Raw genomic sequence first — 62,803 nt, 5'->3', positions numbered from 1 at the left:
GCTTTTAAAAAAAAGAATAATTTACATGTATTTATTTATGTCGTGGTATTGAGTGCTTTATAATTCGTGAATCCATTGATATAGTTTGCTCTAGTATGATCTGAGATTTAAATTAGCATTCGTTTAAATGCATTTTGTTTTTAAATTTTGCACTGTTAATATTGCATTCATTTGGCATTTTAGAATTAGGTGGTGATGATATTTTAAAGTCTGATATAATCTAAATAGTAAGTTTAAGGTATTGATCTCACTCTAAACTTAATGTTGATATAAATCAGAAAAAAAGCTGCATCTATTACCATGCACAAGCATTCTTTGAATCATTTGCTGTTTACATTCTGTTAAAAGATACATCATTAAATCTTCTTTAATTATTCAAGGAAATGCAATGATTTTTACATTTCTTTTGATAGGTACTAATAATAAAAGCTAAATACTTAACGTGGGAGCTAAGCGAAACCTATGATTAGTTCTATAAAAATGTAATGCTATCAGTTTTTTTTATTTATCAGACAATGTTTGAATATATTATAGTAAACTTCTGCATATTATATTTACAAAAAAATATTGATTTATGTGACAAAATATATTTTGGTAATTTAAGCAGACCGTTCCAATGTTACTAAACCGTTTACTAGCTGATATAAATCGGAACAGATTGCACCCATTGACCTACTTGCATATGCTTTGGATTTGTTCTTTGCAGATAATATCTATATTGTGGAAATGATATATATTAATGTGAACAGTCTGCAATACTTAAGTTATTGTTGGAATGTTCGTAGGAGTGGAAATATTGAGTCACAGTGCGCAAAGATAGAACTTTGTAAGGAATATCTATGGAATGTTTTGCAATTAAAGAAACCATTAATATGTATTGTGTGAAAAACCCTATGTTCAAAAAATAAGTTAATATTTTATTTAAATAAGTTTGTGCCCAGATTCGTTGTAAAGTTCAAAGATAACAACAAACAATTGAAGGAGCATGATCATGATATTGGTTATTTTTTCCCGATTTTTAAAACTTACAATACTTCATTAAGGAATTTCTAATAGACAAGTTGAGTGTCCACCGTTGAGTCATACACAAGTTATAGAGCTTCAATTTGTTGTTATGCTATGTAAAGCAAAGCATTTTATGCTTGAGTCGAATTAGTAGATAGACACATCAGCTTGAAAAAGATTGCTTGCTGGTATATTTATCCTATTTAAACAAAAAAAAGATTATTTACATGACAAAGAATTGAAACCCCTGGATCGAACTTACAACTCTACAACTGGATTTAGAATTTCATTTAATCATTAGAAATACATTTTTAAAGCATTGTAAAAAAATAAAAATAGAATTTGATCACAATCATAACGATACCCCTTTTAACTTAAATGCTTTTTTTTTTTAAAATGTAACAATATAGGTTTCATAAATCGTTAGATTTTTGTTTGCACTAGTTGTTTACATCAATATCTGTGGTGCTTAGCTCTAATTAATTATTCTTTGTGGCTTATAAACATCTTCAAAAACTGGAAATAATTGTAGCAGTGTAATTCATTTCTCCCTCCTACAGCTGTCGATTTCCTATCCTTGCTTAAATCTTTTATGGACTCCTGATTTTTTAGGCAACAAATCTGTGTTGGTGGGTCAAAATTTGCGTGTGAGATTTTGTCCTTTTCATTGTTTGTACCTGCACATACCTGTTAAATTCCTAGATTTCGCAACCGTTACAGTACTATGCTTTTTGTGCTATCAGGAAAATACGAAACTTAATGGAGATGTATATGAGATTTTATAACTTCTGTATGAATCATTGATTAATACCAATATTAGAAAAATATTTCGGAGCGGGGGTTAATAAGAAACTTTCAATAACATATATTGTGTTGCCTATAGTCCTATCATTGTACAAAATTCAAATATTAAGAACATCATGCATGATGAATTCTATGAAAAAAAACATTACTTTGAATGATTTTATAACTTGTTTGCCTGAAACAGAGCATCTGGAGGAGGGACATGATAACCTTAAGGTTGAACATTTAATCTAAGTGGCGTTATAAATATTGATATATATCTTGGAGGCTTTCTGTAATAATTCTTTGTCTTTAAAACCTAATCTGCTACCGAGTATGGACACCAAGGTACATCGATTTGTTAGAATGTTTTCTTTTTTTTTTTTTGTAGATTTGAACAAATGTTCATTTTATTAATAAAGGGGAAAAATGAAAGAAAAAAACGCATGAATTATTGTCGGCAACAAAAAGGTTGTACTCTATAATCTTTTAAATTTGTGTGTGCTGAATAATAACTTTGGGTTTTGGAATTTGATACACCATATACACATTTCATTTACATTTTGGCTACGCTGTGTCATTTAAATTTCAGCTTAAACACAATGTATTTATTGTGCATTTAAATCTAATCAGTGAAACTTCAATAAGGAAGGATACGCTGTAAAGAAAAGTGCAAATTTAACAGACGTTTTCTTACAGTAACAGATAAACATTTTCTTTGTGAACAGAAAAAAAACGGTTGTACAAATGTAGGACAAACGGATTAGTTTGAAGATGGCCAGGCATATATTTTTTTGGTAGTAGTAAAGTATGTTTAATACCAATATTTTCAATTTCGTAAATGACCAAAGAATATAATCAATTTTTATGATATTTTGCACTCTGTTTTTTTTTCATAATCAGCTAAAGACACATTTCCCAAACACAGCGTTATTCAAACATGTCCTTAGAACAAGCTAGAATTCATTTTGTTATTCAGTGCTAACTTTAAATGCATTTAGCTTTGAAGAGATTATCTTATCACAAAAAGGTATTAGAAGTAATGATATTCTAAACAGACCTATAATTTTCACAGTGTCAACTTATCTGAGTCATTTTTAAAGCGCCCCTTTGCATACCCATTTATGTAAAATATATTTAAAGTACCTATCATTTTAATCACAAAAATAGATTCATATTATGCCAGTTTAATTTCACTGTAATTTCAAGGGCATTCTCAACAAAGGTACCACATACCTAATATCTAAAAGATTTACTACTTGACACATCCCGGGGGTTTTCCGACCTGGAGCGAGGAAATGTGGAGAATCGATGGGTAGTTCAAGGTAATTTAAACTCCTAACTTCTGAATTTTATCAGACAAAATGGCGCATGCTTAAGAATGTGTTAAATGTAAAATACTGTGTTTTGCCTTTATCTGTCCGTGTATATTTTAATGCATTTAAAGTAAATCTCATCTTACATGTTAGCTATTAATATCAAATACATGCAAATTATAAATCTAAAATAAACAAAGAGGCAATCATTTAAACGGAACAATTAAAGTTAATAACCATGTGTATAGATTGATTTTTGGTGTTGTTGAAAAAATTGAAATTGTTGTGTGGTGTTAGAGACACATTAGCCAATAAGAGTTTCAGAGATCTCTGACTACTTATTTATTGTTTAGAATATATATACTTAAAAATTAATATAGAATGACTTGAAAAAAATAAACTCTAGATGATCCATTATTACAGCTTAGCCCGGTGTGGTAAATACTTGTGATTTTTTTAAAGAGCAAAATAAAAATTTTCAACTGCCCTTCTATATTACCTTATCATTGATGATACCTGTGCTACAAATAAAGACTCTGAATATCCATTCACCTATATATGTGTCATTTAAATTCTAAAAAAATTTCTGCAGTTCTCATCATTTTTGCTTACGATCAAAATTTTATATGCGTAAAAAAATCAAGACGAAATTCGAAACCCTTTTTTTTTAACGAAAATATCTTTTTAATAGGAAACCGTTTGCATGTTTTTGTTCACCTTCTTGGATTTATAAAGCAATCGGCACTTTATATTATGAGATTGTATTTTTAGAACAAGCACATTTGCAACATATTTATTATTTCTGCTTATATATAATTTTATCACATGTGTATCTCAATATACGGTGGGTATCGCTCATGGATTAAATTTTTGATATTCCACTGTGTGTACTTACGCCACGTTACGTCATAATTAAACATTACGTAACTTAAGGCAGATTATTGACGTATAATCAAAAAGTAACACAATAATTCAGTTGAAAAGCGTAGAGTTATACATGTAGATGTGCAGAATTTCATGCTGTTTCGGGGTTTTTTTTACAAATTGATAAAAATATACCAGAATATTACATGTTTGTTTCTTAATCTTTAAGGCACTTTTTCCATGGGTAAAGTTGTTGACGTCTTGTTGTGAATGTGTTGTGCGGTTCAAAAGTATAATGTTTTTCAAAAGATTGAGGTTTTTCAAAAGATTGAGGTTTATTAAAAGATTAAGGTTTATTAAAATATTGAGGTTTACCTTGTGGTAAAACATGTGATAAAAAGAATCTCTCATGATTTGCGATGGTTTATCTTAACATCTGCACCAAGATCAAGATCTTCAATAGTACTCAGCGTCCTTCTATACGGTTCAGAGTGCTAGAAAACCTCTCTACTGATTGGAAGATAACTTGATGTCTTCCAAACCAAATCCCTCAGACGCATCCTAAAGATCTTTGGCCAAACACTATCTCGAATGAAGATCTGTTGAAAAGAACTTGGATGACTACAATATCAGAGATCATCCAAGCAAGACGTTGGCGATGGCTTGGTCATGTCCTGCGCACCCCCCTCCCCCCCCCCCCAACTCACTGCCCAGAGTCGCCCAAAGATGGACACCCCAGGGAAAAAGGAATAGAGGCCGGTCAAAGGAGGCCTTGAAAAGAACTGCCCTGAAAGACCTTAAAATAAGAGGTCTGTCCATGGAGACAGCACCTAGAGTAGCTGCAGACCGAGCCAGGTGGAAATCCTTTGTAGACGCCTCAAGCACCTGACGGCGCAGAGAGGAGTGAGTGAGTGAGTGAGAAACAACAACGTAAAATGCGTATTAATGTTTTATTAGCTCCAAATCAAACTCTTATAAAAAAGGAGTTGCCACTGAGTATGGATATTAAAATATGTTTGTTGTTCTTAGATTTCGTTGTCCGTAGTTTCCAGATGCAAAACAAAATTTTAGAGTTGCGTGGATATTTCTTTCTGCACCTACGTACAAAAATATACCATGATTTTCAAGACAAATTTTATAAAATTACTTTAAATCTTTTAAAGCTTGAAAATCAGTCTTTTGCATATTCAAATTGAAACATTAATGAAAATATTGACTTTTACCTTTTCTCCAAACTGTTCAACTTTTTCCACCGGTTTTGATGAGCCCGTAGTGAGTAACCTTTAGCTGCACCAGATTTTATTCTATTCTCGTCCTTCTCAAAAGTTGATTTTCCTATTAAATGAAAAATAGATGATGATGATCCGAAAAAGGGACTAAAGAGATACTTTGAAAGCACGATGATTAAATCTAAACAATAGTTCGTTTTATTTTGTATTCGATTTCTTTCTTTAAAATGAAGCAATTAATTTTTTGGAATACACCCATGATATATTCTCGACAAACTTCATTTACTAGTCAATTTTTGCTGTATTTAAAAGTTATTTTGTTTGTCAAAGGCTAATTTGAATGTATAAAATCCAGTGTTTGAAACGACAAGATTATATAATGCATGATAAAAGGACTACTTACCACACTTACAATCACAGTTTGTTTGCAGGTCCTTTACATACACTTGCTCGTTACAACACAACTCTATTTGAGGTTTGTAAATTCCCTCTGAAATCAACAACCAACAACTTCAATTCACATAGGATAAAATAACAACAAAAAATAGTACGAAGATAACTTTTTCTTGCATAAGTTTAAAGCAAAAAATATATCATATTCTCTCTTTCCCCTTTTCATATTGCAATTTGCTCACGTGAAAAGTAGTCCGTATATAAACAAAATTTTGAGTTGTTTGAACACTTATTAAATACTTGCCACCACAACAATCAATTTCCATTTCCTCTTGATATCTCGCATGGACACCGGATCTCCGGCAACAAATCTGTGTTGTTTGATTAATCTTTGCGCTGGTAATTTGGTCAATCTTTGAATATACACATTCTCCATCTACAACTACATGTACATTCCAGGTCAAGCAATCTGCATTTGCAAATAGTGTATTGGTCTAAATTTTCAAAGGTTTTTATACGCATGTATGTACCAGTACATACCTTTTAAATTCGTAGAGTTTACGACCGTTATTATGAAACGAAAACTTAGCATCAGGAATGTAAACGCCTTCATATTCTTCTTGAAAAATATTGATCCCAAGGTCTCTGGACTTCTTTGCTCAAGTATCGGGCAGTGATGTATTTGTTTAATATGATATATTAGAGTATATCATAGCATACTCCTTCATATTGGGAATTTCCTTGCATATATCAACCCACGGGTTTTATCTTCTTTTGGATAGAACTTGGGATTTGTCATTTTGGATTTTCCGCTATGTTTAATTGGCCACTAATCTGTGTCCGATAAAATGCATATTGTCGGGTAGTTGTTAATTTTATCATCGTTTGATGGAATGTACATTGGGCAGCAACATTTCATATTTTCATGTACTTTATTAATTTGACTGGTTAAAATGGACTGAGTCTGTATGATTTCATAATCTTCATATATAAAGATATCAATTTTTTTGTTTTATAATAAAGGATCATATTTAACATTCGAGCAATTGAATCGAAGAACGTTTGGAACAACACACGACGACAAAACAACACATATCAAAGCAATGAAACAAATGGCAATTTTGTTGCAAAGTGTAAGTCAGAATTGAATGATTGTTTTATATTTATTAAAATTCCAATGCTATATTTGTTATGTAATGGTACAGGACATAAAATGTGAAACATATTAGTTAAACAAACAACCAAGAATACGCTATAGTGAGGATTAAATATACAGTGCGCAAAAATATGTGAACGGTTCATTCATGAAAGTCCAATCCTACGAAAAAGATATCGTTGAAATCATTAATTTAAAGAGCATTTATAAAGTATTTGCTTATCATAAATACTGAATGAAAAATTTATAGGACAAACTGTAAATACAAATCTGGCATGATACACTTAAAAAGAATGCTGAGGTTATAATTACCTTGACATTTTTTATGACACGTTTGTGTGCATTGAAATCCGGTATCTAAAAACGCGTATCAGCAATTATATATCAATGAGGCTTTAGAACACGATCAAAGCTCGTTTTGAAAACATTTTTTGCCTCACATCGATTAATTTATCATATTTATCTACACTGATTAAATTACGAAAAAAAGGTGGAGTTGGAAAATCTTCTTTAATCATAAGGGATTATAATTATTTAAGAATATATTTAGATGGTTGTGAAAAAGAAATAAGTACATGTACCTACAAAACCCTTTTAAGTTTAAATAGGTTATCTTCAAGAAAAACTGCGCCAGTTTGGATTATTTGTACGCATTCTCTAGATTTCTACCCTCATTCATATATCGTCTCAAATGATGAAAAAATCTAGCATTTCAAAAGAAAAATATTTGCGTATTTCCTACGTTTTTTTAAGTTAAAGGTGGAAATAAATTGCAATGAACAAATTTGAATTGAAAATTTGTTCAGCACATCTATATTTATACTTGATATCCACTAGATCTAAACTATTACCCAAGAAAATATGAAATGAAATTAATTTTTAAAATTTTCAGCTTTATGATGCAGACAATCACTAACAATATTTACGTTTATATATAATGTTACTTATATTTTGAAATGAAATAGAATGTACGCACTACTTGCAAATCTGTAAGTCTAACAAACAACACAGATTAGGTTACTTCGAGGATTACCCCAGGGCGCAAAACTATGTCAATGATTCATTCACAAAAGTTCGTTACGACAATTCATACCTACATGAAAGGTATCTTTTCAATCATAAATTTAAATAGCAATTACAATGCATTGCTCATTACAGTTACTTAATAAAAAGTTTCACATGGCAAACTGAGATTTAAAATCCGGCATTATACATAAATAAAGAACAATGTGGTTTACCTTGACATTTTGCAAAGTTAAGTGCATTCGTTTGATTATTTGTTGGGTATATTGAACAAAAGTATCTAAAAAGGCGAATCAAAAGTTGTATATAAATGAATCTTTAAAACACGATCAAAGTTCCTTTTTAATGCTTCCTTCACATTAAATAGAATATTCTATCATATTATCTGCATTGATTAAATTAGGGCAAAAAGGATGGTATCGGACACTTTGTCTTGAATCATAGGGTTTTTTTAAAACTTATATTTCGATGTTTGTACAAAAAGTGAATATCTGTCAAAACCCTTTTAATTTGAAATAAGTTATCGTCAAGAAAAACTGTGTCAGTGTGGATCACTCATATGCATTCTCCAGATCTATACCTTCATTAATGCACCGGATCAAATGTTAAAAAATCAAGCATTCCAAATGAAAAAAAAAATGCTTATTCCTTATATATTTTTTTTTTTGGGGGGGGGGGGGGGGGGGTAAAGGCAGAAGATAATTTACAATGGAAAAATTTCAATTGAAAAAAAATTCAGCATATCTATATTTATCCTTGATATCCACTAAATCTAAAACAATACCCGTGAAAATATGACATAAATTTTTAAGCGATATCTAACAATTTTAAATGTGATTCATGCCTACAGGAATGGTATCTTTTCAATCATGAATTTAAAAAAGGTTGGTAATTTTTTGTCTGTTTTGTTCTTTCAATAATACGATATCTCAAAAAATGCACAAATTATTTTCGATTTAAAAAAAATTATTGATACCATGCATAGAAGATCAAATGGTCTTCTACAGGAAAAAATTACATTTTTAAGTCAGTATAGAAACTTATTCGTTCGGCTGTTAAATATAAGTTTGTCCAAAAATCTTTACCCTTGTTTTCGTACAAAATTAATGTCTAACCCATCAATATTAAGACTTACAGATATTTATAAATAAGCTTTTTAAAATCTCTGTATTATATAATAATCAAATATTAAATGGGCATGGTCACGATCTAGTCATTTTTTATATTGTTTATTGTTAAATTGCTTTCGTCATCCTCTTCTAAACAACCAAAACGTGGATGTCAATTAAAGAGTGATAAGCAAACATATATCTCACAATAGCTCGTGCCATATTTTTGTGTTACATTAGTTCAATAAACCAGTAAAAATTATATTTCAAGCTGATTTTTCTGTCTGCTAAATCGTTTTGAACAAAAATAAACGGTTTCAAGCATATCCATTTTAGGTCTAAACCTTACATATTCTTGTCAACATTCAAAGGAAAAAACCATACAGACATGGCCTAAACTTTGTTTATATACTAAAAACTTATGACTCCTGTATCTCTCTTAAATCTCGTCGACTGCCACTCAAATTGTGATTGATTTGAACGGCTTACCAAAGCATTGTGACCATGCCAAGTTACAACTGAGGTTCTGGTGACTAATGAATTAAGTACTTGGATGCGTTATTAAATTTCTAAATAAACCAATGCCTTTATTGATAGGAATTTGAAAGAGTCAAATTCATTTATTTATTTTACAATAGAAATACTTACATTTTTCACTTGCCAAAATTATCACTTGTTTAAAATTAGAATTTTCTAAACATTATCTGAAAGAAACGTTTTGGCCGTTTGCTTGCTAACAAGTTGAATGGGTTATCTAATGGACTAGCTACAACGGGTTCATGTCTTTATCGTGCTCATTGTATAATCTGCGCTTGAAAATGAGGACATTCTGCCTATATACACTTCTTTTGCTATATAAATACACCCATTACACACACCATTAAATTGGCTGAATAAACTGGATTCTAAAAATATGTAAATTATGTATTCAGAGTTCTGTGTGTTATTTTATGAGTTCACTTGGATTTAATTTAGGACTCGGAAAAAATTTTTGGGGGGCGATTAAAGAGAGAGGTGTGGAAATCCATTGGGCAGTTCAGAAAGCAATTAACCTTTTTTTTTACCACACTTCAACACAAATACGCTAAACTTGAAAAAAAAATCATTATCTTGGAGCTATTGATTGTAACGTTCATACATGTAATGTAATATATTTGACATAAAGCTAAAAACCTGATTGAAGAGCACATACAAAGATTGATAAAAATACTTAAATGTTGATATTGAGTCAAGAAAAGAAATGTTCACACTTAATTGAACTCAGTTCATAATTATAATTACTAAAATAAGCATAATCATTTACATGCACAATTTATATCAACGCGTGAACATTTAAGCAACTTCTTTTATTTATGATAAAAAATCGCAAACTTTTTACGCATTTCAAATCGATTTTTTTTAGTATTAACAGTTTAATAAAATTTTATAAATAATGATATCAAGATATCAGCCTAGATGTTACAACGTCTGTAAATTACAAATGCATTTTGTATGTTGTCTATTATTTTGTACTGAACGTCAACTACACAACATAATTTTGACAAAAATCAGTATTTTATTTTACATAAATACAAGTAGTATATACATTGTAAATGCTGCTCTTTTAATCATGTAATAAGAATCGGTAGCTTTTAAATACCTTTGAATAATACACGATATTACTTAACGACACTTCAACATTCTTGCTCTGGTTTTCAATGTCTCCAGAATCGGACATAAACATTTTAATTTTTTTGGCCAAACAAAGAAAGTATTAGTCAGCTGTGAGGGGGATGCATGGAAACCTAATGGAAAGTTTCAACTTATTCATTGAACTTTTTTACACTAAGCCTCATGTAAGGCGTTTAAGAAAGATCTCGGTCAAATAGCAACAAGCTTTCAAAAAAAAATGTGTCAGCAAATAAAGGTTTTTCTCCTTGCCATTTCTGTCAAATTTTATTTGCATCATATATACGTTGTAAACAAAAACCATGGATTTTATGGATTGACTACCATTAGGACATTCCTTATTATGCAAAGAATAAATAGCTGAAATATTCGTGTTTTCATTTTGTCGTATAGAATTGCACTGGTGTGCTCTCAAGCATTTAAACTATGATTAATAACTCAATTTTAACAAGACTATTTTTCTTTCGTATAACATAATTGAACAGCCCTGAAAGCAGTTGCTGCTTCACAGGTTAATGTAACTTTACCCATCATATCCCTGTTATGCGTTTAGAATTCAAATGAGACAAATAAGTAGCATCAGTTTATCTGTCAAATCTATATTTATATACCAAGAACTAAAATAGATCCTCTGCATGTGGTAATTAGACATTTGGACTAAATGCTTGCTAATAAAAAGGTTAGTAAGATTTAGAGAGCACAATTCAGGCACGATTAACATCGTTTTTGAAAGGGTGGGAGAGACTGATCCAAAATTGTGACAAGCCAAATAACAAAAAATTAAAGGGGGTGGGGGCAACTCTCTCTTTTTATACGTATTTTTAAGACAAATGTTTCCTGGGGGAAAGCGGGGCCCAGTCGTTAACTCACATATATTGATTTAGAAGTATTTAATTTAGCAGATCAGTAAAAGCATGCGTTCTATATAAATATTGTTTTATAAAATTAGTAATGCTATATAATTCTTGTAGTTTCCTAAAACTATTCATAGGAAACATTTTCGGTGTAATATTCAAAACAAATCTGTTTCACATTAAATCTTGGTGATGAGAACAATGATGAGTTTGCAAAATACGACTTGCAAAATATCTCTGAGTAGATCACATAACTCTTGTTGGAAATTTTTAAAATAGCATAAAAATAAATAAGGCTTTTAAAGAAACAAAGCATGACTTGTATCGTGATTAAAAAAGTATTCGTTTTTGTTAACTGAACTTTATCTTTAAAAATTTAATAGACAAATTTTACAACTTATTTACCTTTGCGTTATTTATATTCTCTGTGATGTTGGAATAGTTTATTCGGTCTGCCAAGATTAGCTGTGGTATTTCCAACAAAGAGTAGTTGAAACCACGTTAATATTTCTCATACTGTGACGGATGTTAGTATAAGGTGGGGGGCATTAACGTTGCCGGAAGCGAGAGCAACAGGCGAGAACTCACGTGTCCATGCGGGCGACTATCATTACCTTTCATATACAACAACTGTCTATCAAAGGGAAATGCCTTGGGTTGCAGGGATTGTATTGTCCTATATTGACACTCAGTCATAATTTCATGAGATATTCATTTAATTATATATGAATAAAAATATACTTAAAATATCAAAGCTGATTATAAATCAAGAAAGTTAAATAAGTACTCTTGCTTTAAAATTTAATGTTTTCAGGATGACAATAACTTGACAGTCACTGTTGAAAATGCAAAAAAACTGTGTCATCTTTCATGATGATATGTAGTTGTTCTTATGTATCACGTTTTTACAACATGTCTCCGATAAAGAGTTCAAAACAATTATGGGTCAATAATATTCTTTCCCATAATTAAAAGATATACCCTGTGTCAGATAAGCCAGTAATACTGAAGTCTTGTGGGTTTTTTTATGAATGAAGTTTATCCATTTAAAGAGCAGAATAAAAAAAGATATCCTTTAATATAACCTTAAAATTATCTGTGCTACGAATAAAGACTCTGAATACCCATTCACCTATATATGTATCATTTAAATTATTTTCTGTAGATCTCATTAGTTTAGCTAACGATACAAATTCTGTATGCATAATCAAAAAATCAAGACGGTATTTGGAGCAATTCTTTAACGAATTAAAAACATAACAAGCAAATTTGCAACACATTCATTACAACTGTTTATACAAAATTAACAGACTGAGTAAAGGCTTTGTTTTTATGCCTGTTAGCAAATATTACGAAATCAATGATGTTATTTTACAGTCAGTGGATGTTTATAGCTAAGAAACATTGTCAGTTAAGCGTTTATAAAAAAATACGATGTTGATAAGATTTTAATTAAATTAATTAATCTTAACGAATGATTTATTTGATTCTCTTTCTAAATGCATTATAAATCCCCAATAATTCTTCATATCATGTCTTAGACAGACTCAAACTTTTTACAATGAATCTATCTGCCAAAGTAAATGTAGGCTGCAAACCATATCAGCCATGCTATAAAATGATTATATAAAAAAACTAAAACGGTTGTACTTCGCGCAACAAAGTATTCTATCTCATATTTTGAATATCCAAGGTACATGTATCATAATATTTTGTAATCTTTACCGACAACGTCCTTTTACCAAGAGTCATGAAGGCGAAGATCCGATTAGACATAGAAAGTTAGGTTGTTTATGTGCGTATTTTATCTTCCAAATATTTCAAACCTTTCAGCTATGTGTGAGGTTTTAAATGTGTTTGTCAAAAACGCATATCGTTCAGTGTTCAGGTACTCTTTACCATTATTTAAAAGCTACTCACTGTATCAGATAAACCGCCTCACCCGACACCAAATATCAACGTATATTATTGAGACAGCAAAACATTACATTTAAAGAATAACGTATTTTCTAAAGAAAAGGTAAACAACTGCATTTCGGTAATGATTAGATTTTCCAAATAAAAGTCTTTGAAAAACTTTTATTCAAATTTTCATAGATTTAAAATGTTGATTTTTACCGTTTAATTAAATACAAATACACAAAGTTGAACAACGTAAAATGAATCTTCATATTTTTATTGGCTCATAATTAAACTCTTATAAAAAAGGATTTGCCACTAAGTATGGATATTAAGATATGTTTGATGTTTTTATATTTCGTTTTCCGTAACTTCCAGATGCAAAACAAAATTTTAGAGTTGCTTCGATATTTCTTTCTGCACCTACGAAAATATATATTGACATGAATTTTAAGACAAATTCATTATAATTACTCTAAATCTTTTACAGCTTTAAAATCAATCTATCGCATATTCAAATTGACACATTTATGAAAATTTTTACTTTTACCTTTCTCTCAAACTGTTCAACTCTTTCCAACGGTTATGACGAGTCCGCAGTGAGCCAACTTTAGGCACACCTGATTTCACTCTGTTCTCGTCCTTCTCAAAATTTGATTTTCCTATAAAATGAAAAAATAGAATGACAAATAAAATTAAGATTTTTTAACATGATAATCCGAAAGAAGCCTTAAGGGATATTTTTGGAGAGAATAAAGATTAAATGTAAACAATAATTCTTTTTATTTGATATTCATTTTTGTTTTCCTTTTTTTTGAAATGATGCAATTAAATTTGTAAAAAGAAATAACCTCAACAAACTTTATGTGCTAGTCAATTTTTACAGTGTTTGAAAGCTATTTTCTTCGTCAAATACTAATTAAATGTAGAAAATCAAATATATACACTGTTTGAAACGACAAGAGTTATATACTGCATGATAAAAGGATAAACTTACCACACTTGCAATCACAGTTTGTTTGCATTTCCTTTACGTACACTTGATCGTTGTAACACAATTCTATTTGAAGTTTGTAAATTCCTTCTGAAATCAGCAATCAACAATTTCAATTCACATAAGATAAAATTACAACAAAAATATAGTACAAAAATATTTTTTCTTCCATAAGTTAAAAGCCAAAAATCTTTTAAATATTCTATCTTTCTTTTTTTTCAAATTGCGATTTGCTCACGTGAAAATTATTCCGTATATAGACAAAATTTCGAGTTGTTCAAACATTGTTTTAATACTTGCCACCACAACAACCAATTTCCATTTCCTCTCGATATCTCGCATGGACACCTGACCGACAACAAATCTGTGTTGTTTTATTAAACTTTGCGTTGAGAATTTGGTCAATCTTCGAGTACACACATTCATCGCCTACAACTGCAAATACATTCCAGGTCAAGCAATTTCCATTTGCAAATTAAGTGTATTGGTCTTAATTTTCAAAGGTTTTCATACGTATTTATATATCTGTATAACCTCTTAAATTCGTAGAGTTTGCAGTCGTTATTATGAGAAAAAAACATAACATCCAGGGTGTAAGTGCCTTCATCTTCTACTTCCAAATGCTCAGTCAACGACTGGACTTCTTCGCTGAAGCATCGGACAGTGGTATAGTTTTATAATATGTTACATTAGATTATATTATAGCATACTCCTTCATATTTGGACTGTCCTTGCATAATTATATCAACCCACGGGCTGTTTTTTTTTTTGGATAGAACATATGCTTTGTCATTTTGGACTTTCCACTAATGTGTGTCCGATAAACTACGTTTAGTCAGGCAAACTCATCGTTTGATGGAATGTACATCGGGTAGCAACATTTAAAATGTTCATGTATTTTATTCTATTACTGGTTAATATGCATTACTTTTGGGCATCCCCAACATTGACGCGGCATGTAAGCATGTTTAGCATTTAAAGGTGATTTGATATTTGAGGACCCTGCGAACCAAAACACAACTGAGCCATTTCCTGTCAGGCATTGCTATAAAATTCGAGACTTAAATCTATTTATCTTGCTAATGCTTCTAACAATAATAAAGATAAGAAATAATCACTTACACCACCGAAAAAATTATCTTTTCCCATGGTTCTAATCTCGAAGGCTATTTGAAGCCCATACAAGTTTATTAAAATGCTGCATTACCAACGTGTATACAACGATATTCGTTTTTATTTGTTTTATATTAAAGTATTACACTACTGGATCTAAAAAACCCTGTCCGTATGAAAATCCCCTGTCTTCCCCTGTCACCCCCTGTGTTTTCACTGTCATCCCCTGTGCATCCCCTGTGTGCCACTGTACAGAGCCCCTGTATACCCTGTCATCCCCTGTGCGCCCCTGTACACATCCCCCTGTGTGCCACTGTAAGCCCCTGTCACCCCCTGAACGCCCCTGTCATCCCCTGTAAGCCACTGTATACCCCTGTGCATGTCCCTGACATCCCCTGTACGGCTTTTGACTGGGTTTTTTTCAATATCATTTTCTTAATTCAACTATTGAAATCACATGTGTTATATTTTGAGCTAAAAGTCAATATTTGCACTCAACAGCGCCGAATCACAAGACACACTGTTATCGTAATTTTAGAAATCACATTTTTTAGTTGATAATTTGTTGATACTTCAAAAATTATGCTAACAACTGAAGATTTGAGATTCACCGGGTGGTAAACCTCAGGTGAGGGCGGGAATTATTTTTTTATATTAGGTGTGCAAGCCCTTAGGGCATGTAGTCCTTTTGAGCTCGGGAACATCGCTACTCCCTAATATTTGAAAAACAGACATAAAAATACAACATATAATGAATTATTAAGTTTTTAAAATTGTCTACAGATATATGTACACTTTACTTAAGAATATCTTAAGCCTATGGTAATAAACATACACTAGAAACTAAGATCAAGCGCGGAACATGGTTTTGTATATATCTAAACATATAAGAGCGCACTTAAACCAATAAAGCAGTCAGAATAAAGAATTTATAATCAGCTATGTAACGATAGAGTACACCTTTCTTCTTTTTTCTAACCAAGTTCTTGGTTATACCTTTATTAATTTCCCGTGAAAAGCAAAATAAAGCTTCAATAGCTTATATACAGTACCGTCAACGCGGATCCCGTATTTGACCGCGCTCCCCCCGCGGTTATTTAATCCTTTCCGCGTTACACCATCGCGGTTAATTCATCGCGGTCCTCGCTGCAGCCATGTTTAAACCGCGGCGGTGTGGCCTACCGTTGTACAAGGTGATCGGAGATTTTACCTGTATGCTATTAGACAATTACACGGCCACCTAACACTGAGAGTCATTCCATACTAGCCATGTCTGATGTATTGTTTTCATTTTACACATTAAAATGATTACGTATTTTAAATGCACGTTTTCAAAACTCCTTATCGATTATTTTAGAGATATTTAATTAAAGAATCATCTGCACCCGTAATAATTTTCATGTAACTGTTGATATACCTATTATTTCAAAAATATTTAGTCATTTTTATAATGTAATCTACATGACGGAGAGGGTTAGAACTATAAAACATCATTTTTCGATTTTTTTAATGATTTTAAACATTTCCGACTACAAAAATATTTTAATCCATATCAGTTTGTAGCTCGTTTTACGGCACTCTCTCGATGCTCAAGACAATTAATCTTGTCCGTGACAGGCATATGCTACACGGAGAACGTATACCTACGGTCAACGGCATGATATGAAAATTTTACTCAACCTTTAAAATACTAAATTATATTGACATAATTTTATGTGAGTTCAATATGAAGCTACAACACAAATGTACATGTAGTATCAGCTGCGAATACCGTTTTTCGTAACCGCCCCCTCCACCTCTTCAACGTTTTAATGACTGTGAAAGTACATGTAAATTGTACTTGACTTTAGTCCCAATTGTTTAACACAAAGGTGTGAAACCATCGCATTGATGGGAAATCACTCTACGCTTGAATGCACAGAATACACTGGTACATGAACATATGAGACAGGTGGATAATCCGTCTAACGAGTGATCATCAGGAATTTCATTTGTTTTTCAAACAATTTTACCAACAGTAATAAGGAGAGAGAGAGAGAGAGAGAGAGAGAGAGAGAGAGAGAGAGAGACTGTCGATACTCAAGACAATTAACCTAGTCCGTGACAAGCACACGCTACGCGGTTTACGTATCCCATACGATCAACGGCAAAATATGAAAATTTTACTTTACCCTTAAAATATAAAAAGATATTGATATCATTTGATGTGTGTTGAATATGAAGCTACTACACATATGTCGTATCTGTAGCGAATTATAACGTTTTTTGTACCCCCCCCCCCCCTTTCCAACGTTTAATGACCGTCAAAGTTAACTGTATTTGTCCCAATTGTTTTACACAAAGGTGTGAAACCATCGCACTGACAGGAAATCACTCTTCGCTTGAACGCACAGAATACACGGGTATGAGGCAGGTGGATATTCCTTGCAACCAGTGACATCCAGGAATTCTACCCGTATATCAAACAATTTATTTAACAGCAACAATAAATAATTGTTTCATTTTACTGCCTTCTTAAACTGTAAAAGGTGTTTAACATGTCTCTTCCCCCGAAAAGAGAGAGAGAGAGAGAATTAGTTTTCTTTTTAAATAACGTTGTATACAAACTAAACTTCACAAACAGTGTCAAGTAAACATCATAAACAGTATTAAATACTTTGTTGTTAGACAAACTTCTTTTTTTCCCGAAGACTAATAGAACGAAACTGTTTTCCTTTATCAAGGAAGAAGCACGTGGTGCAGCTCGCGGGCTGATTTGATTGACAATTGAAGCACGTGGACTCAGACTGAAACTGCATATTGGATTCAGTCACAATGTCTTTTATGAATACTAAACTTAGAAAATGTTTATATTAGTATATTTCAATTTAATGCAGTGGCGTCGTTGGGGGGGGGGGGGCTAAAGAGCATTACCCCCTCTCTCTCTCTCTCTCTCTCTCTCTCTCTCTCTCTGTCTCTCTCTCTCTCAGTCTCTCTCTCTCTCTCTCACACACACATTAAGATCGTAGATAAAATCAAGATCGGCGACACTCAATCAAGAAGCCTCCTCTGTAAGTTAGGTGTACGGTTAGACGAAGCCGTTCGCAATTTGGAGATTTTCTTTTGTCTTGAATAGGTGTGAAAACCCCTAGAGCATGTGGCTTTCTACCCTAGGTTTGTTAATCACTATACACAGGAAATGATCGCGACTTATAATTAATATACACAATGAAGGAAATGTGTACAAAAATAGTTGGCATTGGAATTTATTTTAAAAGTAACTCGAGATGTATGCATTTAATAACATGTACAACTTCCCATTGTTTTGTGATGTAACAACCTCATTCCATTTCTTGTAAAGAAATGTCTATCTTCACGCACACCAGAACGCCTAGCCATTGTTTTATGAAAATCACAGAATATACGTGTATGTACACTGTAACTTTTCAGGGCAACACTTAGTTTAAAACAGAATAAAACCCGTGCGATGTGAAGAATCATACAATTTTAATTATGAGTACCTTTTTCCTTTGTGTTTTAATTAGGAGAACTGATTTTTCTTTGAACATTTAATTGTGAGCAATTGTTTTTATAAGGCTACAACTAGTCGGTCTACAGAGCTGGTTGAAATCAATTTTCCGAACAAATTATAATTTTTTTTTTATCAAAACAATGACGCTTGCTACAGCAATTATAAAGTCGTGATTTTCCGTAATATAAGCGATTAAGCCACTTTTAAATTTTGAATGAATTTTTAACGGTTTCATAGGATAAAATATTTAATTTAAGTAAATAAGTCTTATTAATTTTTACATCTTTGGGGTTAGATTTTAAAATTTAATTTAATCGTATATCGATATATCAATCAGTTAGTAAAGCGTGATTTTTCAACCACCTGCGGGTATGGCTCATTTTACCTTGGATTGTACAGATAACAGCTTTAAATGATTAGAATTAAAATATTACCCGAGTATTACCAAATAAACAGCAAATATAAAAAAAAAAAATATTTACCTTCAAAATATGTGATTTTCTATAAAAGGATCATGATTATTTTTATGCATTTGTTAACTTATATTTATGTTTAATGCATGTTATATTTTTTTAATCGAGGGAGATAACTCGTGTTCCTTTTCGATACTTTTTAACACTTGTAATCGATCGTTCAAACCGCGGGGGTGTTGTCATTATGGGTGATTGAACCGCGGGGGCACGCGGTTTTTACCTGAGACAGGTGTTTAAACCGCGTTGCAATTTGGACCGCGGGGGTGCGCGGAAAATACGGGATCCGCGTTGACGGTACTGTAAGTTTGTCTGAGAAATATTTTAGTATGTTTGTTCAATACGTTTCTGACCGGATTATTGGACTCTTGAATTGAATTAAAACTCATGTTTTAATCTCATAATCAATTTCATTAATTTCCAAAATCTATCCAAGAGAGAGAGAGAGTGTGTGTGAGAGAGAGAGAAAGAGTTTGAGAGAGAGTTTGTATTGACTTTGAATTAAATTTATTAATTATATAGTTTACCCGGGAATTAATTTCCTAATAAGTAAACATGCAATCCTAATCTTTATTACCTATTCTTTATCATTCCGCAGCCCAGGTGGTCAGAACATACACAACATAAATGTAAATGTAGAACTAGTGTTTCTATACATGCAGCCTATGGAGTTTATACACTGAGAGAGAGAGAGAGAGAGAGAGAGAGAGATTGCATTAATTTTAATTAAATGTTACAAATAGTTTAAACGGGAATTAATTTCTTAATAAGTAAACATGCAATCCTTATTAATTTTTAAAACCAATTTTCTTTAGTTATTTAGATTAACTTAGAGCTGTCAAATTGATTTTTAATTCATGTATGTTTTATACTACTCCAGATCAATTGATCAAAAAACTTGAAGACACATGATTAACAACTAGCTGATTGAAGCTACAGTTTTCAAAGGAGATGATGTTGACATAATTTCACTCGTTCAGTGATTATATAATAGCTACTGTACACAGCCCTTCTTGACAATTTGCAGTTCACGGTAGCGAGATAAAAGAACAAGAGATGATAGACACCCGTGTACACGTATATATACACACACTTCCTCAGATCTGAATGGTCGGTCAGTGATTATATAATAGCTATATACTGTATACAGCCCTTCTTGACAATTTGCAGTGCACGGTAGCGAGACTGGGAACAAGGAGGTGACAGACACACGTGTACTGGAATGCTACACAATAATGCAATATGTTGTTTAAACACCCCTTATGACCTTTTTCCCAGTCTGTCAAGTAAAGAAACAAGATATTGAAAATTTCAATTTTTCAGTTCTGAGAATTTCAAACATGAAAAGATTGATGAGCTTTAAATTCAGAACATTATTTGGCACAGTGATATGAAGTAAAACTGTATATTGCTCTTTTATATTTTTCATTTTTCAAATGAAATAAAATTAAAATAAATGCCTGATATTCTTCTGATCCGAAACCCGGACCATTGTTTAATATAATGCATGTGTGTATAATTAAATGGTACCCCGTTACCGGCATTTGCATACAATCATGCATTAAATCGTTCATTAACGGTATCATTGCTCTTCAGTGTATATGCATGTGGACAATTCTATACAATAATGCATATGAATAACTAAACTGGAAAATGCACACTAGCTGATAGAAGTTTAAAGTGTCAATGGACCGGTCTAATCCCCCTTTCCGAAAAAAATCAACTCTCTCTCTCTCTCTCTCTCATGATTTATAAAAAAACAATACTGACAGCAATTATCAGCGATTTACATTAAATTCATAAAGGCTGTTTCATTCTATGCATCATTGCACTGGTCAAAACAGTCAAAATATAGGTGATCATTTCGAGCGGTGTGTGGTTATCTGCACGTGCTGATCATGTTGTGTTATTATTATTATGCGCTTTCTCTCAGTCAGGTTACATGGCACAGAACATTGCAGATTTCACGCACTCCTCCACTTATTTTTCTTTCTTTTTTCTTTCTATTTTATTTTTACAAAATACAGAACATGGTCATTTGTTTAAATGCACGTAATAAAATAAGCGGTTTATCGGTATACAAGTATATCTTGATTTGTGTCAATGTTGAGTCAAAATTATTCACACTTGTAATAATATTGCCTTCTATGAAATGCAAGGAAAACCTGAAGCACCGTCTAAAACATGAATGCTATATATAAATTTTTAAAAATCCGAATTAATTAAAAGCTATTTAATTACTTAGCGAGCAGTTAAAGACCGTACAGGGGATGTCAGGGACATGCACAGGGGGAGACAGTGGCTTACAGGGGATGACAGGGGCGTACAGGGGGTGACAGGGGTTTACAGTGGCACAAAAGGGGATGTGTACAGGGGCGCACAGGGGATGACAGGGTATACAGGGGCTCTGTACAGTGGCACACAGGGGGTGTACAGGGGATGACAGTGAAAACACAGGGGGTGACAGGGGAAGACAGGGGATTTTCATACGGACAGGGGTTTTTAGAGCCAGTAGTGTTATGCTTTACATTTGAACAGTTGAATCGAAGAAATTTTGAACAACCTACAATACAAACACAAAACATATCATAGCCATAATAAGACATTCGTGAATTTTGTTTTAAATTCTTACACAAAAATTATTGGTAGTTTAATTCTTATTTCAATTTCAATGTCATGTTGTTTTTATAATGTCACAATACTTATATTATAAAATGAAGTTTAATGTATTCACTACTTACAAGTCAAAGAAACAGTCTAGAATATGCTACCTTGAAGATTACTCATCCGGGGCGCAAAACTATGTCAATGATTCATTCATAAAAGTCCATCACGGCAATTCAAACCTACATGAAAGGTATCTTTTCAATCATCAATTTAAAGAGTAATTACAATACATTTGCTCATTACAATTACTTGATAAAAAATTTTCACATGGCAAACTGTGATTATATATCTAGCATTATACATGTATAAAGAACAATGTGGTTTACCTTGACAATTTTTTTTTAAAGTTAAATGCATTCGTTCGATTAACTGCTGTGTGTATTGAATAAGTATCTAAGATCGCGAATCATCAATTGTATATCAATGAATCTTTAAAACACGACCAAAGATCCTTTTGAATGCATTCTTCACATTAAATCAAATATTCTATCATATTATCTTTATTGATTAAAGTAGAGCAAAAAGGGTATAATTGGACAATTCTTTTTTAATCATAGGGGGTTTTATTTTTTTAAAAACCCTAATATTTGGATGTTTGTACAAAAAAGTGCATATATATCTGTCAAAACCCTTTTAATATTAAATAAGTTATCGTCAAGAAAAACTGTGCCAGTTTGGATCACACATATGCGTTCTCCAGATATGTACATGTATCTTCATTCATGAACCGGGGTGCGTCTTTTTACCCCAATGAACCCCAATGATACCCCAATGAACCCCAATGACACCCCAGTGAACTTTGAGATACCCCAATGATACTAAGTTTGTTCATAATCAATACACTTAATGAATTTTATGTACCAACATATCATGCTACACAAATGAATGAAATTTCAACTACGCGGCGTTTTTTCACCGATTGATTTTCCAATGAACTCATTGTTATCCCAACCAAATTTCGTTGATACCCTCACGAACCACAATAACCTTGAAATGAGCTCTGTGCAATGATTCATTCACCAATGGATTTTAATTTTACAAATGATACGGCAATAAATCTCATTGATACAAGAATGTACCTTTACTTAATGAACAATTAACCCCAACCAGACCCTGAATAACATTAACTTACCAATGATACCGTATTTTAGCTGTAATGATACCTAAGTAAGCCTCATTGATACTTTGATGAACCCCAACAATACCTAGACATTATTTAAAAGCCCAACCCCACCCCTAAACAAAGTTTTTTTGTTAGGGGGGAGAGGGAGGGTTATAGGAATTATCTTGTCCATAAGTCTGTCTGTGCAAAATTTGTGTCTGTTCAATACTTGTACTGTTTTACCCTTGGACTGAATTGTCACACTTTCATTGGTTTAAACATAGCACGTGATTGCCTCATATATCTCTATATTTGTACTGTGAGAAATAATATTAGGCAATATGGCCGCCATTAGCCGACGCTTCGCTTACTCATTTCGACATTTCATAGTATTTAATACATAAACCGCATGCCGTACGTTCTTAAGGTATTTGGAGTAGTTGCCCTTTGAAATTCTTTAAAATTAGAGTAGTTGCCCTTAGAATATTGACGTCACATTGTTTTGTCTGGAGCAGAATATGGCAGCGTCGACATTTGCTCAAATCTCTGCAGAGGAAAGGGAGAAAACGTATAAAATTGAATAGCAACAAACATTGTAAGTGAACATGGGTGAAGCAAAGATTTTCAAAGACTATTTGAAAGGTGAGATTGTAAATTTTGAAGAGTTTAAATGTGTTAAATTGGACGAGATGTTAGGAATCTTGTACATGGTTTTGCGTAGATCATCGCAATTTGTGAATAAATACGTCACTTGATAGTCCTCGGTAAAACATAACATTTATTAGGTTAGTTACTGACTATATGGAACGCCATGGCTGCCTTATGTTATGTGATTTTATTATATGTTGTGGGTCTATAATTATATGCTGTGGTTCTATAATTATATGCTGTGGGTCTATCATTATATGCTGTAGGTTTGTAATTATATGCTGTGGTTCCCTTATTATATGCTGTGGGTCTATCATTATATGCTGTGGTTCTATAATTATATGCTGTGGTTCTATTATCATATGCTGTAGTTCTATAATTATATGCTGTGGTTCTATAATTATATGCTGTGGTTTTATAATTATATGTTGTGGGTCTATTATTATATGCTGTGGGTTCATATTTATATGCTGTGGTTTCATTATCATATGCTGTGGGTTCATTATTATATGCTGTGGGTACATAATTACATGCCGTGGGTTCATAATTATATGCCGTGGTTTCATTATTATATGCTGTGGTTTCATTATTATATGCTGTGGGTTCATAATTATATGCTGTGGTTTCATTATTATACACTGTGGTTTCATTATTATATGCTGTGGGTTCATAATTATATGATGTGGGTTCATAATTATATGCTGTGGGTTCATTATTATATGCTGTTGTTTCATTATTATATACTGTGGGTTCATTTTTATATGCTGTGGGTTCATTATTATACACTTTGGTTCATTTATTATATAATGTGGGTTCATTATTATATGCTGGTATACTTAAATTTTACACAGGGGCTCTTATTATAAATGTTCCTAAACAAAATGGCGGTAGATTCCACAGGGTTGATAGGAAAGGTATTGGAGGATTTAAACTTACATCTGTTTCACGACAGGTTCAGGGCTGAAAAAATAACCACAGATATTGTATGTAAATTATCTGCACACGAATTCCAAACTTTGGGGATCTCAAATACAAGGGATATGATGAGATTAGAAACGAGTGTATGAAATATGGAACTGAAAAGCCAAAAAAGGTATGGCCTCAGTGTGGTCCTCCGATGTATGATACTCTAACAACAGTATTAGAAATGTTCCTTGAAAATGGATGCACAATTACTTACATTTCAAACCTTCTCTCAGTGTCAAAAAGAACGATTTACAGAAGAATGGCACAGTATGGACTTAGTAAAATGAATTTTTCAGAAATATCCGACAATGACCTCGATTTAAAACTCGGGGAAATTTTAAAAAATTTCCCCCTCTATGGAGAAAATCTCTTAAGACAGATGATAACTTTAAAAGGGATAAGGGTTCCTAGGTGGAGACTAAGAGAAAGCATACATCGAATGGATGAACGTGGTGTTTGTGAGAGACAAGCTGGCAGACTGCACAGACGTGTTTTTAATGTAACGGGCCCAAACCATTTATGGCACTTAGACACTAATAATAAACTTGTGCGTTGACGGTTCATAATTGTTGGCGGAATAGATGGTTTTAGCAGACTGGTGATGTTCTTAAGATGCACAGACAATAATACAGCTGGATTAGTACTGCAGTGTTTTTTTTACAAATAATTTGATATAAAATCAGACCAAGCAGTTTTAAAGAAATTTAAGAAAATGTAGGAAAGCAGATTGATTGATAAATTCATTGAACTGTTTATCAATAAGAAGGATACATGTTATTTGTTTTCAGACTACAAAGTTTTAATATACAAAACCAATTATTTTCAATATGCATGTAGGTTGTGTATGAAAATATAAAATACAATTCGGGTAAATCCTGTATATCCATTATTGAAACTATATAGTCATTAAAATCATCTGTAACTAATAGAATTGTGTTTTTACGACTATAGGTTTACCTGGTATTTACTTCGGAGTGGGATTATGATATCTGTTGAAAACTCTTTCCACGTATTCATTAAGATAAAATGTCAAATCCGATCATTTTATGTAAAAATTAATGAAAAATGATCGTTGTTATCTAAGAATTAATCAAAATTAGATCAACGCTTCTGGAAAGAAAAGAGTTAGACTGAAAGGGTGATCCAGTCGACTAGGAGGTCTTTTTAGAAACGCAACATTTCATATAAATCTTTTCTCGTAATTACGAGATAACTAACTCGTAATAACGAGATCTTTTCTCGTAATAACGAGGAAATTATCTCGTAATAACAAGATCTTTTCTCGTAATAACGAGATAATAAACTCGTAATAACGAGATCTTTTCTCGTAATTACGAGATAAAAATATTTTTTTATGTGGCCCTATTCGTCTTTCGTACAATGTTGAAAACACTATCTTTTATTTGTTTGAGGAACTGAAGTAGAGATGTGCATTCAGCCTCGCCCAATGCCCGGAAATCCAACACAGATTCAATTTTGCGGGTGGGGATCCTAATCAGTGTAGTGGTAATAGAGTACGTGCAATATTCTTATGCAATAGCAGTTTTATTTTATGCCACTGTCATCGAAGATTTGGGGGGTACATAGTTTTTGCCCTTTCTGTTCATCGGTCTGTCTGTTTGTCCGCAAAAAATTGCACATAACTTTTGAGTGGTTTGGGCTCTGGCTTTCATATTTTACAAAAGTATTCCTTATGACCAGGCCTTTTTTGCGGTAACACCAAATTTGACCTTTTGACCATGAAGTTTGATCAACTTTAACAAACATTTTCACACTTTTACCTTGGCCATAACTTTTGAAAATTGGTGCTAAGGCTTTCATACTTCACATATGTATACATTCTGACAAGACCTTTCAGTAGGTATATGTTTTACCTTGACCCGAGAGTTTGACCCACTTTTCAAAAACTTGAACCTTGGTCATAACTTTTGAACATTTAGCACTAGGGCTTTCATATTTTATAGATGTATTTCTCGTTTCAAGCTCTTCCTTTGGATAACAACAAATTTTGTCTTTTGACCTTGACCTTTGGAGTTTGACTTGCATTAGAGAAACTTCAACCCTCGCCATACGCTGCCATTCTGGGACATCAGTGTTTCACAAACACATCTTGTATTTATTTTGGTTAATTTGGCTTTTTCCCTTTGAAGAACTACTTATAATTTATCAAATTACATGATTTTAAGATCATAATTTTCTCACCCTCTTAATAAAAATATGATTGCTGATCCATAAAAAAATTACAGTAACGTTACATTTAGAGGGCAAACAAATCATCAAATTAAAATCAGATGCGTTTGTGAAACACTATGAGCCCGGCGGCAACAAATTTCGAAAAAGCAATTTTTTGGCATATAGGTCACAGTTAAGGTCACAAACTCATTGTCCTATGTGTCATTTAAAAGCACCTAATTAGTGAAGTATGCATACCAAATACGAAGTCTCTATCTCCTATAGTTCAAAAGTTATGGCTAAGGTTAAAGTTGACAACAGACAGACAAACAGGACAAAAACAATATACGATTCGGACGCATAAAAATGTGTCCTTATAGAATTCGTGAGCAAACACGTACGGCTGCGCTAAGAGAGATGCCGAGACATAGAATTTTTTGAGCTATTTGGACTTTCAGTAACGTACTCTCAAATGACGGTATATATTCTCAAGCTTGTACTTGATTTTTAATAGCACACCCCCTTTAAAGAATCTTAAACATCAACAATTTAATTATTATAGTTGATATAATAAATAAAACAAGAAATCAATTTTGTATACTCAGTATTTTAATCATTTTTATTGTAGTTAAAAAAAATAAAAGAATTTAGAACACAAACGCATTTTCTGCTTTGTCTGAAAGTATTATATTGATAAATAGAAACAGGATGTTTTTGTGAAACACTATGCACCCGGCGACAACAAAGCTCTAAAAAGCAATTTTTAGCATATGGGTCTCATTCAAGGTCACAAGATCATTGTCCTTGGTGTCAGTTGAAAGTGCTTGTAAATCTAAATTATAAAAAGAGAAATCCGGATTCGAATAGCTAGTTTCGACTAAATCGACAGCATATATAATTATGAATTCACAGCATATAATAATGAAACCAGAGCATATAATTATGAACCCACAGCATATAATTATGAACCTACAGCATATAATTATGAACCCATAGCATATAATAATCAATCCAGAGCATATAATAATAAAACCACAGCATATAATTATGAACCCACAACATATCATAATGAAACCACAGCATATAATTATGAAACCACAGCAAATAATTATGAACCCACAGCATATAACAATGAAACCACAGCATATAATTATGAACCCACAGCAGTTAATTATGAACCCACAGCATATAATAATAGAACCACAGCATATAATAATAGACCCACAGCATATAAGTATAGAAACACAGCATATAATTATAGAACCACAGCATATAATAATAAAACTACAGCATATAATCAAGAATCACAGCATATAATTATAGAACCACAGCATATAATAAGGGAACCACAGCATATAATTACAAACCCACAGCATATAATAGTAGACCCACAGCATATAATAATATACCCACAGCATATAATTATAGACCCACAGCATATAATAGTAGAACCACAGCATATAATAATAGACCCACAGCATATAATAAAATCATCTAACATAAGGGAGCCAAGGCGTTCCATATTTCTCCATAATATTACTTATTATGTTAGTTACTGACTCACTACGAAAATATATTGGGTTGATCAATCTCATAGATGGCGAGGCGAATAAGTAATATTATGGAGAAACACTGAAAGTTCTCTAATGACCTGCGTGTGTGTCATGAACTTGCCCCAAGTTCATTAGGTGCAATGGCACGATGAAGAGGTAGCGCTATGACGCGATGGTACGATAGCGATAACGAGATGGTGCGATAGCGAGGACGCGATGGTGCAATAGTGATGACGCAATGGTGCGATAGCAATGACGCGATTGTACGATAGCTATAAAGCGATGGTGCAATAGCGATGACGTGATCGTACGATATTGATAAGGCGATGGTGCGATAGTGATGACGCGTTGGTGCGATAGCGATAACGCGATGGTGCGACAGTGATGACACGATGGTGCGATAGTGATGACGCGATAATACAATAGCGATATCGCGATGGTGCGATAGTGATGACACGATGGTGCGAATAAATGATGTATGCAGAAAATTGGAAAGTTGAATGAGAGAACCCCTCTCTCCCCAATTGCTTTTTAAAAACAGTCTTAAAATTCTTATTTGGGACAGTAATAAAAATATATAGAGAAATTTGACATTAGAACAAAATTGTATATACATGTATTATCATCCATTTCAGTTTGGATTTGCATCTCTAAATATTCAGCCATGGTTTCGGTTTTAAGAATAGTTAAAAAAAAAGAATTAAGAAAACTTTCGGTAAAAAATAAACAAAAAGGGGAAAAAAACATGATATTAATGTGTAAACGGTGTTTATGCACATGCTTGCGCGGAATATATTTTAACTATGCACATATTTAGTATCATTTGGGGTTTTTCAATGTTCAGTAGGGTATCATTATGGTTCATTGGGGTTCATTGTGGTATCATTGGGGTTCATTGGGGTATCATTGGGGTTCTTTGGGGTATCATTGGGGTTCATTGGGGTATCATTGGGGTTCAATGAGGTAAAAAAACGCACCGCATGAACCGGATCAAATGTTTAAAAAATCTAACATTCCAAATTAAAAAAAAAAAAATTACTTATTCACTTTTTTGTGTAAAAGCAAATAACCTACTTAAGCTCATTTAAGTTAATCAATAATATCTGCAATTATTTAATAAGGACCAAAATTGTAAATTGGATTTTTTTTTTATTTTATGGGGATTAAGCTTTTGAATTTATTTGAGGTTTGTGCACAAAAGGAGCGTATTTTAAACGCCCATGATATTTGTTTGTAATTGTACAGGACTATCAACAAAAGTAGGAAATAAGGTTCAAAGCAAGCAAAATAAATATATCAATTGTGAATTTCATTTTGACATTTTAATAGCATCCAATCTTAGATGGTTATGGCAAAACACTTACAACAGACGTTATCTTTTCCAAAACATTTGCCATCTTGGATTAAAAACAAACGACAATTCTTTCTTTGTGTACCGTTATGCAAAAGAGTTCTGAATATGATTTATTAAAATCGACTATTTCTTTGCGATTTTTAAAAAAGAAGTCGATACATTTGTCTTGGAAGAACAATAAAAAGACAATTTCGAATAATTCATTTCAAAAATCACACGAATCGTTTGTTGCAGATTTTCTAGCCACTGATGCGCTCATTCTTGCCATTGGAAATTCTGTGCCTGCTTTGTTCTTTTTATTAATACGATATCTCAAAAAATGCGTAAATAATTTTCAAAAATTTATCTATAATACATTTTTTAGATACCCTATTAGATGAAATTGTCTTCAGCAAGAAAACTTACATGTAAAAGTCAGTTTAGAAACTTGTCTACACTTTTTTATACCTAAATTGATTATTTGTTTGGCTGTTTATAAGTTCTGTTTACCCAACAATCTTTACCACTTATTTAATATATAATCAATGACCTGTAGACATACAATATCTGGACTGATGAAAATAAACGAATAAGCTTTTTTAAATATCTGTATTATATAATTATCAATGTATATAAAGAGACATGGTCACGATTTGGTAACATTTTATTTTTCGATTATTATTGTTTATTATGCTTTGGTCATGCTTTTCTAATAAACCATAATTTGAGTGTCAGTCAAAGAGATACATGTAAGATATAGAGCTCACACTGGCTCGTGTCATGTTGTCTTTACATCGGTTCAATTTACCGGTAGAAATTCTTTTTCAAGCTGATTTTTCTGTCTGCTTTTTCGTTTGAACCTAAATACACGGTTTCTAGTCTATCAATTTTAAGTCTAAACCTTACATTTTCTAGTCAACATTAAAATGTAAAAAAAAAAAAAAGACCTGTTCTTTATTTACATTCCAAAGTCTTATGACCTCTGTATATTGCTTATAACTCGACAACCGACACTTAAATTTATGTTGACTATTGGAAATGCCTTACTAAAGCATCAAAAACAATAAAAAAGAAAAAAAAACTTACAGAAATCGTGACCATGCCTTTTTAAAACTGAGATTCTGGTAACATACGATTCATGTACGTGAATGCGTTTTTCAATTTTTAAATAAATAAATGGCTTCATCATACGGAATAAAGACAAAAATCAGATTCATTTATTTATTTTACAATGTGAATACTTACGTACGACCTTCAATTGTCAAAACTATAGATTGTTTACAGTAAGAGTTTAAATGTCTTTTCTAACACATTAATAACATTCCGCGGGATCATGTTTCTTCCGTGTCCTGTATCTATTTTGAAGTTTACAGTTGATATAAAATTGTGAACGCTAAATAGTTATGATTGTTAAAGAACTTGATAGCCTTAACTTATTATATATGTCATCGTCTGTAAAACATTACAACAAATCGTATAGGTATACATCGGTATTACTACATGTAGTATCTATTCATATGAATCCGGACAGCTGATCTTCATTCACTTGTATTAGTCTATTTAAATACATGCACAGTCATTACACACATCATAAACCCGACTTTCAAATACTCAGTGCGTTCCGCATTCAGCATTTAATATTTTTTCATCATATGAGTTCACTTGGACGGATTTCTTTTCGCGTTTGATAAAGGTTTTTTGAGGGCGTTTACAGTGGGAGGTAAGAAAATCCAATGGGCAATTCCTAAAGCAATTAACATTGTCTTGTGAATCAGCTTCATCGAATTCCATATTGTTTTTTGCTAAATCTGCAAAACATTCATAAAAAGTAAATACGGATTATAAAAACTCAAGAAACAATGAGACAGTAAGCATACATTGAAACCATATGTTTTTGATACACTTTCTCACAAACAAGATTCCTTTAGATTTTTTAATAGTGGCCCTGAACGTTTTCTATTTGAAACTTAAATTATGATACTTTATACAGCGTATGCACACTTGACTTAAAATAGTTAACGTTGTTAAAACATTTGTTTTAAAACAGTGTTTTTTTCTTTGTCTTTTAACAAAGACCGAATTTGTACACTAGGTATCATCTACACTTGAAAACTCTACCTTCATAGACTTCTTTTTACTATATAAATACTCCCATTACACATACCATGAAAACGGAATTTCAAAAATGCATAAATTATGTATTCAGCGTCTCGTGTATTTTTTATGAGTTCACTTGGATTTAGGCTAGGACTCCGAAAAAATTTTTTGAGGTCGATTAATGGAGGAGGTAAGGAAATTCTATGGGCAATTCCAATAGCAAATAACAGTTTATTTATCATACGTAAACACATATACATTATTTATTAATTTTATCAGCAAATTTTGCACTAGACGTCAACAACACAAAATGATGTTTGACAAAATTCAAAACTTTTTTCAAAAGTCTCCGGTATGCATCATATTCAAACTGTAGACGAGAATCTTGGTTTTTATGGATTTGACAACCTCATTATGCAAAGAATGAAAAACGGAAATATTTTTGTTTCCATTTCGCCACATAGAATTTTACTGGTGTGCATTTCAAGCATTTAAACTTTGACAATAACTCAATTTAAAAAGATTATATATAATATCCAGATAAGGCTACTTTCCTTTCGTACAAAAAAGTTTAACAGTGCTGAAAGCATTTGCTCTAACACAGGTAGATGTAACTTTACCCACCAATTTCCTATGCGTTAAAGCCAGTACATAATTCAAATGAGAAAAATATTTAAGTATAATTTTATCTGTTTAATCTATCTTTAAATACCAAAAACCAAAATAGCTCTGTGTGTTGAAAAAAGAGACAATGATATAAAAGTTAGGCAAAATGCTTGCTTACAAAATGACTACTAGTATAAAGTTAGTACAACTATCATTTAATCAGTTGTATGCCATGTCTACACTTATGGAATCTACCTGTGATATTCAACACCCCATTTTGAGATTAGTCAACCAGAAAATTTGTGTCGGTTGGATTACTCGTGTATTTCACAGATTTGTTCATTTACAATACTGTTTTAATTTTTTACAATGTTCGTGGAATGCATTTCTTATAACCATATAAAATTTGAGAACCAGTCGTACAGTTATATGCAAGATAAAGAGCTCAGAATTCAGGCCCGTGGCCTGTGTTTGTATATTTATGATCAATATACTATTAAATAATCTTTGTCAAGCTGATTTGTCTAGATCTCCTTATTCATTTTAAGCATAAATAAACAGTTCTTAACATTTAACACTTTCATTTTAGGTCTAAAACTGAAATTGTGACTTCAACATTCAAATTGTGAAGAAAAAAAAATTGTTTACACAACAAAGAATTGTAAACTCTGTAACTCACTTTAAACTCAACAAAGGACCCTCAAATTTTGGTTGCCTATTTAAGATGCCCTACTGAAGCATTGTAAACATTAAAATTGGAAAAATAATTTTTGGCAAAAATCGTAACCTCCTATAAATGCCCCTTTTTACAAACAAAGCGTTATAATTGTATAAAAGGGAGGACAATAATTAAACGCCATTGTTTAGGGCGTATGTTTTTATTAAGACAGTCGATTTCAATTTGAGCAAAAACAAAAGCCTTATATAAAAGGTAATTTAATTATTATTTTAGAATTGATTCATGTGTGTCATCCAACAGCATTTTTTTTTCTCTGATGATACAGACCATGTAAACTGTCGTCTAAATTTTGTCGATTAACAAAACCTCATTCTGGTTAAAACCATCCCATTCTTCTTACATTGGTCAAATTAAAGTGAAAAACGAAACACATATTTGATGTGTTTGAATTAAAGAATTAACTGTAAAAGTATTCTTCATTGTAAAAGTAACATCAGCAGTGACCTATTCAGTTTCGATCTTCCTAGCACCGATTTCAGATTCATTACATTCTGTTTATTATTTTCGTTTTGCTACCCCTTTAAACAACCACTTGTGTGCACTACACAATGTGATGAAAAAAAGTAGTTAAATAGCTGAATATCGTCAAATGTAATGAATGAATAGATCGCTGCCTAAAACGTATGACCGCATTTTTAAAATCTCAGAAATCGCTTACTATGCAGTGAAAAATAATGGCAGAAGCGGTTTTTCAGAACTCTAGAAGCAAGACAGAATGCACAACGCTCGTAAAACTGGAAGTCACTCAAAACAAGACTTGCAATCGAAACGTCTTAACCCTTGACTGTAAGGCGCAACGCGCTGTAATTGTAAGTAAAAACATCATTAGATTTAATCTATTAATTAGAAAAGGATATGCTACTTCTTTTTCACTTTTCAATTACTTTTCAATTGCCAACGAAAAAGTGAACTTGGGAGATGTAAAATGATATTCATTATAGGGGGCCATTTTAGGCCCATATCATTTATATTCCTTTTCAATGTTTTTCTCTCACAATTTATTGACTCTTGTTTTTAAACATTTTATTAAGGAATATTAATAGAAAGCAAACTGTAAGTCGTTGACATAAAAAAGTCCGCTATATTTACTTAAACACATAATGTGTAATATTTTCTCAAAAATCCACCTTACCTTAACTTTTAATTTTGATATATATACAATCATTTATTTGTTAAGCGTTTTATAAATCAACTCCCGTCGCATCAACATTTGTCTTGTAAAACAATTCTGTTTATGTAATTATGAGTTAAACAATATCCGGCATGGAAAAAAAATAACGTATCTAATTGATACACAAGTGATCAATGCATAATTGAATCCCACCGATTTATTTTTCAACATTTTAATCTTATTTAGGTGTCATTTATTTAATGAGTATGTTTCGTACAAATGAAATGTACAAACATAGTTACCTCAGATTGTGTTTTGACAATAGAAGTTTACATTTGAACATTTCCTGGGTAGTTACATGTAAGTTATTGTCAAAAAAGGAAATAGTAAGAGAGCAACAAATGATAATTCATCAATGGAAATATATGGCTATGGGGAAATCATTAAAACATATTCATTGATGTTGATGTTCCTTTTATTATCAGAAAATTGATTTTATGATTTATGATGAAGCGAATGAAGTTTAAATAATTACTATTATTCAATTGATTTGTATAATATATATTTTACCATGGATTTTGTTTGATATTTGCTGAAATGATCTAATGAAAAATTCTTTATGCTTAACATTTTTAAAGAGATGTTGTTGTTTTTTTAAAGAGACGGAGTTCTTGGGAGAGAGGAAAAGCATTGTATGAAGTTGTGCAAAAACAAAATTTGAGACTCTTTGACTAAACTTTTATCAAAAAGGTATATCTTTTGTGAATCTGTTTTTATATCCGCAATTTATTAAGAAAGTTCGGGTATATTGTTGTTACCCTGTTCCGTCCGTCCGTCCATCTATCACGTTTTACTTTCTCAAACTGCCCTTACATCTTATAAACCAGCAAACTGAACTCTTGGAGTTTGATTTGGGGTGTCATGTTGTTTTGTAAAAAGGTTTCCAAAATTCTTTGGTAGTCCTGGGGGTCAAATAATTGGTAAAAATTACGTTTTTTTTTACCAAAAAAACTTCTTCCTCGAACTCCTCCTACATTTTCAACAGTAGATAAATCATCTCTTGGAATATGTTTTAGGGTATCCTATAGATGCGCAATAAGATTTCGGAATTTTTTATTTTATTTTCGGGGTCATTTAATGGCTGAAAAATTCGAAAAACTGGTTTCAAAAACGTCATTTTTTGCAGTAGCCAAATGTTCTTTTAGAATATAATTGAGGGCGTCATATTGAAGTGCAATCAGGTTCCAGAATATGTTTTGCAAAAGAAGAGTAAGGTTCCCAGAACCCCTGAAGTGTAAATATCTTCTCGCGTAAAGTACCACTTTTACAGTAGAATCATAGCCAAATTCAGCACTGATGTTGTAAAATGTGAACCAGAAGCATTATGTTTAGTGTGCAATTATACAATCACAAGAAATCTGTAATTGACCCAAGGATAATACCTTATCTCTTAAAAGCATTTAGTCTGTAGAATGAATCATTATAATACCATAATGTTGTTGCTTGTTTCCTCTTTGGTGATTTTTTGATGATACCGGTTGGTTATGCAGAAAGTGTTCATTTTTTAAAGATATTAACAGAGCTTAAAACCTACCCGGTTTTACTGTTATATAATGTATATTATATTTCAAGCTTTTAGATCTCATTAACAATTTAGGAGTTTGATTTTTTGGTTTGGTCTTATTTACGAACAGATAGAAACCCTGCATTGCTCTTAGGATTACAAATTAAAATAATTTCACGATACTACACTTGAGATTCACCTCCACAATCTTTCTGAAACGTAAAATAATCCAAGTTATCTCATTCACCCTGTGTTTTATTGATACATGATATGCAGTACACTGCGGTATAAAATGTGCAGGTAATATTTTCATGAAGCTATTGCATTGTTCTGTAAAAGGACGTTTTTTAAACGTACCGGAGCAGGTGAATGAATGTTTAAAGAATGTATAATCGTCCTGGTTCACATGAACGTGTATTTGCAGTAAAAATCACATGGTACTATTTAGATAATTAACTTAAATGAATTTATTCAGACGCTTTGAACAACTTCTCAACATTAAAAAAAATTAAAGCACCGACTGCCAATATGAGCGACAACATGAATTGCCAGTCGTCGAAAGTTAGCGAGTATGAAAAAACGCACAATATGATATTTTCTTTTAATATTGTCAAATTTTTCATACCTATACTTGTAATATTCATTATAAGGGCAGTGCAATCAAATGTTTATATTAGTTTTATCTATTCAAAACAATGCAATGAAACAAAAAACATCATGTATTTTTTCTTTTCATTACTTGTAATTTAGGCGTATTCTATGGGCAATTAAAACCAAAGAAAGCGTTTAAAAATCATTTTTCTACACACAAAATTAAATTTTCCAAATAAAATGTCTACCTCAGTACGACAATAGAGAAAATTATGAATGCCTACTTGTAGCTGTATTGTATGTATGTGTATGTTTAAAATTTGACAACCTTCATCTAAAATTAATAGGATACATGTAATAAGATCAGTGCAAAATGATAGCTTAGGAAAATCCAGTTGCAATTTCTCAATTCATACTCCTTTCTTACATATCTTTTGTTAAAGTCATGTGTCATCATATACCCATATCTGTATAGAAGGACAAAACTTCTTTACAAGTTAAAAACGTTTGACTCTTGTGGTACGTATTATGTTTGTTTTACAAGTAAGTGTAAGTACATGTAATCTTGTCTATCATTTTAGCAGGCAAACTGAGTCCATTTGCTGATATTATTTTGATCACTAAAAAATTAGTGTGATTGTAAGGGGTTTATCAAAAAAAAAAAGCTTTCCTTTTCTTTGAATATGCTAAAATAATTCATAATTTACCGTACATATTTTCAGAAAATGATTTTTATAAATGTTCCTAAAGGCCAGATTGCTCTTTTAAAAAGTTTTAAGTGCAAAAAGTTCTTTTATTTGACTACATACATTACCCCTAGTTTGGTTTACGTCAGCCTCATAATAACTTTAAAATACGTGTTTTATGTAGTATAGATCAATCAAAATTGTTAAATACGTCTTAGTTATATTGATGGACTACCTTAAATTTGACCCCCAAAGAGAGACTGCACGATATTCTACTGCATAAACAACATTGCATCTACGTATACCCACTGACCTGTCTGTTACTGATTACCTCTGTTCAAGAGAAAGATTAACCCTGGATAGTACTCGTCCGTCCATCCGTCTGTCTATCTGTGCAAAATTCGAGTCCGGTCAATATCTTTCTTATCGGAAAACAATGGAAGATCTTACTTTGCACAAAAATTGCTGACTACTCGAAGGTGTGTATTGATTTTGAACCTTGAAGGTCATTTTTGCTAAGTTAAGGCCACTAGCAAAGTGCAAAATTCGTTTTTATTCAATATCTTTTTACTGGAGAAACATTGGAAGTTCTTGCTTCACAAACACAATGCTTTTGACCTGATAGTGTGTAATGACCTTAACCCAAGGTAAGTTGGGCAAGGTCAAAATCACTATTAGGAAAAGTGCAAAATATTCGTGTCTGGTCCATATCTTTCTTATCCAGAAACATTGGAAGTTCTTACTTCACACAGAAATTGAGGAAGGTCAAGGTCACTGGTTAGAAGAGTGCAAAATAGGGGTCCGCTCCATTTTTTTTCTAATGCAGAACCATTGGAAGTTGTTACTTGACACAAACATTGCTTATGACCCGATCGTCTGTAATGACTCGGACACATGCTCATTTCGGCAAGATCAAGGTCACTGGTAGGAAAAGTGCAAAATTTGTGTGCGGTCAATATATTTTTGTTTTTAACCTGTAAATGTGTTCTTATTTTAGCTTTGGTCTTTTTTGCAAGTTCAATATCACTATAAGAAAAAGAAGCAACCATCATTTTCTAATAGGAAGGTGCTTTCGTTTCCATACTTTCTTAGCGGGGAATATCATATGTTAAATGATAAACCCCAAAGTTAAAATTAATATGCATTAGTCTTGTAAATATTTTTATAAAGTCTTTTCAAAAAAATTCGACAGTGTTTTTACCCAAATCGTCGATTCATAATTAAGAGTGACAAATATGCATCGTATACAATCACTTACGGGAAAATTACAACATCTTTCCAGCTAATTTGATAATGTTGATTTCGTTAATCTTTGATTTTATATGAATAGGTTTTAAAAAAGAAATTTCCACTTATTTGTTTTGATATTTATTTCTTAGAACCTTTCTTTTAAAAACTTAAACCTTCGTAATGCGTATCGGAAAAAATAACTTATTTCGTTTTGGTTTTTTTTAACCTTAAGAAATTTGATGAAACCAAACTTATACCTGTATAAATCAATAATTAATTCCATTTGTATTTCAAATCTAATATCTTATTCAGATGTCCTAGAATTAGATATATTTAATCTCGCATCCACAATCCCTTGTTGCTACATATATGAAAGCTTTTTACATCGAAATGCATTTTTTGATTTTATACTGGTTCACCAAGCGTATGGGTAAACGTCATTGAAGCTGTCTTACAAATAGAATACTTGACTCTGAAGCAAGAATATCTTCATTTCCAACAACTATACAATTAAACTTTTCTTCGTATTATAGGTATAGTTATACAAAAAGTATTGTCACATTTATATTATCATTATCAAATGTTAACTGCAAGATATAGTATATATTTAACATTTCTAGTTTAAACTGTAATTTCAAGGAAATTAATATATCAATTCTCTGTGAAATTTATGAGATGGGTGAATCTTGAAAACCATTTACTTAAGCCAGTACAGCAATTATCTTAATTAGTTTTCATCTTGCTACCTACGCGGAAATAGACACTGGTAACAAATCCACTATCAAGCAAAGCAAGCAGTTTCAAATGAATTGCTCGGTACCACAACCTTGTTCTCCTTCTAACAACTCTCCTGAAACTTTTGAAAAGTATTGCTATAGAGGTTACAAAAAAGGTCACCACTAACCGAAGGAGGGAATTTCCACCTTATGTTCGATGCTCTCCGGCCAACTGTTCATCGCTAGCCAGGGGAGTGTTGCATGTGCATCTAGTATTAACTCTTACATGAATAACAATAACGTCATTCAGGAAGCCGTCGAAGCAGCAATTGAAAAACAAACCGATAAGATAACAACAAAACGGTTAACAATCGGCTTTTTCAGCAGTATATACGTCATGCACTTGTAATCTTGACTGACATTTCATATACCCAACCCGTGTACATTTTACCTATATTCATAGTTCCAACAAAGTTTTAGTGTCATATATCAAATTATAAGAGAGTTACAGAGCTCACACATCTTTACTGTTTTTCAACAAGACTAGCGACGTGTTTTATCTTATCTCTTAAAAGCATTTAGTCTGTAGAATGAATCATTATAATACCATAATGTTGTTGCTTGTTTCCTTTTTGGTGATTTTACCAGACAATGAATAATCGTAAACTATAAATAATAAGCATATTCTTTATTTCATGATATATTAAATAGATGTATATGATTCTACACTTTCTGATAACTGATATTTTGTTATCACGTTACATGGTATAATGAAATGCAAAGATAAAATGGTTGATTACAAATGTTATCATAAAAGAAAAAAAATAAAGATAATAAATCAGGCTATTGAGTCTTAGATGCTTTCATTTGCACAGGTTAGTGATCACCAATGGATTTTTCTGTTTAAAATGCCCCTTGAAATACTTTTATTAGGCGACTGATGGCTTTCTTGATCTTTTTAACTTTTTTGGCTAATCTGCAAAAATTGAAAGGAAATTTGGACATATGATATGACAATAACATTTTCGGTTATCAAACGAAGCATATTACACCCCTCCAACTATCAAAAAAGAAGAAAAGAACGTTTTAGCGTAAGTTAATTTTCTACCTTTCACTTGACAGTTGATCAACCTCCATACTCCATTGTTGATGCAGTAGCAAAGAAAGCCTGACTCCGGGCAATTTGGTAGTGTCTTTTCGTGACCGGGCTATTTCTGAATCTGTATTCACAAGTTTCAAAGTATCATATTGTTGTTGACTTTTTATATTTTATCATAAGAATCAAATGTGTAATATTTAAACATTCCTATAAAGAGACACAAAAACCAATAGACTATAAATACATAGTATTGCAGCTTTCATCCAAAGGATTGTTATTTCTAAAAATGAACATTGAACTAAAATTACGTTTTAAAACTTACTTTTTCCATATGTCTTCTTGACAGCCTTTTGAGATGTATTTTTATTGGGACATTGCTCGGATTCCACTTTGAAGATATCTTCTGTATTCAAGAACGTTGGTACTTTTTAGAATTTGCGGAATTGCAAACACGCACATATGCACAAACACGTGCACACTCACACACACACACATATGGATAACTACTAGTGTACAGTTACACTTAATACTTGCGTTTATATTTTAAGTATATTTCAAATCAATTTAATTATCTGCGTTGTACCATGCATTTCCATTCCATTTGTAGTAAAAAAGTTTTGAATTTGTATTAACATTCAAAAACTATATGCTTGACTCAATACTCACCTCCACAACAGTCAACTTCCTGATAATCTTGGTATCTTTCGTGAACACCTGAGTTTTGGCAGCAAATGTGTGTTATGTTGCGTTCAGCCTCTTCGCTGCTTTCTTTTTCTTAAAGGTCATATGAAACAAATTTTAACACTGTGATTTTCTTTCATAATTATATAAAGCTTGGTATAAACAAATGTTAAAATACGTGTAGTAAGATTTTTTTGCCTTTAACCGTGAAAACACAGCACCTGAAAAAATTCTTCCCCGCTTATCGTTCTTCATTTTGTGGATGTATGACGTCACAGAGACCCAACAATGTAAACAATGCATTAAATCTTCGTAGTACAGATGACTTAGTTTTAATTGGTCGTTAATTTAATGAACGAAATGCACCAATAATAACAGCTAATTAATGAATTATCCTAATCCTTTTGAAACAGACACATCCTTCTTCTTGACTGAGTTACATTTAAAGATCAGATTAAAATTTTTCAGTTGATTTGATTTATTTTGTCATATGAAAAAGTAAAAGACAGGACAATGAAAATGTTTGAGGCATTGTGTACAGTTTGGATTTTAAAGCTGCTATAAAATACCGCAAAAATATTCTTATTAATTTTAAAAATTAGATTGACAAATTCTAATTAATCTGGCCTAAATAGTTCTGACTTGTTGATATATGTTGTGTACACGTGTATTTACAGATCGCAGAAATATGGCATTTAAGGATTTGAAAATGTACTGGTAAAATAAATCGGTTTGAGAAAAATCAAATGTGTAGATAATCAACAGAATTATTAATTAAGAAAACGCATCAATAAATATAATAAAAGAACGAAAGCAAACGTTAAGGAAGAAAGTGAGATAAAAGGAATCTGTGAGTAAACACCGAACATACACGTTGTAAGATTAAAACACCGCACATACAAATACACGTTTTAAAATCAAAACATTCAAAGAAATTAATAATTAAATGGTATTATATTTCTGAATTTTAAAACAAAACAAACAATTCAATCTTGAAGTGAATGAGGCAGCATTTGTTGCCTATAACATGTGTAGAAAAAAAATCATTATGAATTGCATGAAACTGCAAATGAGAAAAAAAACCCGATCAGTTCTTTCTGAGTTTGACAATTTCATTAAAATTAATTGAAACACGACATATATACATGTACATAAAGATATTAAAATCAAATTATAAATACATGTAAATCTATGAAGAAAATCATTCATTCTCGAGTCTCTAATATAAACAAAATATATACACACTATTAAATATAAACGCAAACGATTTAATTTCTTGAGAAGAAATACTGTCATGGTTGATTATTGTATGATTTTATAAGATTTTATGTAAAATAATATTTTTTCTTTTAAAATACTGGAAAATGACATGGATATTTGTATTCACTACAGAGCTTTATATTAAGCAAGGGAGGTAAGCCGCGTTAGTCAATGTTCCTTTTCCCGATTGAGTGATGTTGATAGACCGTAGCGCTAAAAGTATTATTATACGTTTTATCATTGTTTTTTTGGACATTCATTCATTTTTGTTTGCAGTAAATAATTCTAAGCATTGTAATTTATTTCTTACCCCCACAACAGTCCATTTCCTTGCCTTGCTGAAATCTTTCATGGACTCCTGATTTTCGACAGCAGATCTGTGTTTCCGGGTCAAACTTTGCTTCTGAGATTGTGTCCTTTTCTGTATACACGCACTTTAAATCTACGATAACTAAAAACACTTTTAAAGTTATCATATGTTTACAAATAGTTTTTGTTTAAATTTCATACCTTTATCAAATTCTTTAACCACCTTTTGCAATAATTGTCTTGCTGAGAGATGCGACTATCATCAAATAAAAAACGTTCATCTTGAGGACTTGTAGACTTATCAAATGTTGCTTCAAGCTGATAGCGCCAAGGCCCTTGGAATTGGTTATGTTCAAAACAAGATTGAGATGTGATTTTTAAAGCAGTATAAATCGGGGTTTTCCTAGGTATTGTTTGCTTGATGAGTGTGGGCGAAAAACTTTCATGATAACAGAAATGTGCATACTATTCAAAATCATTCTTTCATTTACGTTAATCACGTGCACATCTCCTTGCTTTTTTTTATTTTTATATAAAACACTTTTCAGTTTATACTTGCAAGTAATTAAGCCTATATGTTAGGAATATATTGTTACTAAATGATAGTAATTGAGAACCTGTTCTACAAAAATTATCGATGATACTTAGGTTTTTGTGATTCTTGACAATTATTTCTTTTAAATTATGATCAACCAAGGAAGGTTATATATCTCACATTACTGATTGTAAAGTTTTACGATTAGGAATACTGTTGTTGAAATTGATATTTTAAGAGCATTTTTAAAATGTTTAAAGACACAATACTGGAAGGATTGCATACTCTTTGTATTAAAAATAAATTATATCGGGCTACATATCAACAACCTATTGTAGATTATAATTTTAACTGTAAAAATGATATTCATCCAATATTGTCGTATATAAATTGAAAATTTCAAATTTGACAAAATGCGCCTTGTCCCTATTAGCACAAACAATTTAAGGACTTTTGAGGGGGAAGCACGGAAAACCATCGAAAATTTCCACTTTTTATTTATCAGATTTTTTTCTGTGTCAATATCTGCATAGATGAATACATTTGTCGGCCAAACACCTACGTTTTTTTCTTATTTTAGATAAAACTCATGGCTGTTTTGGTATCAGCAAAATTATTATTTAACTTAGTAGATACATAAACTATATGAAATGTATAATTTGACCATAAAAAAATACTACTGCTTAATTCTAATATACAATTGACATGTATATCGGGAATGGGAGGAATTGGTTAGAATGAAACTTGCAACAAAATATTTTGTGATAATTCTAGTTCTCTACGTTTACAAAATTCAAACATTACAAGCACCTAGCATGCTGAATTATTTCACATATAAAATGTAAAATGAAAAATCATAACCGCATGAAGTGAATAATTGTCAGCATCGATTTTTTTTTACTTTATTGTCCTTTTTAATTTTAAACAATATTTGTATTTACGTTTTTGCTACACTGTTTAATCTTTTGGTTAAACACAAAGTATTCATTGGATATTTCAAGACAGTCAATTAAGTTTCAATAAAGAAAAATACACCATTTCATGCCAATATAACAGAATTTTTGTTATCGCTAAAACATTATCTTTGTGGAAGAAAAAAAGACGGTTGTACAAATCTAGGACAATTTGTTTTCTTTCAAATTGACCAGATTAATTGGTAGTAGTGTGGTATGTTGATTACCACGATTTTCAATTGTAACTTGACTAACGAATATGATTAGTTTTTGTGCTTTTTTCACGCTGTTTTTGCGAAATCAGCTAAACACAGATTAACAAAACACGAATAAATGTGATTATGATTATATTTAATAAATTATCAATTAAAAATTGGTTAGCTATGTCTAATATTGCAATAATTGTTCTTTAAAATAATGTAAACCTAAAGTATCTTAATGATATTGTATTTCGGCAGTTTAACATGCCAAAGTTTATTTTTTTCATTCATGGCTTTCTGTTAATGCAGATAAAACTTTAATGAAGGAGATTATCTAATCGCCTATTTTATGATTTTATGAGGGGGAGAAGGGTTGAAAAAGTTGAAATTTTGATGGGGTTTTAGAGATACCAATCAGTAGATTGGAGAGTTCTATCTACTTCTTTAGTGCATATAGTAAATATACCTACAAAACAATATAATATAATTAAATCTTTATGATCCATTAATACAGCTAAGCCCGCTTTAGAAAATTTTTATGGGTTTTTTTTATGAATGAAGTTTATGCATTTAAAAAGCAGAATAAAAGTTGATATTTTAAAATTATCCTTCTAAACATTTCATGTGCCACGAATAAAGACACTAAATATCCATTCATCTATTTACGTGCCTTTTAAATTTTTTTTGAAGATGTCATCAGTTTTGCTTCCGATCGAATTATGATTTTATATACGCATTCTAAAAATCGCGACGATATTTGAAGCCATTCTTTAAACGTATGGTAAATGGTTCAGCAATCACTTGTAGTGAGGTTAAATAAGGATTTTGTCGGGTGATTTTGAAACTTAACTTGGAATTCTCTAAGAACCGGTAGAAACTAATAAACAACCACATTTGAGAAAGATTCAATATATCTGGAGATAATCAACATATCGATTAAAATATTTAGTTATTATACTCCTTAGCAAATAATACGTAATCAATGTTGTCATAAAATGTCAATCAAAATGGCGATTGAAAGAAATATCTACTATAATATTCATGTCTTCTGATAAAAAGCTAAAATGTTCAAAATATATTTCTGTCCTTGTAGTATTGAAAAAATCTACCAAAATATTTTAGTTTGATATCTCAGACAGTCTATACTTTTATTATATACAATGACTCTATCTGCCAAAGTAAATACCAGTGTGAAGGCTGCAAACCACGCCAGGAATGCTATAAAAAAGCAAATCAAAACGCATGTACTTCAAAGAATGATAGTATTCTGAATCATGCTTTGAATGTCCAACGCATGGCAAAGTCTTTGAAGTCATCATCGACAGAGTCACTTTACAAGGATGTGTGATGGGGAGAATCCGACAAGAAATAGAACGTTCCGCTATTTTTACACATGTTTAAAACACTTTATGTTCTAAATATTTAAAAAATGCTAAACATCCCCGCTGTATAAATACCTGCATATGTTTAAAACGTATATCGTTCAAGGTTAGCGTGTTCTTTCCCATAAATTTAAAATTCTTTATTGTGTCAGCTAAACACAAAGGGAAGCTGGGTATATATTTTTTTTTTATAAAAGCAATTATCAAAGTGTTTGTACATCAAATTTGGCTTTGACAAAAGTTTGGGAAAGTAATAAATATATACCTGAAATGTATGCTACAATATCGAGTATTTAATTTATTTGATAAGTTATATAAAATTTCTATTAGAGCTTACGCCTTCGTATTTGGTATTTTCTGGAATATATCAACCTACATGCTATTTATTTTGGTTTTACCTTGCAATTTGTCAATTTGGACTTTCTGCTGTTTGTGGTCAGCCACTTATTTGTGTCCGTTAAAAAACGCTTAATCAGACAGTTCTCATGTAAATCATCTGTCGATCTATGATGCATCGGATAGCGCCACATTTAACAGTTCATGTATTTTATCTTGTTATAGGTTTAAATGCAACTATGTTGGATATTCAAAACATCGATGCAGCCTGTATGAGTTCATCACTTTAAATTTGACTTGAGATTTTGGAGATCCTGTGTACCAATGACAACGATGGGGTATACATGTATCGCATTAGATAAGTCACTGCTACGGAATTTAAAACTCAATGATTTTTTATGATACTTTCATCAACAATTCAAAACACTGAAACAATTGCTTTCACTACCGAGAACGTACATTTCCCCAATGGTTCTAATACTCTAATGTGACTTTTTCAAGCTCTTACAAGTTTTTGTAAACATTGCGGGACCAATTAAAATAAGAGAGAATAGCTTACACTACCAAGAAAATACCATTTTCCATGGTTTTATTACTTTAAGGTGCCGTCACCAAGTTCCACACGAATATCACACGTTGCAGGTGTATATAAAACATTCATTTTAATGTTTTAATTTAAAAGATTATTTTCAACATTTGTCAAATAAGAACTTTGGAGCAGCATCGGACACAAAAAGTCAACACTTTTTAAAGTAATGAAAAAATTATGATTGTCTCAAATTGTAAAAACAAAAATAACTAATAGCTTAATCCTAGATCAAATTTCATTTTTCATTAGTTATACAGTACTGCAAGGCAGACATTGTAAAACTAGGTCAATTGAATGTACGCATCAGTTACAATCTGTAAGTATAAAAGCAGTAAAAAAAAACCTGCTACACTACAATTAATGGCGCAAAATTATGTCATTAATTCATTTCTTAAAGCCCGTGAATGTGATGCATACATGTACCTATATGTAAAATATCGTTTCAAACATAAATTTAAAGAGCAATCTCATAGTGTTTGCTTATCACAAGTACTTATTTTAATTTTTTAGAGTGCAGATTGAGATTACATATCTGGAACGATATAAAACCAAGTTCGTTTGCCTTGACATTCTCTTATAAATGTTGAGTAATTTTTATTCAACTTTTATCTGAAAACACATATCAGTAAATATACAGTTGATGTCATTGAAACAAAGCATTTACCGAATAATTTATCATTTTATCACTGTAGTATTAGTTACGTTTTCACTCTTTACCATTGCATTTAATTAATGCTAAAATACACGACAATCCACACTAGTAGAAAATAATGTGCATAACAGGCAAAATCAATCTGCTATTTTAGAATTTTTAATGTCATATTTGATTGCACCCAAATAGTTGTTGTTGAATGCAAAACAAGAATTGCAAACTCCATCTGTTGTAAAGCAAGTATTTGTTTTAGTTCATTACAAACAATTATGACCCCTACATATAGTGTTTGCACATGTATTTCGAACATGACCTCTTTAAAAATGTATACCTATCATTAAAAAAGCAATATCGAATAACTACTTGAAATATCGTCTTTAGCGAAGTGATAAAGAGCCTGTTACACTGTCCCGATTTGGAGGTAGAAGGTGTCGTGCAGAACTCGAACACAAAAATGTTCTATGTCGCCAGTGATCGCCAAGCAGGGGTTAGAATTTCTAACGGTTTCAAATTGTCACGCGTTTTAGTCTCGAACTAATGTCGAAGGCATGGTGAACCAATGTCGTCCAAGGTCGGGTGATAATTCGTATAATGAGGTTTGTTCAGCTTTTAAAGAGCCGTAGAAAAATGTTGTATCTATGAGAGCCACCAAACAAACGAAGGACGAATTTGTAAGAGGTTCTCTACTACTCTCTTTGACTTCGAAATACAGAAAAATGCGAATGTCAGGTTCCAGTCGTCGATTTGCGAGTTGTGTGTTTCCACTAGGGACATGCTGTATCTATGAAAAAAAAGTCGATCTGCAGGAACTGTTTATAATTAAAAAGGAAGTTGGCGTTATAGCGAAAAAAATATCTTGAATATTTATCAATTAAAAACAGCTTAAAACAACACTGTCACATCTGTTTACACTGTAATACAGCATTATTGTAAATAATAGCATTTATGTAAATTGTGATATGTTATTTTTATGCTGGTATCAAAAATAGTAGTCTAGTCATAATATAATTGTAATTCTAATTTTTGAGTACTTTTGAGTATTTAGCTGATCTTCCTTTTTGTCTACATTAGCCAATCAGAGTGCGGCATTTAGTCGCGCGATGTTTTGACTACGTCACTTTAACTGTCAGCTGTCAACAATTTTGTAAACACCGCAGTCAAGTTTTTGTTGGAGGTAATACTATCTCTAGTGGTTATTTAATTTCCCCGAGGCAGGCTCCGTCCAGACAATGGCGATAGATGTTTGTACACGTATAATCGGTCATTCGTTCATTCGCCGTTCGAACGACTCTCACGATCTACGGAATTTCTGAATTTCCTCAAACCTCACACTGTGTGTTTCATCCGTGAAAATGACTTGTGCCATGCGGATCCACGAAAAGTGACTACTGACATTTTGTCATATGCGGAATACCTCAATGAGGGGGTTGGTATCCTTACAGTTATTATAGGGCAACTACTTAGACGTCAACCATGGGCCTCTCGGACATCCTTCAATGATGTCATCATTGTCATGACTGTGAACAGCCAGCTGAAGTCAGAGACTGAAAAGCTTCATGGAATTCATTTTTGGTCTCATCGTGGTTTCTGGGCGGACCTGACCTACCTGGGGAGAGATGGGGGTCAACATTGAATCTGGTTCTCGCCACATGGAGAAATACCTTCACAACATTAGAATAGCTGTCCTTCAACATTCAAGATAAGCAGTCTGACATATTTTTATTATTCTTTGAGCTAAATTGCATTCATAGTGTTCAATATATTCACAGGCATATGCATTAAATTCACAATTATATAGCTGGTAGGTGTATAAAAAATGTTCATATGTATTTGTGTTTTTTTTTCCTGTTCACATGCAGGGTCATGTGTACTATTTTACGGTTCACATGCAGAGACGTGTGTACCCCTTTTCTGATGCACATGCAGAGTTATGTGTACTATTTTTCTGGTTCACAAGCAGAGTCGTGTGTACTATTTGTCTGGTTCTCATGCAGAGTCATGTGTACTACAGTATATTTCTGGTTCACATGCAGAGTCGTGTGTACTAATTTTGATTCACATGCAGAGTCGTGTGTACTAATTTTGATTCACATGCAGAGTCGTGTGTACTTATTTTGATTCACATGCAGAGTCGTGTGTACTAATTTTGATTCACATGCAGAGTCGTGTGTACTAATTTTGATTCACGTGCAGAGTCGTGTGTACTAATTTTGATTCCCATGCACAGTCGTGTGCAATATTTTTTCTGGTTCACGTGCAGAGTCATGTGCACTATTTTTCTGGTCAGCATGCAGAGTCGTGTGGACTATTTTTTCTGTTTCTCACTCATGGTCATGTGGACTATTACTAATGCACATGCAGAAATTCCATTTTTATATGCTCATGCAGATTCATGCACACATGCTTTATTTGTATTGTTACATGTATGTAAGTTTACATGTGAATCTAAAGATATACACTGTTTTGGCGCAAGTCCTATAATTTTATTTTCCTATTTAATGTTTGTGTGTCAAAAATTGCAATTAATCAAATAATAATTAGCTCGTGTGCACCTATATCCGCATGATTTGAGTGAAAATTTGTACACTCAATAGTTGCATTGATTGTATATTGGGTACATTTAGAAAATTGATTTTAACAGTTTTGAAATATCTTGTAGGCGTTACCATGCCAAAACGCAAACATCCTGTGGAGACAAGTGAAGGTACTAGAGCAAAACATAAACCTCAGGCTGAACCAATCGATTACCAAAGACTTGCGCAAGAAATTGTTAAATTGCAAAAACCCAACTCTGATGCATCAAGCAGTACAGTGGTACCCCTAGAAAATGCTGCATCTGCTACATATGCAAACACCGTCAATGAGTTACCTGCACCAACGACTGCTTCTTCGTCTATGCAAGATAACCCTATATTGTCAGTTGTATCTCAACTTTTAGAAAACACAGGTGAGCCAGTAGGCACAAACAAAGGTTTCTTCAATTCTGATAATCTTATCTCTGTAACAGAAGGTATTCCTCTTGGTGCGACAATACCACAAAAGATAAAGGCAAAAATTTGGTCGAATGAATTTTTTGATTTAAAAGTATTATTGTCGCACCAAGATGAAGAACCTCTTACGTTGTGCATTACTCCAGGGGTCATTAATGTGCAGCAAAGTTTAAAATCAAAAACCCCCATGTTCATCAGTCAGTGGACTGATGCCTTTCTTATCTTTATTAACATTAGAATTCAGAAACACCCATCAGAAACTCCCCATTTATTAAAATACATGAGCTTTATTAGAGAAATGCAAAGACTGCATGGGGATGTTGCTTGGAGATCATATGACGAATCTTTCAGAAAGTTTAGGGAGTCTTTGGCTGTAGATTGGCAAAAACCTATTGAAGAATTAAGAGGTAAATGTATTGCCATGTCCAACATTTGCAGTGAAAAATCTTACTAGTATTATTGATTTTGTTGGTTTGAACCCTGCTCTATACAAGGGTCACAGCTTCAGGATAGGGGCAGACACTCATTCAGCACATTTGGGTTATTCTGAAAACTGCATTCAATAAATGGGAAGATGAAAATCTGATGCTATTTGCAGATACACACGTTTGTCAAGCTTTACATTTTGAATATGTATAGCAAATGCTATGTATATATATTTTTCTTGTAAGATTTTCACAGTTCAGAAGTTAACTGCTGTGTATTATAATTGTATCTGATATGCATTGTTTGTGTTTATAATTCAATGCATAGATTTGTTGTATGTCAAAATTCAGTTCTCATCACAATTCCCTATCATTTGTCTTATATTGGACATTATTCAAAGTGTGATTCATGTATAACATTTATCTATACTATGTGCATGATGTGGTTACACATAACATAACACAGGTCAGAAGTAAACTGATGTGTTTATATGCTGTATAGTTTTTTTTTAACCATTGTTTCTGTTGTTTGATTTTGTCATTTGAGTAACATATGTGCCTACTGGTTCATCTGAAAATGTTTGATTACATGTATATCTGTCTTTAAAACATGTTTGATAGTATAACAAACTTTTAACATGTATATTATATAGCGGCTGTTATTTTAACACAGGGCAGAAGTCAACTGATGTGTTTATACTTGCAAGGTAATTAAAAATAAGATGTTCCTAGTGGTATTCAAACTGGTTTGGTTAATCTGTGCCTTCATGATATATTAATATCTATATCTCTATATAAGGCAGGGGTTAGTCATTGCCATATGTGTTGTATGTACTGCCATATTTCATTTTGTTGACTACCATGATCTGGCTAGTCTACTTTGTGTGGGGTCTTTTTGTGCAAACCTGCTGTTTGCTTTTGGTGGCTGTTTTTGTTCAACAATATTTTTGTTGCATGTATATTTGGTACATGTTATAATGTATACATCTTTGTTTAATATGGGGGAGGTCATTTGCTCACCTTTTATAACTTACATTCAATGTCTGGTAATGGATATTATGACTGTTTGAAGACCTCCCCTTATTGCCTAATTTTTCTTATTAGCAAAAATAAATGGCAGTACATACACACAACCAAGTTTTATATTTTTCTATCAATCCTAGACATATCAACAATATTACATAATACAGCATTATTGTAAATAATAGCATTTATGTAAATTGTGATATGTTATTTTTATGCTGGAACCAAAAATAGTAGTCTAGTCATAATATAATTGTAATTCTAATTTTTGAGTACTTTTGAGTATTTAGCTGATCTTCCTTTTTGTCTACATTAGCCAATCAGAGTGCGGCATTTAGTCGCGCGATGTTTTGACTACGTCACTTTAACTGTCAGCTGTCAACAATTTTGTAAACACCGCAGTCAACCCACCCTCCTTCCCCTTCATCACCAGTGTAGTTGGGGATTTAGTTTGCAATGTATTACACATGTTTGTTGCTGTTGATGTATGAAATGCTATTTTTGTTCAACAATATTTTTGTTGCATGTATATTTGGTACATGTTATAATGTATACATCTTTGTTTAATATGGGGGAGGTCATTTGCTCACCTTTTATAACTTACATTCAATGTCTGGTAATGGATATTATGACTGTTTGAAGACCTCCCCTTATTGCCTAATTTTTCTTATTAGCAAAAATAAATGGCAGTACATACACACAACCAAGTTTTATATTTTTCTATCAATCCTAGACATATCAACAATATTACATAAAAACATTTTCTCTCTTGCGTTACTAGTATATCATTGTTTGTTAACGCATTTTGCATCATTTTCATAATTACAGGTAACTTAAATCAACTGTATTATACGTTACATCGCTTGCATGTCGCATACTGCTGAGAATGGTCCCTAAAACCTAAAAACAACATTTTATTAAAAGTAAAACTGCCATTAACATTAGATAATGATTTACAAAGACGTATATTTCAAGTGCATTTTAAAAATATCAGTATATATTTTAACATTATACCGAAATACATATGAGATATATTAACTTACTTGTTCTTGTACAATACCTTACAAATAGACAAGTACCGACAATGATTACAACTGCTATGACAACCACTGATATTACACCAATTCGGATGACATGGGCACTGTCATTTGGCCTGAAAACATTGCATTAAAGTATAAGAAAAAGTAAAACAATGGAAAATATTTGGTCTTGTTAAATAGGCCACAAGATAACGCATTATCAAAGCAAATGATGACACGATTTTGAAGGGTCCTGAAAACACGTTAAAAATGTCAATATCAGATACACCATAGCATTCATTTCATTAAGAACTTCTGGTTTTGAATTAAGTTGAATAAAATAGAGTATATATCAACATATGAAAGTAAAACTTGAAAAATGTCAAGCTTTGAAAAAAGTTATATCGAATGTAGCAGAGGTAATGATAATGTAAACAAAAATCATTGTACTTTGTTAGTTTTATCTGTGATATGACTTTCCAATATTCAGTATTTATTACATAATTAGCACTCCTGTACTAAATTATGCAACATAATGTGAAAAAATATGTCAAAAATATTCTTTTAGATAAGGTATAAATTAATAATGAGGGTATTTCCTTACTGTGTGTCATTGCTTTTCTGTGTCATGAAATTGTTGATTTTTTGGGGGTTGGGGGATTAATAATAAGGCTGCTTACTCTAAGCTTTTATTTTTTTCCAAACTTGTTGACGTGCTGTTCAGGTTGTAAAGTTGGGACAGGACCTTTGTTGACTTTTCAAATATGCGATTTTTTACAATGTCATAGCAGCCAGTATCTAAAAAATAGAAACATCATGTCAACAGTTTATGCATACTAGAAAAAAAAAGATTGTTCGAATAAAATTGTATTGCAAATTTATTTTTCATATTTATTGTTATGCTGGTGTAATTTAAATGTATTGTTTAAGCAAACTTTGAATGTCGACTATAAGGTAACAAAAGAGGAATGGTGCCAACTATTATATCTGTTTACAACCGTTCTATATTGGTTGGAACGTCATTCAAATCAGAATATAATTGTCTTGTTTTTAAAGTATATGTTAGCATCTAGCATACTTAAACATTGCCTAGTGTTTGATTAAATACTTTAATACATGTATAATATTTGATCCAGCAACCAGTTAAACTCAGTTAATGGAATATTTGTTATTAATAAAACAGTTGCAAATTCATCTCTTTCATTGACCTCTAAATATTTAAGAATTAACCATTATGCTTGAGTCGTTGTAATAGCGTTCAGATTTAATTCATAACAGTTTAAATTGCACATAAATCTGTTTTCGCTTACACAGATAGGCATCAGTTGATATATATCGATCTGCACACGGTGGATCTACGTTGCTGCATTTCAAGTGATAATGTGGTTGAATTACAGCCCCATATGTGTTATACTCTGTGCAAAATCCTGTAAATATTATAAATATCATAATAAAGAAGCAAAATGAAGCTTACTTTGTATTCATAACGATCCAGATAGGGTTTTCAAATGTAAAGATTTCTGCTGAGAAAATTATCTCGAACAATGCAACGCAAGAATATGAACATTTTTGTTTTCAATATCATTTGACCGATATTTCGCTTAGCCCATGATCGGGTAGAAACTTAATATTTCAATTTTCATAAACTTTTATTTTAACATTTATTGAAGAACTTCAAACGTAGAAAATATTTCATATTAACAGCAAACGAACCTTCAATTCAGAAAATATGTGCTTTATTATATTTCAGGTCGGCAAATATTCTCATAATTTTAATTTTAATAGAAAAACTTTATTTTTATAAACGTCAAAAAGTATCAATGGCGTTTAATAAGAATTTATTTTCATGGTTCACACTTTAAGAACATTTTTATTATTTTTTAGCACCTTAATAACAAAGTCTACGAAAACTGATGTTCAACAAGTAACAATGAAAACAAACACCAACGCATGTAAATATAATCTTTAATCGATTACATCTTTACTGATTTGTACCAGCATCTTCAATATTCAGAAATAAACCTAATTGTAGACGAAAATAGGTAATTTACTGACTACGATATACCTTCTTGTTTTAAAGCACAGAAACGTTTGAAAACAACTATTTCTTTTAACAGATTGTGTTTTCGTGCCATAAAGGTATTTGAGGGTTATGAATCTTTCAAATGGTATTACATATAGTTTATGATATTAACAGTTTTATTATTGTTATTTGTTGAACACCGATTTACTTAACATATTTGTTCAAGAAATATATATCATAAAACGTACCAAATATGTTAAATGAAGGTGCACATACTTCAACGAAGGCATTTTGAAATTCATTCATAACACAGTGATATTTGAATATATCTGGTGCTGAACAATTCTGAATTGCCGCCAATGATGTACAGTTCTTCAGGGTTGCCCGTTTTGCCACCTCTGACCTCGTTTTTGGACAGGAATTGACAACATCTAGAGTATGATTTGACCAGACACAATACCTGCTATCTGAAATCTAATTTAAAAACTACTAAGATCTAGTGGTTTCTACGCTTACCTGAGCAGCAATGCCTAAACTGACCTAACATTAAATTTAGTACATCCCATTAGGAAATGCAACGAACAAAGCAGTGACAGGAGTACAACAATTTTATATAACACACTTCTTCATATTGATCAACTGTAATTAAACGCATTTTATTTTAAGAAAAAATATATGTTTGAATTTTAGACCCCATTGAATTGTCACTCCTGTACTTCTCATGAATTTCATCAAAAATACGTTTAAAACCTATTTCTTTCGGAATCTAGGCAGTCAATATTTAAACAATCTGTGTTTATCATTTTCTTTCCATACATTTTTTTCAATGTTTGACTAATTTCCTTCATTCTTTCGGAGTAAAGGCAGTTCATATTTAAGTAATATTCCTTGTATTAGATTTTTTTTTCTGTTTTTTAGCTAATAAAAATGGCTGATAAATGCTATTACAGTTCCATTTAGTAAGTTAAGAATGCCATATGACTACATTTCAAAACTTTCCATTTGTGTTGCATCTGTGTTGTTTTCACGTTCTCCAATTCTTTCAGAGTGTGTTTTTTGTAATATTGTACAAACTCGGTTTTAGAACCCTATGAATTCCATGGGACCAGAAAAACATTTAGGCCAACATGTATTCCTCCTTCGATAACTGTTGAAATCAAAAACCATATAATATAAACTTTTACAATGTATGTAAATATATTGTTTTCCTCTAATGGATTTAATTTTTATCCTTGGACTGTTTAATTTTACAATCAATTTATTTGAATATTTATTTTGCTCTTCAAGTAAGTTTTAAAACATCATCTTCCTTATTCATCCTAACCTACAATTAGGTATGTTTCTCAAAACCCTATGATGCTATGTTTAACTTTTAGTTGAAATTTTTAAAGTGGTTATCGGGAAAAAACGCGATTCAAAGGTGATCAAAAGTTACCTTAGGTTATAAATAGTTTAATGGCATATAAAAGTTTTTAAAACATAATTTGTCTAGTCATCATAGAGTAATATGAACTTGAAAAATACATTGCTCCGTACCGATTTATGGTCATATCAGATAAATGTGCTTGTGCAGATCTGTTACAATAAACATATTAAGTCATTATAGTTTTCTGTTTATAAATATCTTAGTTCAAAAAATCAAAGACAATTGAAAATGCTGAACATATATTTGCATTCTTCAAAATTTTGCAATTAACCTAGATTAATATACATAAATTAACGACAAGTTGTTACTGACCATTGTGCATTCCGCCCAGATAATAAAAGAAACTGTGATGGTTGCTTTGTAACCCATTCTCCACATAAAACGTATGTATAATTCCTGGTATTTAAGCCTTTGCCTACAAAATAGAAGAAAAAACCCATTAAACATCCTATAAACTAATATCACCTAAAAAAATCCATTAAGTTCACTTTTTAAATTTTGGTATTTTCTTTTTTTTTTATACATAGTGCTCTTTTTATAAGGCAAATGAACACAAGGGATAGGAAATCAATCCAAATCAATACGACCATCGAGCTCGATTAAGAACAGCAAAAAATAGATACAAGACTATTTTCTCCCAAACAAATTTTCAAAAATTTAAAAATAGTATGTACAGCAAATCTTGTGATTTTTTAATGTACAATCGTCTTTAGTATGAGGACCATTCTTTTATCTAAAATCATAATGTAGGCTAAGCAGTTTATTATCTATAAATACCAAATGAAAATGTTTATATACACACTTAATTCTAATTCTATTGTTATGTTACGTTCATTGCTACACACCCTTTAAAAAAGGCCAAGATAACTACTCCTGCTTCACCACATTCAGTTATTACATTTACCCAAAAACGTTATATTTGACGAAAAGTCATGTAAAAACTCGTTTTGTATATTGTATGACAACCACTGAACTGGTAAGGGCATCAAAGCAAAATGCCAGGTCATTGTAGAACGTATTATGTGTCATACATGTAATGTTATATTTTTATTGCATCAACGGAGTATGAGTTCCTCTATTTCGAACGGAAACTTGTAACTCATAGGTCTGAATAACCTCATAGGACTGAAATTCAGACGCTCCGTTTATCGATTGGTCGAAACCGACAGCAACCTACGAAAAATCAGGGACTGCACAAAATAATCACAATGATGTCAGACTCAAATTCTCATAGAAGACGATTTGACTGTTTCGTTTAGCTAATGGACTGATATACATTTGCGGTAAACTAATTATTTTTTCATATTTTTACAATCAATACATTTATTGTGAAAAGAAAAGAAAGATGTCCCGCATGAATCACTAAAGAAAGCATTGAGCTGTTCAAATATTTACACCCAGTGAGTATTGTCTTCTATGTCTTAGAATAATCGATTGTAATTTAAACATACATGACACGACAAAAACATATAGCTGCGGCGTAGGAATAATTGTTTTTTTCTGGATATTTATAACTCGATGAAACTGTTCAGGTTGTTATGGGAAGCAAATAAAAAGTGTAAACAATTTAAATACAGAGAGACAGGCAGGCAGAAAGACTGCAGGTAATATTTTTTAAAATAGAAAAAACAGGCTTTATACAGCAATATTTTACTTCAATCGAATATAGTGTCCATATTATGTTCCTTATTATGAATTCGGACTGTGTTTATAGAGCTACTGAACAAAATCAAGTTACAATCACACCCGAGTATTTGTACTTTTGCTGTTAACTTTCTCGGAGTTATTTCTTAATTAATCGAATAAAAGGTAAATTGAGAGCACGAAATCCACAGATTTGCAGACTGGCCTCAGACTTTCAAAGAAGCTACAGTTACTATGATAGCCTTCACGTATATAGAGAATTGACAAAGCGGAAGACATAAAATGTTGTATTAAGCAACATTTAAAATATTACGATTTAATTTATAGAACTACTTTACAATATGCCAAAAACTTACTCTCTGATGTCACATTTATTGGTAAATGACCTTGAATTTTTTAATTCAATTACAAAAGAAAACTTTATTAAACTAATGAAGCCTAGTTAATATATTCGACTCTCAGTACCCTGTATCTAAAAAAAAAAATAGACTATAAACACTAGGCAATCTTTCCCAAGAGTTCAAAACAAACAAAATTAACAAATTTAAGTAACTATTTAAACTGCAGAGATGGCATGAATTGTGTAAAGCTATGTATTGAGGCAGATCAAACGATCTTGCTCGTCGTAAATTTCAAGATTTTCTATTTTTGATAATTTGAAGTTCTGTGGCATGTAACTCAAATACTCGCATAGAGCAATGGATCTGCAAAAGTGCAACATGAACTAGTTTCAATTTCAATAGACCTTCCAACTTGATTATTTGTGCAGATCTTTTAAAACGTTTGGAAGACAGTAAAAATAATTCAATACAGGTCAATTACAAGCATATACGTCTAAAAGATAGAAAAAACGTGTTTTAATACTTACAATTCTCAAAGTTAAAAATCTGGCAACTAGTATCTGGCGCATTTAACAAATAACTAAGTTGCATAATGACACGTAGGCATACTGGTGCTACTGGTGTCCAACTTTTGAAATCCTGTCTATTTACCTACCTTTCAATAAGCCTGAGCTTGTCACCTTTTACGCGCCATTTAAATAAAAGCCTTTGTCTTTAATTAACAATCACACTGACATGTGGGGTACAGGACAAAGAAAGAAAGATAATCTTCAAACAAGTCCTTTAATGTGGCTTAAATTTGACTTAAAAAGAAGCCTTTAAGTCGTATTTGATCAAACTAAACAGTTTCATGTTAAACACATAAAATTATATCTAAGATATTCAGGTGTTGTAGGGGAGGCACAGTATGACTGATACTTTAGCTTCTCGGGAGGGTGCAATGCGGTGTCTTTTGCAAACTGAGTTTACAGGTCGTCGCTCCATGAAACACAGATGGCAGTTATCGATTTTGCCGCCCTGTTCCTACGTCCTTGAGTCTGGCTCCCGATCCTCCTCTCTTAAGATACCCACGTTAAATAATATTTACTGTTTTTATGATCTCTCTCTCTCTCTCGCTCTCTCTCTCTCTCTCTTTTTTTTTTTAAATGTTGTACATCTCAAACTGATTTAAACAATGTTACATGACTAAAAACAAAATTATATACTTTTACCTTCTATTTAAACTGGTCACCTCTTTTCTCTGAATTTTAATTTCTTTGAGGGTAAAGAGGGTACACAAAGAGGGCACAACTATAGTAAATACATTTAACGAGGCCGGGTCTAATTAGTTCTGCCCTAGATTTTTTAATGAAATTTTTTACCTGAATTTCTACTGATATAATTATTGTTTTAAGATTAAAAAATAAGACATTTACCACACCGTTTGTTTAGGGGGTCATCTCAAAGTTTGTTAATCTTTAACATAGGACCCTATGGGATTTCGCTTGAAATGTATCAATTTTGCACATTTTTTTAAACTTCTGCCCTAGGGATTTTTTTTTCTGTTCTACATATTAAAGTTATTGCTAAAAGGCATCAAATGGTCAAATAAAAAAAACCTTTTACCTCCTGGTTTGTTCCAGGGGTCTTATCAAAGTTGATTATTGTATGCCCAATTTCCCAGATTTGTCAGATAATGGCTATTTTTTATTTGACAAAGGCGGAAAAGGTGATCTTTATAGTATTATTAAAGCCTTCAGACATATTTAAGTAATAAACAAATATATAACATCACATATTAAGGGTCATTAATATAAAATACATGGTTACTGTCTTGAAATATATGAATTAAGCTAATTTTAGGCGGGTTAAGAAAACGTGACAGAGGGTTTGGCCTGCTGAACCCTCTTCACTTTTTCGACCCGAGCCCAAATATAGCTTATACTTCGAAACAGTTATGTTTATTCCACAATATAACATTAATTTTACGCATTAAACGAGCCATTTTCAACAAATTTCGCTGAATATCTGCAGATAAAACTATCACGCCATGGCGTCAAACAAGCAAAAAGATGACGTCACAATACAAATGAAACGCTGCGCGAAAGCGTGCGTACTCGTTCTGTACTCGGCCTCGTTAAATCGGTTCTTATGATGATTTTATTACATGTTTAAATGTACCTATTTCGATATAGTATGGATTGTTAATTTGTAACACTAAATGTCCATCGTTTTTTTTTTTATTTTTCATAATGTGATACTGGTATATGTACATATTGTTTTATTAAATATTTTGTATAAATTATGTTAAATAAATTATATCAATTTCATTTTAACAAAATATGCATATTTAAAGGAAGTAAATTATTTTATTTATTTGACTGTCTGAAGGTCATTTAAAATTATTTAGTTGCGAAGATTGATTTAAAAATACTGATGTCAGTTCTAAAACGCGCAGATAACTTTTACATTCATATTGTATGACCAATCGCTTTCTGGTGATCAGTGAAATAAAAGAATATTCGTTGTTTGGCTGCAATTCAATCTGAACACTATTTGTGAAAAATTATTAAGCATTACTTGCCTTTATAAACCTCTTCTAGGCGACAGTCAGGAAAGATGAAGCAAATAAGACCTAAAATTCAAGAATAGGACCACACAAGTCTACTTAAAATACAAGTTTTTGTTACAATCAAATATCTAGATCTGTCTAGCTCAATGTGTTTTTGTTGTATTGTGTCAAACGCATAACAACCCTATCATCAATCTACACAAATTCCATTTGCACATTACACATCAAGCCGAGGGTGAAGCATTATCTGCGTTGTGTTCATATCTTTTTTTGTGATCGGCTTCCGCCGATCACTATTGTGTCCATATGAGGCATCCGGAAACTGCTTCCACTTGCGCACACATTCCGCTTGCATAAGTAGTTCTTATAAAAACTTTGGTTTAGTATTTATATACCATTTTACTCAGTTTTATTTCAATTCATTTACCTTAGGAGATGCAAACATACATAAAATACAGTTCGACCTTTGAAGTCAAAAATGCACATTTTGTCTCACGCGTAAGAATTTCGATCGAAAGATTCATTCAGTAATGCAGTTGACCTCGATGAACTGACCTCAATCATAAGACGATGCCCCATGAACTGACCTCGATCTATTGATGTTGCATAATAGAAGCTAGGAAGCCGGCTTGATTTTTAAACAAGGTCTCGTTATAATGCGACCTAAATAGCAAGTTAAGATGGCATTCAATGTATTTCAGTCGCATTAAATTATTTCAATACAACTCATTATTTCTATACGTGTTAATGCTCTTTGAAGAGCCCTACTCAGTATTCTAAAGAAGAAGAAGATACATTAACATTTAATAATTATGTTAAAAAAATAAAACTAGACAAGGAGTTTACGAACGACTTTCCCCAAATTTATTTCGAAATTAAATTTGTTGACGGTATCATCAAAGAGAAAGTGTTATTTTCTAGTACAAGTTTTAGTCCGGCTAAGATGAATTCTTTTGAAAATCTATTATCTATTTGATCTGGATGCTTGTCCAACCAATATTGAATTGCCTCTAATCCTAAATTATGAGGAATATTAGTATATAGGCTGCTTACATCAAATGTAACAAGGATCGTGTCTCGTGGTACTGTTTGTGGGATGTAGTTCAAAAAATCCATATCATCACGAACGTTACTTGTCACTTTGGTGCATAGCGGTTTCAAAATGATATCCAGCATATTGCTCAACCGTTGTGTGCTAGATGCGGGTCCTGCTATGATAGGCCTCAGTTTTAGATCATTTGGTCTAGGAAGTTCGCCTTAAGGAGGAGAAACAAGATGAGAAAATTCCGTTTGTAACTACACATAATCCGTGTAACCATAATATTGTTAAAACAGCAAAACGTTTTTTTCCAATATTAGAACAATCAGAAAATACGAAAAAACTGTTAAACAATCATCTATCATAAACAGCAGAAGACAAGCGCCGAATCTAAGGGAAATTCTCTCCAAAGCAAAGTTCTCGTCCATCAATACTATTTCCATCAAAAAGTGCGGCGACCCCCGATGTGGAACATGTGACCTTATACAGGAGGAGAAGGAATAATATTAAAAACAGGCCAAATTTTAAAACCTAATGCCCCAATGAACTGGAAATCGTCCAATTTGATATATTGTGCGACTTGTCCAACATATGGAGAAAATTATATTAGCCAGACTAACCAGCTCAACGCCCGAGTGAGAGTCCACAAACAACAATTAAAGGACGAAACAGTGAGAAACAATCCATGTTCGGAACATTTTGGGAAGTGTGGAAAGGGAACATTTGAAATATTTCCGTTTTACAAAATGTGGACTTCAAATGAAATCGCCCGAACCACAAAAGAGGACTATTTTATTAACATATTTAACCCGAAACTTAATCAAAAATAGATTTATCATATATATACATATATATATATATAAATATATATATATATATATATATATATATATATATATATATATATATATATATATATATATATATATTTATATATATATATATATATGTATTTTATTATGTGTCTATGCATTACTTACATTTTATGCTTAACTGCATTGATAAAGTTTACGCCATCGCTACCTTGATGTACATTGTGACGTCATAATAAACTTTGAAAACACGACGTCATTGACGACGTTACAAACAACGGTTTTTTTTTAAATTTTTTATAACTAACAGTAAACAATTTATTTAATTTGGACTGTCGCATTCTGT

General features: G+C 31.9%; 5 protein-coding genes across 7 annotated transcripts; 1 reads left to right on the top strand and 4 right to left on the bottom strand.

Moving 5' to 3' along the window:
• Positions 1-4,922: 4,922 nt before the first annotated feature.
• On the bottom strand, positions 4,923-6,417 carry LOC128182850 (uncharacterized). Its single transcript, XM_052851608.1, has 5 exons — positions 6,131-6,417; positions 5,895-6,032; positions 5,601-5,687; positions 5,192-5,303; positions 4,923-5,065 (listed from the first exon to the last, which is right to left on the bottom strand). The coding sequence occupies exons 1-5, from the start codon at positions 6,201-6,203 to the stop codon at positions 4,933-4,935; spliced, it is 543 nt and encodes a 180-aa protein (XP_052707568.1). The 5' UTR covers positions 6,204-6,417; the 3' UTR covers positions 4,923-4,932.
• A 7,172-nt stretch (positions 6,418-13,589) lies between these two features.
• LOC128182851 (uncharacterized) lies at positions 13,590-39,479 on the bottom strand. The gene is made up of 5 exons (XM_052851610.1): positions 39,357-39,479; positions 14,594-14,728; positions 14,297-14,383; positions 13,850-13,961; positions 13,590-13,722 (listed from the first exon to the last, which is right to left on the bottom strand). The coding sequence occupies exons 1-5, from the start codon at positions 39,406-39,408 to the stop codon at positions 13,590-13,592; spliced, it is 519 nt and encodes a 172-aa protein (XP_052707570.1). The 5' UTR covers positions 39,409-39,479.
• Positions 39,480-39,841: 362 nt separating this feature from the next.
• On the bottom strand, positions 39,842-44,290 carry LOC128182849 (uncharacterized). The gene is made up of 6 exons (XM_052851607.1): positions 42,741-44,290; positions 42,519-42,659; positions 40,934-41,041; positions 40,590-40,670; positions 40,277-40,388; positions 39,842-40,144 (listed from the first exon to the last, which is right to left on the bottom strand). The coding sequence occupies exons 1-6, from the start codon at positions 42,796-42,798 to the stop codon at positions 40,072-40,074; spliced, it is 573 nt and encodes a 190-aa protein (XP_052707567.1). The 5' UTR covers positions 42,799-44,290; the 3' UTR covers positions 39,842-40,071.
• A 3,848-nt stretch (positions 44,291-48,138) lies between these two features.
• On the top strand, positions 48,139-52,305 carry LOC128184781 (uncharacterized). Its single transcript, XM_052854368.1, has 2 exons — positions 48,139-48,338; positions 49,824-52,305. Exon 2 carries the CDS (start codon positions 49,832-49,834, stop codon positions 50,606-50,608), a length of 777 nt encoding a protein of 258 aa, XP_052710328.1. The 5' UTR covers positions 48,139-48,338; positions 49,824-49,831; the 3' UTR covers positions 50,609-52,305.
• A 55-nt stretch (positions 52,306-52,360) lies between these two features.
• LOC128184782 (uncharacterized) lies at positions 52,361-58,696 on the bottom strand. 3 transcript variants are annotated; one of them, XM_052854369.1, is made up of 7 exons: positions 58,583-58,696; positions 56,383-56,485; positions 54,893-55,118; positions 53,932-54,048; positions 53,302-53,419; positions 52,646-52,755; positions 52,361-52,502 (listed from the first exon to the last, which is right to left on the bottom strand). In XM_052854369.1, the coding sequence occupies exons 2-7, from the start codon at positions 56,446-56,448 to the stop codon at positions 52,450-52,452; spliced, it is 690 nt and encodes a 229-aa protein (XP_052710329.1). In that variant the 5' UTR covers positions 56,449-56,485; positions 58,583-58,696; the 3' UTR covers positions 52,361-52,449. The 3 variants fall into 3 exon arrangements, with proteins under 3 accessions (XP_052710329.1, XP_052710331.1, XP_052710330.1); XM_052854371.1 differs by having other exon boundaries at positions 54,893-55,111; positions 58,583-58,601; XM_052854370.1 differs by having other exon boundaries at positions 52,477-52,502; positions 52,663-52,755.
• Positions 58,697-62,803: the final 4,107 nt, after the last annotated feature.

This window comes from Crassostrea angulata, chromosome 5, assembly GCF_025612915.1.
Source record: "Crassostrea angulata isolate pt1a10 chromosome 5, ASM2561291v2, whole genome shotgun sequence".
In the NCBI taxonomy this organism is placed as follows: domain Eukaryota; kingdom Metazoa; phylum Mollusca; class Bivalvia; order Ostreida; family Ostreidae; genus Magallana; species Magallana angulata.
This window is presented reverse-complemented; position numbering and strand designations above follow the sequence as displayed.

Bases quoted from the DNA above. Each gene is read 5' to 3' on its own strand.
- LOC128182851 (XM_052851610.1), bottom strand. From the start codon at position 39,408: ATGAACAGTTGGCCGGAGAGCATCGAACATAAGGTGGAAATTCCCTCC. The intron at 14,729-39,356 runs GTTAGTGGTGAC...ATGTATTTGCAG, and splicing joins GGTGGAAATTCCCTCCTTCG to TTGTAGGCGATGAATGTGTG. The intron at 13,723-13,849 runs GTAAAAGTAAAA...ATATTTTCGTAG, and splicing joins TTGAACAGTTTGAGAGAAAG to GTGCAGAAAGAAATATCGAA.
- LOC128184782 (XM_052854369.1), bottom strand. From the start codon at position 56,448: ATGTGGAGAATGGGTTACAAAGCAACCATCACAGTTTCTTTTATTATC. The intron at 54,049-54,892 runs GTACGTTTTATG...TAATATTTACAG, and splicing joins ACCTTCATTTAACATATTTG to GATTTTGCACAGAGTATAAC. The intron at 53,420-53,931 runs GTAAGCGAAAAC...TCTATTTTTTAG, and splicing joins ATCAACTGATGCCTATCTGT to ATACTGGCTGCTATGACATT.
- LOC128182849 (XM_052851607.1), bottom strand. From the start codon at position 42,798: ATGAACGTTTTTTATTTGATGATAGTCGCATCTCTCAGCAAGACAATT. The intron at 42,660-42,740 runs GTGGTTAAAGAA...AAGTGTTTTTAG, and splicing joins CAAGACAATTATTGCAAAAG to TTATCGTAGATTTAAAGTGC. The intron at 40,389-40,589 runs GTAAGTTTTAAA...TTGTGAATACAG, and splicing joins CAAGAAGACATATGGAAAAA to ATTCAGAAATAGCCCGGTCA.
- LOC128182850 (XM_052851608.1), bottom strand. From the start codon at position 6,203: ATGAAGGCGTTTACATTCCTGATGCTAAGTTTTCGTTTCATAATAACG. The intron at 6,033-6,130 runs GTATGTACTGGT...ATGTACATGTAG, and splicing joins AAACTCTACGAATTTAAAAG to TTGTAGATGGAGAATGTGTA. The intron at 5,688-5,894 runs GCAAGTATTTAA...TGTTGATTTCAG, and splicing joins GGAAATTGATTGTTGTGGTG to AGGGAATTTACAAACCTCAA.
- LOC128184781 (XM_052854368.1), top strand. From the start codon at position 49,832: ATGCCAAAACGCAAACATCCTGTGGAGACAAGTGAAGGTACTAGAGCA.